The following is a 72,089-nucleotide window of genomic DNA, read 5'->3' on the forward strand; positions in this document are numbered from 1 at the left end:
TTTCTTCTCCTAGTTAAACTTTGCTATCTTTTCCTAGTTGAACTCTGATTATACCAGAGATATTTTAGTATGATTAGACCTCTAATCTTAGTCTATTTAAAGGGGTCATTGTATCCCTATTTTGATAGGCCAATTAAAAGGCAATTAAATATGTAGTACTACAAGGCTTTTCTTTTAGGGGTGACAAGATATAGTCGCGGATGAGTTTTGGTGAGAGTTTTCATGGTAACTATGGAGAGAATTTTGTTTCCGAGTTAGGGTTTTGTTTTCGAGGTTTGGATTTGTACATTTAGTATGTTTTGGTTTATTTTCTCTATATTGTACTCTCGTTTGTTTACTCATTTAGTGAAAGTCGAAGCCTCCTTTGCTTGTGGTTTTTATCCTCTTCAAAGAATTTTTCCACGTAAAAATTGTGCTCGATCTTTTCTACCTTTTCTATTTCTTTGTTTATACGGGTCAATCCCTAACAAACTGATATCAGAGCTTGATTTGAATTCTGCAATCGACTCATTCAGGATGGCAACAACGCGATTCGATATCAAGAGGTTCGATGGGATCGCAAATTTTAGTTTATGGTAAGTTCGAATGATGATAATTCTAGTTCAGAACTGCCTAAAAAAGGTCATTACCAGGCAAAAGCCCGAAAATCTAGACTAGTCAATGGGAAGAGCTTGATGAGAAGGCTCTGTCAACAATTTAGTTTTGTCTCATGAACAATGTGTTGCAGAATGTGCTTACAGAGAAAACAGTAGCAGCCTTATAGAGAAAATTAGAAACCCTTTATATAACAAGGTCTTTGGCAAATCGATTGGTGTTGAAACAGTGCCTATACACATACTATATGGATGAATGTGAGAACCTTAAGGGTCACATCAGTCAATTTGTTACTCTCTTGAACGATCTGAAAAATGTTAAGGTTAACATAGATGGTAAAGATTAGGTTATGCTATTATTGTGCTCTTTTCCCCCTTTGTATAAAACTTTCAAGGAGACCCTAATTTATGGTAGAGATAAACTCTCATTTGAGGATGTGAAGGGTAACTTGTTGAGTAAGGAAAAACCTCATAATAAGTTAGGTTCGGGTAGCAAGTTTGGAAGTCAAGCCTCAATTTTGGTTGCTAGAAGTAGACAACAGTCTAATGATTCAGGTCAGAACAAATATAGTTCAAGATCGAAGTCGAGGAATCATGACAAGACATGTAACTACTGCAAGAAGTTGGGTCACATAAACGCAAAATGTTATAAGTTGAAAAATAAAAACAATAGGGCTACTAAGAGAAACAAGGATCTTCTATATACACATGTAACTACCTTTTCTATTTCGTTGTTTATATGAGCCGATCCCCAACACTCAACCTATAAAAAAATACTATTAAGCATCTTCTATATATACATGAACCACCTCTAATTTCATATCTAATACTTTGTCCAAACCCACAAAATAGTGAGTTGTAAGTTGTTCATTAAATTCATTCAAACCAATTCTAATGGACATATTATAATTTAGTAGTGTTGTGGTCCATAGACTTTTCTATCTAAACATTTAAACTTTTTCTATAAAGTTGTCATAAAGCTTGTATTATCTACAACAATTTTTCAGTCTGCACCTCATCTTGAACACTGGGCATCCAATCATAGCTTTAAAAACAATTTCTAACATAAGCTTTTATGCCTATTTGATGGAAATTAAGAAAATATGACGAATCGACAAGGATTATATATTATCTTTATTAAAACTCTATTAATGATAATAAATCTCTACTTACCTATTACAATCAATTATATTAATCCTCTAGTAAAATATTTATACGCAAAAACTCCATTTACTATGCAATGGACAGTTTTTCCATGTTCTTAAGCAAGAAGTTTTACCTAAACCAAAAAGATCAAAATTTTTAAACTTTTACAAAAGTGATTTTGGATCTTATTAAAGTCATCATATCTGCCAGTGTCATCCCTCTCAGAACACGTTTCAACTTCAATAGTATACTACCCCTAACAATCCTATGGTAATGACATGGCATATTCAATATTTAACGAAAATACAAAACAGGCTCGAATAAAATAACTTCAAACACAAACTTTAATTAACTAAGTTCAATCCGATGCTCCATGATTATAGTCTGTAAAAATGACGGATCTAATTAAAATATCCAAATTCAAAACTCCTTTATATAAATGCTTGGAGTTTTAGAAAGTGGAGCATATACAAGAAGCAAATGGAACTGGATTCAAGCAAAACAGGGGTTCCAAGCAAGCAACCATTCATATTGTTTGAAAATCTTACAAATTCTATTACAAAGAAATGCTCCTCCAATTTTGGACTGTAAGAGCAGTACTTGTTTTTTGCCTACGACATTAGTACTTGAAAAAAAGATATTCATATACAGATGACACTGACACACAATACAGAATAAAAAGACGAGGAAAGAATAGTATTCAACATCAAGAAACAAGTAAAAAAACCAGAGCTGTTTAAGAGGCAGAAAATCAAACCCCATTCAAAGAAATCATCAACGAAACTAAAGCAGACTATATTACTTAATTCCCAGAACACAAGGCTAAGAGAACGGCATTTCGACTTCACCAACACCCGCACCAGCACCAGCACCATCGTCAGCATGTCATTTTTCATAGAATGACGCCAGGTTACAGTTGCTAGCACTGCACTTAGTCGGCAGTCCAGCTCTGCTCCACAATCTCACGGACTCTTCTGTTGTACTCCCGCTTATTCTCACTAAACATTCGAGCAGCTTCCGAGTTTGCTGGGGAGTTCGGGTTTGGATCACAAAGTAGAGACTGGCAAAAGCACATAATTGTGGTTAGCATGTTTAGCCTGCTTTAATTAAGAATCTTGGATAGACATTTCCTTGGCTTTTGAGCAATGCAAACAAAGGTAATTAACTTGATAATGATAATTAAAAAGAAAAAGTCCAGATTGGAGCCCACTTTCAAGATGATTGCTTGATGTTGATCAAAATATTAACTTGTAATCACAAATTTCAAAGCAATTTGTATCAAATGCATGCAGTAATACATAGACTGAACACGTGATGAAGTGGTGAGGACAGGAAAACATCTTAAGATCTCTTCACTACATGAAGACAAGATTAAACTTGATAATTGCGCACATCAAACCACAAGTAATTTTAACCAAAATGTCCGAAGACTTATGCTAACTTCATACTGAAAAGAATGTTGAACAATGGTTTAAAAGGGACATCGTCTTGCCTCCTTTACACAAATTGATCTCTTACATGAAAATCTTCCTATGTTATGAGAAGTGAATGAAGAGGATACATGAGGTACTCATCGACCAAAGATAACAAACAAAAAAATAGAGAGAGAATTGCGAAATGTAGAAGGGAGTCGATATATTTTTAAGAAGGGCCATAATACAATATGTTATTCCCATGTTTAGTCAAAGATGGGCTCCTATAATTTGAAACTACTTCAATTCTTGTTTCTAAGATATTCACCTTCCTTCTAGAAAAGTAGCTTCTATAGATATAACTTAGATTTTATTTTATTAAAAGAATAGCACTTGTCTAAAGTTGTCTCATTTTTAACTGTATCGGTGCACTCGATGTGAAGGCAAAACAAATTGGCCCCTTTTTCAACAATATGAATATTACTTCAATCGATTAGAAAATGGAGAGTTACTAGAATAAAACCTTGGGCCAAAGTTCCTACGATTTCTCCCTCAATTATCTAGTTATAGAGAAAAAAAAACTAGAAACACATAAAAGGCTACATAGACTAAAATCAGTCACTCTTTCGGTTTATTGACTTCGTTATAAATATAATTAATTTTCACACGTTATGAAGAGACACCCTCCATCCCTTAATAGTTGTCCACCCTGCATAAGTAATTTGCTAAAGAAGAGACATGCATACCCATGACAAGAAATTTGACAATGACTACTTATTAACTTTTATTCATGGACAAGAACTAAAGGACCACTAAAAAGGAGAAATAGACTAAAGTTAAAGGTAAGAGGGATATGATAGCTTGCTCATCTGCAAACTGGCCTACCACTGAGCCATAATACATAGACTTGCACTTGCTTATGCAACATGCACCTCTACCGCACATGTCATCCTCTATTTGAAGTTTATTATTGCATTATCCTCACAACTACTCAAGTCCTTTCAAATGTCTTTGTTCTATAAAAGTTTGATATAAATGATTTTCAGGGAGTCCAATCACTGGCTTCATAACTTTTTTATGTTTGTCAAGTGCCTACCTTTTTGCTAGACATAAACACTGATAGGCCAAACATAAACATCGAAAGCAGACACATATTGAATGAGTTGTGCAATAAAGAGATGCGCTATGGGGAGCAATTACTTATGTAAAGGCACATGTAACTCGTAAAGTTAGAATTTGAAATTCAACAAAGGGCGAACACCATGGTTTAGAGGGAGCAATTGGTAAAACATAGTTTCTTCATAGAGGAAATAAAAAATGAAAAATAGGCAGAGAATGCTGCACCTGGATAGAGGTGAGTATAGCTGCAACATCATATATAGGACTCCACTGATTTTGTAAAATATCCAGACAAATGCTCCCATCTGCATAGACTGATCAAAACATGACCGATCATTTGATGGGAAAAGAAGCAAAAAAAAAGGAACATTTTGCACATAAATCTAAAAATAAAATCAATGAACGTCTTATACATACTATTCGGATGAAACATTCGTGAGACGAAACGGACAGTTGGAGGCTTATTTGGATAATCCTCTGTAAACTGCAAAGTCAACTTGAACGTGCCTGAGAATTTCAAGGAAATATTCATGTTACTTGAGAAATAAAAATAAATTATTATCCTAAAAACAAGAAAACAAAAATTTCACTGTGGTAAATAGAAAGAATAACCAGGCAATAAAAAAATAAGACATCTAATCTAAGATACCAGTGCCTATTGAGTAAAGGTTTTATCAACTAAATTTCCATTTTATTGATTACAGCCAACCTCGTCAAAGCTCACAAAAAATGCAACTGAAATCATGTTTTTTTTAGGGGAAAACCTCCCTCAAAGGACCAAACACCATAAATTCAACACTTAATCTTGCTACCCTTACCTCATTATACCCAAGCAAGCCCTCAATAATTTCCTTACAATCAAACCACCAAGTTATAGCAACAAAACAATTTGCACAAAACTTATCATTTAAATGCCACAGTTTTTGAACTCCAAAGATGACATGTTACAATTCCAATGACAAGGAGAAAAAATCCCCCCCCCCCCGAATTTCCAATAATAAGGCAATTCATTAAACATGAGTATCCAATTCCTTGCACTATACTGATCAAACAAATGTTCAACAGCAATAGTGGCAAAGAAAAGTAGCGAAAATGCAATTGCTATTATGGCCAAAACCAATGGTCAATTGACAATAATCATGATTCATGAACATCAAAGGACAACACAACAGAGGCACGCACATAAGAACTCTAAGAGGCATAAACCACAAAAAGTGCATCAATGAAAAAACCGAGAGAAAAAATTTGGCCGCACTCAGTCTTCACCAAATCAAAGAAATCATGTGGGCTTGAATCATGTATCACTGCTAATTGATTAAAGCATGCATGCAAAAACCACATAACGTTTCACATTGCATGGACAAATGACAAATTTAGCAAGAACTGGAACAACAAAATGATACAATTTTATCAACTTTCACCAAAATCCAAAAAGATAACATAATTAGCAGCTCAAATTTCAAAACTTCGACAAAATCCCCAAAGAATATATCAACAGCATAATAAATAAAACCAAAAATCCAAGAAATTCAAGTAAGAGAAAACAACAAAAGTATTACCTCCATCCCAAGGAGTATCGTCAGGCCTGCAAAAATATCGAAAACCCCAAAATTAAACGAAAGAGCGAAAGGAAACGAAAAGAGGAAGAAATGAGGAAAATTGAGAAATACCCAAAAATAACAGCGTTCCAAAGCATGATATTATTATCTTGAGGAGCCCCACTAATACCAGCAGGTGGATCCTGCTGTAACCTCTTGAAGTCTCTCATCAGCCTCTTCCTTGCTGGGGTTGACATCGCCTTCCTTCTTTTCTAAAACCAAACCAACCCAATCCGACCCAAATAAATAAGTAAACCCAATTTTCTTTTACAAAGAGAAAGAGATCTGAGGTGAAATCTATGAAAGATCCATCTCTGCGATTTGATGTTTCACAAAGAACAAAAAGGTAAAGCTAGGGTTTTCTTTTTCCCTTGTTTTCCTTTTTTTTTCTGCTTGGGAGAACGAATTTGTTTGTATTTTGTTTATAACGGAGAAAAAAAATACGGTCGGCAATGTTGTGACAGTATGGTCAAATGAGTTTTGGAACCGACGAATAGTATCTCGCCACGTCAATGCAAATTAATTTCTATTTTTTAATTGAAAATTTTAAGACGGCAAAAAACTAAAAAAACATACAAAACTATTAAAATTTTAGGCTAAAATCCCAAATAACCCTCCTAGAATAATTAAAAATTCAATTATGTTATTTATCGAAAAGTGCAAACCTTTTAAATCATGATTTATACCAATTAAGCCCTTTGACTCGTTTTTCTGTTAAAATCTCTAACACGTAGTTAAATGTTGACATGGAAATGAGTAAACTAACATAGAGGGTTTAATTGATTTTTTTTTGCGAAGTTTAATTAATCATTTAATCCTAATTTTTTTAATTTTTGTTAAAATATAATAAAAATATAAAAGTATTGAAACATCATTATATATTATAAATTATAATAAAAATGTTACAAATATTGTAGAAATTATAGACAAATGCAAAAGAAAATTACAAATAAGTTATAAAAAAATATTAAAATTGTAAAAAAACTATTAAAAATTAATAAAATTTTATAAAACAAAAAAATGCATTACAACATTAAAAATTTATAGAAAATTTTGTTATTTTATTGGTTTGAAGTATTTGGTTTCTATAATAAGGAAATGCGGAGATTAAAATTTGACAATGATAGAACTTGTGTGGGTGCCTAATAAGTGGTTTGAGTGACGATGAATTTAGTGTATGATGGCTTAAGTAAAAACAATATTCGATTTAAGTGTGGGGATAATTTAATTTAATCACATTATTAAAAAAAATTCAATGTTAGCATACTTTTAATTGTATATTTGAGTGTTTCATGATTGCATGAAATCTTAATTTGACAAATGGTTGACATTTTTTTTTAATTTCTTTGAGACACTAGATATGTGTAGAAAATACTTTCAAAATCTATATGTTGGCTTGATATAGTTCCACACATTGATTCATGCAATTAGAATGATTTTTGTAACAATGGATTCTTCAATGATTATGTTGATAAATAATTTTGAATTCATATTGTCTTATTTAATAATATATTTTGTATAATTGATTTTGAAATTTTAGAGAAACTAATTTTTTTTAAACATGCTTATAATGGATGAACTAGGCAATTTCTTTGATCAATTGTTGAGTTAATTTATTCTTTTTTCTCTTCGAAATAATTATCGTACCTAATTGTCCATTTTGTTGCCTTTACCCTTAACACCTTTATCTTTATTTTGATACTTTAAGTATTTAGTGTTAAATATTTATCTTTTCAAGTTTAAAGTATTGAATTGTGTCTTTAATGATTGTGTTTAATTGAATATCTTTGGTAACAAAGCACAAAAGTATACGATTACTCTGCTAGTTACATCACGGGCTTCCAAAGAACTAGTGGCCCAATTGAGTAATTAGTGGCATGTGCTTAGGTTGTCATTTGTCTTTGAGTCAAAACATTTGAAGTTTCCTAATATACTTTGCTGATTTGATTATGAGTGAAGTCGAAAGTTATTTAGGTGTGATTAACTAAGTAATTCGAGATAGGTGTTTGGGTTGTCATCTACGCTAGTGCTCAAAGGTAATCGTCTAAAATTCGAATAAGTGGGTAAAAATTGTGTGCCGAAATAAAGGATTTTGAATAAATCCTTAATTATGTATATTGATAAATATTTTCAATTTCACTTCTATCTCATACTTAATGAAAAGGTATTGGTTAAAAAGGGAGAGAAAAGAAAAAAAAAAGTTTGATAGTTTTTGCTTATTGACTCCAAAGGTAATAAAGTACTTAAAATGGGAGCAAATTTTTTCCGCACCATCAAGTTGGAGCCTAACCATTAAAGTCCTAAATGAGTTTAGAAAGCATGCTAAAACTTGATTATGTTCTCTCGACTATTCTTGTACATTGGTTGGAAATACGATTGCATACACACATGAAGACGACCTATTGGTTCTATTTTTTTTTAATTGTATGATTTGTTGTTGTTACTATTTTTCGATTAACATATGAAACTTCAATTGTATTCATGAAACATGCTTACTTGCATCATTGGTGTGTAACTATGTTATCTGCTATTTATTCAAGCTAAGTATTTCTTTAAGATTACATGTGTATAATTATTAATTTTGTTTGGGGACAAACAAAAGAAAGTTAAGCATGAGTGTGATAAATGCTCATAGTTCATGTATTCTAGGCTCTTATTATTTTACTTTTTATTGATCTTCAAGTAAAATATTATGCCTTTTAACTTCATTTGCATGTTTAGTATTATATTTACATACATCAACATTTTTATTTATTTCTACTTTGACTTTATATTAGTTATTGATAAATAATTATGCGTTTTTGTGACATTAATCAAGTGCATTCGTTGGAATGCAAGGTTGAGGATTATCAAGAGCAAAACCGAGGAGGGTCGAAGGACGAGTAGGTCACGACCCAAAATACTCCAACCCCAACGTGGATTGTGCAACTGTTTAAACACTTGACGCTCGCACTTCAACTCAAACGTGATGCCTTGGCTTCAAGCTGCCACCTGTCCTAGTACAATTGACCCTGTGAGCCCTAGCACCGTGCTACCAAGCCACGACACCAAGCATGCATGACATGGAATTTCTTTATCGTTTTGACTCTAGACTCAAGGCTATTTTTAACCTTTTTTTTTTCAAATATTAAAGTCCAAGCAAGTATTGTGACATTAATTTAGGTCAAATAGGCTTTATAAATAGGACATTTTGAGAGGGTTAGATAATTTCTATTGCATTGAACTTTCAGCTTTTGCAACTTATTGCTTTTTGCGTTTTTCTTATTTTATGGATTGGTAAAATCTCTTTTCTATTTAAATGAATTTTAAAGTTTGTCAAATCTAATTGTAATTTAGTATTTGTATATCTTCTGGTTTAATTATGAATATTTGGGTTTAATGAATATAGAGTTCATATACAATTGCTTAGAATATTTGCCTTGTTAATTAGAATTGTTAAATCCATAATTGCTTAATTGATTCTAGTACTTGTGTAACATAGATAGGTATGAAGAGATATGCATTCTATGTTGTGCGAGCATGTGATCCAACTTAAATAAACCCCACTTGTATTTGTTTGTTGGTTAGAACTAGACTTCTCTCAATCTTAATGCTACCATTAAGCTAAATTATAGGCACAAAGTTATAAGGTTGCTTATTGGTAAAGGAAATAATTTCAAACAAAATACCCCTTGATTATCGAAACGGTAAGGAAAAATTGATTGCCAAGCGCGACGTCAACTATTAGCAAACCCAATGATTAATCTTTCACGTTTTATAAATCCATTAAAGGGGTAAACGCTGAGCACGAGTTTTAAAGCTACTCAACTTTTGATTATCACTTTCTTTTTTTTTTTTGCTAAATTTTAATTTTAGTTTTCTTAAATAATCCCCCTCATCTTTGTTTTGTTTAAGAAATAGAATTATTATCGATTACTATCTGCAAGTTTATTTTTTAGGAATTATTTTTGATCTCGAGAACTGCAACCATTTTCTATCTATGGGATGAGGCATCTTTTGTACCCAAAAACAATATTGGTTTAGAGTTAATTTCAAGGTTTTTAAAACAATGAATTCAAACGGATATCAGATTGAAAACGAAATCGAAGTTGTTCTTCATGTACACTAAGAAACGAAAGTTTGAGTAAAGGGTTCTAACCGGTTGTCTAGCCGTCTACGAGCATTACCAGTCACTTGTGGAGAAACGACTCTTGGTTGATGACATCTTTGAGGTTGGCTTTCAAGTATGTTCTGAAGGTAATGTTCCGAGACAAGAAAAGCTACCGCAAAAACATTTCGAGCCCTTAGGCTGAACCCTAATTTCCCCATAGCTAAAAGTGAGCTCCTCGCCTTCTTTTATGTCTTTCGAAGCAAAGAAACAAAGACGAGGCAAAAGAGCTCCTGAACTTCTTACAAGTACTGTTGATAGATTACCACCGTCACATGAATGGTTAATGAAGCGAGCAAAATTTCCAGCTCTTGTGGCATCTATGTTAATTCGCAAGCATGCATTCCCAGATGGAAGATGTTCCCTAACAACAAGAAGAGCAGACGAAAAGTGGTCATCTGAAGCAAGTTTATCGTAGATTTGTTGCCTCCTCCTAGCTTCTTTGGTTGTTAACAGCTCACCTATCAAAGTAGATTGCAAATTTAACAGCATTTTAAGGGCTAATCTCCACACAATTATGCATCGCACATGAGAAACAATAAAAGAAATTACTTTCATCGAAATATATCTAAAGCAATTTCTTTGAGACAGCATGTTTCCCTGATGCTTTGGTGAATGAATTATCATTCAAGCCCTCGGCATTTCTTCAAGAAGTTTGCAAAAACCTTACGTAGCAGCATTAATTACAACCAGACCGAGATGGATTTGTATTTGGCAAGGAAAAGACACATGAAAGTTGTACAACAGTAAGAACCACAAAGAAAGGACAAGAAGATGGTGACAACCAGTGAGCAGAAACGAGTTGATGCTAGGAGGAAATGGGGAGAAAGCTAGCTGGATTGCTCAGGACTTTCAATGGTAAGAACTACAAAAGCAAGGACAAGACAACGGTAACTGCTAGAGAGAAGAAAATGAGTCTTGATACAAGGTAAACATCAGTCAGATAATAAGGAAAGACAGCTGGCATTTTGCTAAATATGCCAAGTTGTCATCAATTGGCGACACAAAGCCAAATAGCATGGGGGAACAGGGAGAAAGCTAGCTGGACTGTTAAAGATTTACTATAGTAAGAACAAAAAGCAAAACGAACATGAGCTAATCACAAAGCAGAATAGCATGGGAAACCCCTCTTGGGTGTTGGGTTGGGGAGAACCAGGAAGCTAGCTGGATTAGTGGACAAGACAGCAACAGCTAGAAAGCAGAAAGGAATAGATGCAAGGCAAACATCAGCTGATCAGAAATGAGTGACGGCCCCAATTTTGCTAAAGGTGCCAAGTTGTTACACATCGGTGACTCGAAGCAAAAAGCTAATTGCTAGAGCAGAAATATTACCTGGCCTGCATCATTAATTTGTGATGGTGTTCTCTCAATGTTGTGCACACATATATCTTCAAAGTTCATTTTCCGATGGAAATTAACGAAAAAAGGGAAGGAAAGGCTAACTAAATTTATCAGACAAAGATACTAAAAAGTAAATAACCACAACAGTTTCAAACATTCAATAAAAGATTAATTTTAGAGAAAAAATGGAGGTTAAGTGTTGAAATGAAGTACCTGAATACTCACAGATGAACTGGCCTTGCTGAATCCACTGAGCAGCATATAATCCCCACCCTTTTCTTACATCCTTCACAATCTTCAATTGAACTTGTATTCCTCTCTGACTCAACCGATTCCCACACTCCAAACGGCAGCCGCAACTCGGTCCACACTCACTCCTTATCCCCATCCCCTCGTCCCCTTCCAATTCCATGCACGGACATCCAATCACATTGTCTTCGCTCACTTTTTCACACCTCTCACACTCACACCCTGACTCGTCCATCACACTCACCCAGCTCCCCCCGAGGAGATCCATTGAGTCAAGAGTACAACCCATTTCAGCATCCGACGAGCCTGAGTCGGGAAGGACCAGAGTTTGCGACGAGTTGGGCCCCCAAAATTGGCGGTTTAAAGAAGAAGAAGAAGAAGAAGAGGGGATTATTTGAGAAGGGGTATAGAAGAAATAGGCATAAGGGTATTGATCGACGGTGTTGTGAAATGAGATGGGAAAGTTTTCAAAAGATCTTGAAGCGTCAAGGGAGCGGTAGAGAGTGATGGAGTGGGCGGCTCGGTGAAGGGTTTTGCAGGTGAGGGAGACATTAGCCAGTTCTTGAGGGGTTAGCCATGGAAGGATAAGGTCTGCGCATTGCAAGAAAGCATGGCTCAAGCCTAGTTTGTTTTGGGGGGGTTTTTTGGGTGATGGCGGCAACATGGAAAACCATCGATCTCATCAGCTTCACTCCTGTAATGAATTATAGACTTTCGGATTGTTTAATTGGATTTTTTTTTTTTAATTTGAACCTAAAAGTTAATCACCTTTCAAAAAATATACAATATATATATATCACAGCATATGTGGGGAAATCGTCTAAATTAGCTATATATGTAAAAAGTAAAAAAATATAGAAAATAAATTGATTTCGGAGGGAAACTGTAAAAGAGCATCCAACTATACAGGTGGTAACAAAGCACACCCATCTTTAAATTGCTTTTTTTTAATATAATTAATATCTTTAGTTAAATAATTAAATGTTAATAATTTTGTCTTAAGTCCTTGGTTTGATTTCAGGGGCGAAATTAGGGGATTGAAAAATTTTCATTTAAGTTTTCTTGAAGTTTTTAAAATTTTAAATTAGTAAAGGTAAAATTATATTTCGGCCCCTAAAAAAATAAAAATTTGATTTAATCCTTTAGAATTTATAAAGATAGTGGCTATTAAAATGGTGAAACTGTATTTTTACTATCGTAAAAGTTACAATTTAATCTGGCTTCGCCCCTGTTTGATTCCTCTCTTACTCACATTTGTATTTTTTATTTCATGTTATTTTAAATTTTTTATTATTTTTAATTAATTTTTTTAACATATTAGCTCATTTGATTAAATAGTTAAATAATAATGATTTTATGTTTAAGTCCCAAGTTCAATTCCTCCTCTTCTAAATATATTTGTAATTTTTTAAAAATAAAAAAATTTGAAAACAATATATTTATTAATTAAAAATAAAACTAAAAATTACAAATGTATTTAGAAGAGGAGAAATTGAACTTGGGATTCAATGATAAAATCATAATTATTTAACTAAGGGAGCTAATATGTTAAAAATGTTAATTAAAAATAATAAAAAAGCTTAAAACAATATGAAATAAATTATAAATATGTTTAGAAGAGGAGGAATTGAAATTGGGACTCGAGGATAAAATCATTATCATTTAATTATTTAACCAAATGAGCTAATATGTTAAAAAAATTAATTAAAATTAATAAAAAGCTTAACATGAAATAAAAAATACAAATGTGAATGAGAAAGGAATCGAGCGACTCAAAACTAAAATCATTTTTTTTTGAAATAAAGACTGGGATTTTATTAAATTGAAAAAATAGAATAAAAATAAACAAAAATCAGACCCAATAAAGCCCAATCCAAATGAAATCGTAAAGACAAGACCTGAAAAAACAAAAAAAAAATAGAGAAACAACCTAAAGGCCAATCCAGCAACAAACTCTCCAGAAAATGGAAGGACGCAAACAAAAATAAAATAAGATAAATAAAATAAGATAAATAAAAACCATCCCGTCAAATCAAGAAACGTCTGGAAGCCATAAATTCTGATGACTAGTCATTTCCAATGCTCCAGAACATCTTGTCGATAGCTATCCCCAAAATCTTTTAACTTTCATTTTGCTATCTACTTTCATTACTCATCTGCACATTTCTCCTTCATTCTGGTTCTTTAAGCCAAGTTTCTGCCGAGGCGAAGGCGTGACCTTCCAGATCTTCTCCCATCAGATAAGTATCTTCTTCTTTCTCGAGCGCGATCTTTGCTAATCTATGGGCATATGTGTTCTCCGATCTGTGAATAAACTGAAAAATAACTTCTTGAAAATCTGCTTTCTTCTTCTGAATATCGCTGATAATGGCACCGATAACTGACTTGTCTGTAGAAGTTGCTTGACATTTTTTTATAACTGATTTTGAATCCCCCATGAGTCTGACTGATTGGATTCTAAGTGAACTCCCTAATTTTGCACCTTTCAGGCACGCATAAGCCTCTGCTGCAAAAGGTGAGGGGACATCTCTGTGGATAACCGTCTTTAACACCATTAAGTTTCCCCTCAAATCCCACCCTACCAAACCTGTCGCTGAACTGAAAGTTCTACTGTCGAACGCTGCATTAAAATAGATTCTCGTACTCGGTATGCCTTCTTGTGTTTTATAACTTCTGTTTATACTTTCGCTCTTTTTCAAGTTTTTTAAACCTTCAAATTCTGCCAGATGTCTTTGAATATTATGTGCTAAATCTCTACCTGTTGTATTTCTTCTCTCGTGTACTAATTGATTTCTGGAGTACCATAACATCCATAGAGCGTAGCAGAAAAGTAGACATTGACCGTTGTCGCTTCTCTTGAAGACCCAGGTAAGCCATTCCCATATATTTTGATTCGCATAATTCATAACCCATGAAAGATTTAACTGTTGCCAAACTTCAATTGTCAGAGGGCATTCGCGAAAAACATGGACACTTTCTTCAACCGCCGAATAGCATCGAGGACATCTATCATTGACAGTAACCCTCCTGTATCTAAGATTAGCAAAATTAAGAATAAAATCCCATGAAATTCGCCAGATTGTAAATGTAATTTTTGAGGGCAACTGTAAGCTCCAAAGTTTCTTGTAAAATTCTTTTAATTCGGTCTGTAATAAATAATCATTAGGGACCCGATTATCAATAGTTTATAGGCACTGCGGACCGAAAACTCGCCAGAAAGTTCCCCTTTCCAAACCTGAAAGTCCTCATGTTCGAACTCTGCTAGGGGAGTCTAAAGAATTTTCTTAGCAATTTCCTCTTGAAATGTACTATTGATCACATCCCTTCTCCATTTCCTGCTAGTTAAATTGATAATATCCGAAACTAACTTTAATTCACCTCTGTCTGTTCTATTTTGTGCACCAATTTTGTCGACCCCCTGAATCCAGCTATCTTCCCAAATGGAGATTCTATCCCCTCTGCCCACCCTCCAACTCAACCCTTTTTGGAGAAGACCTTTCGCTGCCCATACACTCTTCCAGGTATAAGAAGGTAAAGTTTCCAATTCTGCAGATAAGAAACTAGAAACGGAAAATATTTTGCTTTAAGAACTCTGGCTAATAATGAATCTGGAAAATTAATGAGACGCCATCCTTTTTTAGCTAGTAACGCAATATTGAATTGGCTAAAATCTCGAAAACCTAAACCTCCACATTCCTTTAAAGAACATAGATTATTCCACGTACACCAATGAATCCCTCTATTGCCTTTTCATTTTTGCCACCAAAATTTAGCGACAATACTCTCCAATTCTTTACATCAAGCTTTGGGTAATAAAAAAACATGCCATTGAATAGGTAGGAATAGCCTAAAGTATGGCCTTAATGAAAACTTCTTTGCCTCCTTGAGATAAAAACCTGATACTCCAGCTATCAATACTTTTCTTGAAACGATCCTTCTGATTCTGAAAAACTTCATTCTTTTTCCGTCCCACTATATTTGGCAGCCCCAAGTATCTTTCTGGATCGTTCGACCTACGAACCCTCAATAAGTTGACAACTTGACTTCTGTCCTCTTCCAGTGTGTTTTTGCTAAAAAATACTGATGATTTTTCAAAATTTACGCTTTGCCCCAAACAGGATTTATATTCTTCTAGAATTTCCTGAAAAATGATAGCACCCTTCCTTGTTGCCTCCCCAAATAATATGCAATCATCAGCAAATAGTAGATGGGAGACCCGTGGTCCATTCCTGCTAATCTTGATACCTTTTGAAATACCTCTCTTCATTGCCAATCTTAATGGACTCGACAAGCCCTCTCCACACAAAAGAAATAAAAACGGACTTAGCGGGTCTTCTTGTCTAAGACCTCTGGTTGGCAAAAAATTCACTCCTCTAAACCCGTTAATGATTACTGAGTAGGAAACTGAGGATAAACATTTCATAATGGCCTTCACCCAGTTAAGGTCAAACCCCATCTTGACCATGATTTCTTCAATAAAACACCATTCAACCCTATCGTAAGCTTTACTCATATCAAGTTTCACAGCCATAAAACCTTTTTTCCCCAGTTTCTTCTGTTTTAACTTGTGCAGTACCTCATAGGCTAACAATACATTGTTTGATATCAATCTCCCTAGCACAAAAGCGCTTTGGGCTTCATCAATACATTTCTTAATAACTAACCGGAGCCTATTAGCAATTACTTTTGCTAAAATTTTGTAAAGAACATTACATAGGCTGATCGGCCTAAACTGCGACATATTTAATGGGCTCTCAACTTTAGGAATAAGCACTATATTTGTATAATTAATTTGACTAATCTCTATTTCACCGTTCAGCATTCAAAGACAATAAGAAATTACATCCTTTCCCACTATCTGCCAACATTTCTGGTAAAAAGCTGCTGGAAAGCCATCCTTCCCTGGTGCCTTTGTTGGGCCCATGTCAAATACTACTTCTGTAACTTCTTCCCTGGAATATGGAGCTGTAAGTCTTTGATTATCTTCCTCATGAATACACCGCTCAATCCCTGATAATATATGATCAAAATTTCCCCTTCTATCTGCTGAAAATAGATTTTGAAAGTAAGCCCGTGCCGTAACCTCAATATCCTAAAAAAACACCATCTCGTCCCCTTTTTCATTCTTTAATTTGCGAATAAAATTCCTCTTCTTCCGTTGTGAAGCTTGACTATGGAAGAATTTTGTATTTTTATCTTCAAACTTTAGCCAATTTGTTCTAGCCCTCTGTTCCCAATAACATTCGTCTTTTTCAATCTCAAAATTTAAACTAATTTTTGTATCAATCAGTTCAGCTAGAGTCTTATCATCCCTTTTAGCCGCAAACAACTCTTCAAGCTTTTCTGTCAGAACTCTTTTAGATCTTTTCCTGTTGAATTGAATTCTCCTAGCCCATTCCTTCAGACCTTCTTTAAGTCTCTCCAGTCTCTGTGGCAATTCCCCTGAAGAATTCTCCCACAAAAACTTAACCTCACAAATAAAAGACTCCTCCAATAGCCACCAAGCTTCAAATCTGAAATTACTATTCCAAACTCGATCTTCATCTTTCCTTGTGTCCAAAAGAAGTGGGCAGTGATTTGAAAATGTATGAGTAAGATGTTGGACTTCCACCTCGGGAAATAACCTGAACCACTCTGTGTTAGCAACTCCTCTATCAAGTCGTTCTTGGATATTTGTCTCCGATAAATTACCTCTCTCCCAAGTGAACCAGTTGCCTTCATATCCCACATCGAATAAATGACAATCTTCAAGCGTTTTCTGAAATAACTCTATCCTTCTTTCATTTCTAGGTAGCCCTCCTTTCTTTTCGAATCCATACATGATTTCGTTAAAGTCGTCACACACCAGCCATGGCAATACGTCACCACCTACCAATCTCTTCAAAACATCCCATGAATCGTGTCTTTCTTGTACATAAGGGAACCGTAAAATCCTATAAATCTCCATTTAACTCATTTCTCTTTATCATCTATTAACACATCAATATGTCTTTTCGAATAACTACGTAGCATTATATCCATGTTGGTTCTCCATGCTAAACATAATCCTCCTCTTGTACCTTCAGCTTCAACTTCAATTCCATATAGGAAACCACATCTTCTATGAACAATTTCCATTTGTTTTTTACAAAGTTTTGTTTCCATGAAGAAGGCGATTTGGGGATTATTTTTCTTTAGAAAATACTGAAGTCTTCTAACCGTCTGTTGTCTCCCCAAACCACGGACGTTCCAACTTAAAATTTTCATTGCTCCCAGTCGGCTAGCCTCTTGGCAGCTGTCGATGTTAAAAAGGTGGTATCTTTCATCTCAACTCTATTACGCTTTTTCCCTTCCTCCCCTACTAAAGTTACGTCTTCCACATCATACTCCATAGCCACTTTTCCTTGAAGGAATTCAAGTTTTTCCTTCCCTTGGTCAAAAGATAGGCCTCCCCTTTCTAAACTAAACCCCAATATTGAATCAATAGAGTTCATTTTACTCCTATTCAAATTCTCATCCCTTGAACTCATCCCCAATGATTTGTGCCACAACCAATTACCTTCACTTTTACCTTCTCCCTCTTTTCGTAACCAAATACTACTCGTTGCAAAAGCTCTACGATATGGGGCTCGCAAAGATAAATCCCAACCCATCTCAATGATTCTGCTCCCATCATCATTCTTGCCTCACAATAGGAATCATTATGCCCCAAACGACCACAGAAGAAACAAAACAACGACTAACGTTCATATTTAAATTTAACATACGAACACAACCCAACGCTCATAACTTGCTTTTTCCTTCTCAATGGTTTCCTAACATCAATCTGCACTCTAATCCTCATGTAATTGCTATTTTCCTTACCCAGAATTGAAGCATCATACTCTAGGAAAACTCCAATAAAATTACCCAATTGTATTGCTAAATTCTCAGAAAATAAACCAGCTGGAACATCATGAACTTGTACCCAAAAGGGAACAAAAACAAGGGTTATATTCAATGGATCTTCACCCCTCTTCAATTTGCATAGAATTAATAAGTGGTTATTAAAAGTCCACGGTAGACCTTTTAAAACTCTCTCCATATCCATATGATGAAAAAACTTGAAAAGGTACCTTTTCTCCCCTAGATCTCTAATTTGCACCCCACAGACAGGATGCCATAAGTTAGCCAGAGTGCTCTTCACGGCCGAAAAATTAATTATACTTGCTGTTAAAAAGCAACCCACAAGTTGATAATCTGTTACTTCTCTTTGCGCAGATGGATCTACCTGGACTATCAAGACTTCTTCTTCTTCTTCATTGATCGAAAGGTTTGCTAATTCAGTCTCCATACTTGCACCGCCTCCAAGATTAAACAGGAAGAGTATCTGGAAGCCGACAAACACCAAGACTTGAGAATAAAAAAGCCAAAACAAGACAAAATCAAGAAAAACCTAATAACTCATGCCAGCGGCGGCAGACAAAAACGTGCTAGGGCAGCAGACGGGATCAGCTAAATTTTTCGAAAAATTTTAAACTAATATAATGATAAAATTATATTTTAACTTAATTTTGGTCCCCATAATCCCAAAACTAAAATCATTAACATTTATCCATCTAACCAAAAAATATAATTATATTAAAAAAGTAAAAAAAAAAAGATTTAAAGGGAAAGCGTACAGCTAGACACGCTTTTCTGCCACCTGTGCAAAGAGGACGCACTCTAACCAAAATCGACCTATTTCTCTAAATTAAAAAAAAATTATTTGGCCAATAATTTTTTTGACATAAATGACTAATTTATCCATGGAAATCAAGAATTTAAATGAAAATTATACAAAAAAAAACATGAAATTAGCACAAAAACACTATTTTACATATAAACTAATTTTTTAGTAATTTTCTAATTGTATTAGGCGACACTTAGTAAAAAACTTAATAAATAATATAGATAAATAAATTTATATAATAAATATACTAATGTACTTATCAAAGTTTAAAAAAAAAACCAAAGATTGCATATATACACGCATAATTAACGGAGGTAATAAAATGTGCATAATTAAAATTGAAACGCATAAAAATATAAAAATAAAACTTTAGTTGAATGATAAATTAAAAGTTTTATTAATATAATTGATTTGGGTTTACATGCATATTTTTATTCGTTTTTTAAAAATAAAACGACTAAATTACTCTCAAATAATATAACTTATTTTAATTATTGGAAGATATTTGTATAATTTTCCAACCGAATTAAGGATGAATTGTTATTAAGTAAAGTATATTTTCGTTATCCAAATTACTTGGAACTACTAAACATTTTAATCCAACCAATTTTTTCTTTTATCTTTTTCTTATTCTCCTTCTTCTCTCTTTGTGTATATTAATTTTATAATATCTTTGTAACATTACTTTTTATTTAAAATCATGAATAAATTTCCTCAAAATTGAAAAAAATATTTAAAATCTGTTATATTAGTCCTACAAATATTTAATATTAAAACAATACAAAAAGTCATCATCTGGGATTGAAGTTCTTTTGATTATTTCTTATATTTTTTAATACACTTGGATTATAATAAGCTAGATTATTAACAATTATAAGTATAAATTTATAGTGTGATTTGCCAGAATGAAATTTTAATATTCATTCCAAGTTTAAAAAGGATCAAAAATAGATAAGTGTTTGCGCCATTAGTTATTTTATTTTAAACATACTTAATTACCTCCTCATTAAAATAATTTTAAAATAGATATAATGAATTATTTGACCCTCTAATTTTACCAAAAAAATTATTTTACTTTTTTATTTAATTCTCTGTCTCCTTTAGCCTTTGGACTTGCATTTTTTTTGTCAAATCACCTCAAAATAAATGAAAAAATTAACTTTTGTTGTTAGCTTTGTTGACATAGCACTCAATGACACATTAGCAATAAAATATTTTTTAAAATTTAAAAATGCAAATTCAATGATTAAAAGAAATAAAAAATTAAATTTAAGACTAAAATAATTTTTTTATAAAGTTGGAGTGCTAAATAAGTAATTATGCTTTTAAAAAATAATATAGATAATCTATGATTCAATATTATAAAATATTATTAATGAATAGCATTAATGAGATTCCCGTGCATAAAGTTTAATTATGAATATTATGGACTTGAATCAACTTTTTATTATAAATAATTTTAAAATATAATATCCATAATATCTGCAATTTGTAATTAATTAATATATTTATTGACACGTCAATATCTTTATTTAAAGATTAGCAAATATATTTTTTAATAGTAAGATCAGATTAACTTTTTTTTAAGAAAAGAAACAAATTAAAGTATTATTAATAGCAGACCCAGCTTTAGGGTCGTTTGAAGATGCGGCTGCTCAAAGCTCAAGGCTAAAAAGATTTAAAATATTAATTTCTAATTTTTAAGGAATCTAAAAAAAACTTCAACTTTTAAAAGTAAAAAAAAAATTACTAACTTTTAAGGGCCTCTAATTTTTTTTTAATTTTTAAGGCTTAAAAATTCATTTACCAACATTTAAAAACCTAAAAAAAAAATCTCCAACTTTTAGGAGACCTAAAATTCTATTTTATTATTTCGCGTATAGCCCCTAAAATATTAAGAACGGGCTGATTAAGAGATATGATTATTAGATAATTAATGCATGATAGTGATTGTATATTATTAAATTAATCTTTTAATATTATAACTAATTACAGATGTTAAGTTTTAAAGAGGTAAATGGTAAATTTTAAATATGTTGTAACATTAAAAAAGTGGACAAAAATGAGATTTAGTCATACTTAATAAATTCTCTTCATTTAAAAAATAAACTAAAGTCCTAGAGAGCAATTGTTAAATTTGATTGGAATCAGCTATTTTTGGAATTTTTTACTTCATACATAATTTTTATAATTATTTATTAATACTTAATATTTTTTTATATAAATTTTTATGTTTTGTAATTTTGTAAAATTTCTTCTTTTATAGTTTTTTAATCTTTTTAACAAATTTTCTTTTTTTAAAATCATGCCACATGGTAAACACAACCTCAAAAAGTGATAAAGGGAACCATTACACTTAAAGGTCAGAGTTAATGGTCAAAGAGGTTGATTGGATGCATTTTCTTAGTTCAAGAATACAATTAGGCACAAAGAAAAAAAAACTTAATTATTTTTTAAAATTTTAAAGACTTTTTACATCTTAAACCTTTAATTAATTATTTTTCTTAGAATTTTCCTTTATTAAGTACCATCATTGAATTTTTGGGTTAGTAAAATTTGTAAACTTAAATGAAAAAGTGGGTTCAAATCTACCCAAAAAAAAAAATCAAAGGACCATATCCAAAGCCAAATCGTTTTTAAGTTGGTAAGATTAGGAAATATTAGGATATGTTTAGGGCTTTAGAAAAAAAAATTGGATCTAAAATCTTTCGATTATTGGGTTATTTTAAATGAAAATAGATACTTTAACCCCAAGTATAACACTTGGGGTAATTAGTGTAAACAATATTACGCTTTAAGCAATACTTTTTACCCAAAAAAAAATACATTAGATACTTAAGTATAGTAGTTTTGGGAGTCAATTTTGCATTTATGCATTTTTTTTAAAATTTTTGAAATCCTTTTTATTAGCATAATGTAAAAGAAAAGATTTACTTAAATATGCATATAGATAGTTGTACCTCGATACTTATGAGTGTCAAGATCAATATAACGTCGAATTTCACATAATTTATGTTTTGACTGCGAGGAAAAAAGTATGAAGACCTTGATACTTATGGTGTAAGATTAAAATAATCAACATTGATCGACACTTATGAGTATTTAGTACATGTAAGCCCAAGCAATTCATTTAATATAAGAAACCTTAACATTAATGGATATCGATGTTTTCTCCTATAAATACCTCCATCCCATTCTCCTTTGTTTTCATTGAAAATTCTTTTCAAAAATCCTTAACACCCCTCTCACCTAACAAATAAGCTTTATTTTTGCTTCTCCAAAAATTATTATTCTCTTTAGATTCTCAAGAGAAAAGTATAGAGGCCTTGACACACGAGTGTTGAGATTTTGATCGAGTATTTATTATCCGTAGGTCCAATCACTTCATTTAATACAAAGGACTTCAACACTTATGGATATCGATATTCTCTAACAGAAAGATTCTAGAATAGTATTGAAGAAGAGAGTAATTATTACATGTATGCAAAAGAAAGCAAGCTGCGTTAACAAAGTGAAATCATCGGAGTGATAGCAGAAAGGAAAAATGAATAACCAATCACGGCTTATCACAACAGCATGACAATTCTATAGTTACTTGGACTGATTTAGCTTTAGCGCAGTTGGTCTGGCTTGGCTTTAGCACTCTTTGAATCATCAGCACTTTTATTTTCTAAATATTGCTTGACAGAATAAACATGGAGATTGTCTCGGAAATTTTCAAACATTCCTGCTGTGAGAGGCTTTGTGAAAATATCAGCAATTTGGTCTTTTCCTGGAACATAATTGACCTGTAGATGACCTTCCATGACTTTTGTCTGACGAAGTGAACATCTAGTTCAACATGCTTAGCTATCCAACACTATGGAGTTGGAATTATCACACCAAATCACTAGAACAGAGTGAAGCATCACACCAATTTCATTCAACAAAGATTGAAACCACATCATCTCTGAAGTAGCATTAGCTAAACTTCTATATTCGGCTTCGGAAGTAGATTTGGAAATGACTTTGTTTCTTTGAAGTGTTATCACCAAGATATATGCAATACCTAAAAGTGGATTTTTGGTTGTCTAAGAAACCGGCCCAGTCAGCATCTGAGAACCCAGCGAGAGAGAGGAAAGAGCGAGGAACTCAAAATGTAAGACCATACTTGGATGTGCCTTTAAGATACAGAATGATTCTTTTAACAGCGACCCAGTGAGTATCATGAGGATTTTGCATATATTGACTGACCTTATTTACTGAGTATGCAATGTCTGGTCTAGTGAGGCAGACTTACTGTAAGGCTCCAACGCTTTACCTATAATACTTAGCATTGACCAAAGGAACCCCCGAAAAAGAAGACAAAGTTGGTGAACTAACCACTGGAGTAGGGACAAGTTTAGCATCTGTTATTCTAGTTCTGTTAAGCAGCTCCAACACATATTTTTGCTGGCTGAAATGCATAATATCGCCACTTCGAGTGACTTCCAATCCAAAAAAATAGTGAAGCTCCCCAAGGTCCTTAAGGAAAACTTAGTATTCAGAATTTGTATCACCTGCTCTACATTCTCTTTAGAAGCTCCTGTCACGACAATATCATCAACATGTACTAATAGAAAGATGCAACCAAATGCAGTTTTCTTGAAAAACAGGGAAGGATCAGCTCGAGAAATCTGAAACTGAAGTTGTTCGAGCAAAAACCCTCTAACTTTTCAAACCACGCACGGGGAGCCTGCTTGAGACCATATAATGCTTCGTGTAATTTGCACACCAAATGTTGACCATTATCTTCAAGAACCTCAAAACCAGGAGGCTGGATCATATATACATCTTCAGAAAGATCTGCATTTACAAAGGCATTATTCACGTCTACTTGTCTCAATTGCCACTTCTGAGAGACGGCTAATGCAAAAATAGTTCGAACAGTATTGGCTTTAACCACAGGGTTGACGGTTTCTTGGAAATCATAGTCGGCAGATTGAGAGTAGCCTTGTGTAACAAGACGGGCTATGTGTCGTGCCACAGTACCATCAGGATTCTTTTTAACCTTGAAAAGTCATTTACAACCAACAAGTTTTCTGTCAGGTGGTGGCGGCACTAAAGACCAAGTTTGATTGAGCATCAATGTTTCAAGTTCATCATGCTTTCATAGAGGATATGCCATTGCCTCATGTATGGTAGTAGGTTCCTCTATACTGATTGTGGAACTATAGGCTTTTGGCTTGAAGACTTCTACCTTGCTTCTTGTCACCATAGAATGAGTATTGACAGTCAACCTAGGTACAATAGTTGTTGGCGAAGTAACATCCAAAATTGGTAAAGCATCAACAGATGAAACATCAGGTGAAGAATTGAATGCCATATTAGAAGTAGAAGGTCCAGATGAAGAGAGAGAAGGGGAAGAAGAACTCATAATACAATCAGAAACGGAGTAAGAGTGTATATCCGGAAGAACTGGAAGAGTTGTAGTGTCAACCTTTTATATGAATTCACTGTTTCAGAAGTGGCAGCAGCAAATGGAAAAGCATTTATAACCTTTACGCGGACTACTATAGGCCAATACTGTGCATGGTGTAGAATGAAACTGCAACTTGTGTGGATTATATGGAGAAGAAGTGGATAGCGCAAACAGCCAAAAACTTTTGAGAAAATGATAATTGGGCTTGTGACCAAAATGCTTCTCAAAAGGAGATATTCCAGCTGAGGCTTTTGTAGGCAACAAATTTGTAATAAATATAAATTCCCATATATATTTTTAAAAATATATTTTTAATACTTTTTGGTATTTTGGTATCAGAGGTGCCGGTGTGAGGAGTTTCTTGAGAAATAATATCGTAATATTCATTGTAAGTTTGTCTTTGATTTACATTTCTATTTGTTTCACAGTTGTTTGTTTCAAAACCCATATATCTTTTATTCTGTCTTCTTGTTGCCGTTAAGTCCAGGGAGGACGTTAGGCGTTGTGTGAAGACGATATAGATAATAGACGGTCTTAGGTACTAGAAACAAACATTATGGAGCAAATCGAGTGTCAATTTCAAGATAAATCTTGTGATCATATTATGCATATAGACTCTAGAAATGAAAACAACATTTCATCTCTGAGTAAGGGTATTAATAGCCGTGTTGATATTTCTTTTTATTTTGGTAAATTATATAGTAAGGTCAGTACTGTAGAAGAAAAAGTAAATAATTTAGGTAATATAAAAGAATTAGACTTAAACCATGAGTCTAAAGAAATATTAACTAATGTTAATAATAAATTAGATCAGGTTTTTAATAATAATAATAATAATATTGAGTCTGATGTAGATTTAGGTCATTTATATTATGGTAATGGTAAAGATCATATTTTAGTTTTATCTGAAGAAGAAAACACTTCTTCTGATGAGTCAACTTCTATGTTAAAAATTTATAAAAAATATAAAAAAACGCAAAAAAGATGATAAACAAAAAGAATATGATTTCCAGTCCTATAAAACCCTTATAGAACATTGGAAAGAAAAAATTACTAATAATAATGATCAACTAGAAAGAGTTGAATATTTAAAACTAATAGAAGAACTTTATGAAAAACATAAAGATCTTTTTACAATGTTTAATTATCATTATATGTTAAAATATGATGATAGTAGTAGTTCGAGTAATTCTGAAAACACATAATTATTAAAAAAACAATCTGATGAAGAAAAAACTTCAACAGATCAGGATGAAGACATAAAATTCTCAACTTATAATTCTGATGAAGAAACCACTTCATCTGAAGATGAAAATATAGATATTCCAGAACTCATGGATACTGAACCAACAGATCCTAATGGAAAAAGAAAAATAGAGTCAGATATCCAAACAGATGATTATCTTAGGCATTTAAATAGAAATTTTAAAATTGATAATGATAAAAGGAGAATTTTCGGTGACTACACTGAAAATATAGCTACTAATGAAGTAAAACCTGAATATCCATGAAAAACTTCTAATCAACCTGTTCAACAAAGAATAGATGATTTAAATAAAAAAAATGTGGCCCAAGGAGAAATTTATTTAGATTTGACTAATACTCCTATTTCAAATTATGAGAAAACTATAGATGATTGGGCACAGTCTATGGCTATAGTTGTAAACAACAACACATGGTCAAAAGAAAAATTTTTAAATTATTTTGTTGGAACATTTCAAGGAGATGTTCTACAATTTCTCAGAAGATGGGAAGAATCTGAGAAAGGTAAAGAACAAAAGGGGCAATTAATCAACCAGATAGGAACCCCTAAAGATCTTCTAAAAGGATTAACCTTAATTCTAAAAACAGAATTTTGTGGTTATTATGATAAAAAAGATCAAGATAGCACATCTAGTTATATCATTTCTAAGATTAAATTATGTGATATAAGATATTTAGAAGAATTTTCTAAAAAAATTCTTCATGAATATCAAAAGTTAAAAAATGAAAATATAGAATTTTGGAAAAACCAATATTTTCATAAACTACCTCCACCCTGGGATGAGATATGTATAAACAAATATGTATCTTATATAGAGAAGCACAGTAAATCATCTGGTCTTCCAATAGAAAATCTAGATTCTATAGGTAATAGAATAAACTTTGCACGTGAAAGAATAACTTTACATTGTCTGCAAAGTAAAGCTGCTAAACAAGTCAAGCATAAATTAAGTGATAAATATTATAATAAAATATTAGAAAATGAATGGGAATTTGGATGTAAGAAAATATATCCAAATGTTTATAAAAAGCGTAAAAAATATAAATTAAGGAAATGAAAACCAGGTAATAAAAAATTCTCTGGTAAAAACCAAAAAGTGGTTAGGAAAAAGACTTCCAAACCAAAGAAACAAATTTGTAAATGTTTTATTTGTAATGAAGAAGGTCATATAGCTAGCAATTGTCCTAATAAAGGAAAAAATGCTAGAAAAATGATAAAAAAGTCTTGAAGAACAAGATTTAGAAATTTGTTATCAAAAGGAAACAAATCCTGAAGAAATATTATATTAGTTAATATCAGAAACAAATTCTGATAGTAATGATGAATACATATTTATGCTCAATATAGGAAGTAGTTCTAATAAACAATTAGAAGAAATTCCGAATTCTGAAAAACAGGATATTAAATTAGGTAATTTAATCGGAGAAGAAAAACACTTTTCTGATGAAATGATAGAAAAGATAAATAAAAATCATATTTCTAAAGAAGAAATATATAAGATCTCTAAGTTTAAAATATGGACTCAGAGACATATAGAAAAAATTAGCGGTAACACAGTCGCTAAAGATACAAGATGAGGATTAACAGAAATCCCTCTCTTTACTAAAGAAAAAATCAAAAGGATTCGAAAGAAATATCCTCAAGTTAGATATATTCATTTAGGTATAATCATGATTACTATTAGAGCTTTATTTAGAAGAGGTCATGATATTCTTATTATAGCAGTCCTTTTAGATAAAAGATTTGAAAATCCAATAAAAGCACTTATTTGAGATATTCAATCTAATTTACATACAGGCGTAATAGGATTTAAAGTTAAACCTAATTACTTTATTTCCATTACAGATCCTCTAATAGAAGAGTGTCTTTGCCTTAGAATTCAGACAAAAAATTCTGATATTAATGATTTGGCAGAAGATCTAGCAATCAGTTGGACCTCCATTAATGAATATACAAATACTGCTGAAGTAGAAATAAAAGAGATTAATAATAAAATTATTGAACTCTTTGAACCAAACAGGTTCACTACTGAAATTCAGCCAAGATTATTAGATCTAAGAGATCTGTCAATTCCAAGAGATTGGATGATGGAAAAAATTAATAGTTCTAGTACTTCTAAACCAGTTAGTACTATAGAATATATGTCATCAGGCAATAAATTGTATTTTAAAAATAATTGTATAATAAATACAAATGAAAATTTAGTTTTACCCTTTAGTTCTCAACCAGAAGAAGAAGAGGATAATATTAGTACAAATAGTACACCTATAGGAATTAAAACTGTTCAAATTCCTATATTTCCTACTGAACCTAGTAATAATTCTAGAAAAACTAGAATGGAAGAAATTCAAACTTTAACAATTGATAAAAAGTCAAAAGTTGAAATAATGATTAAAGTTACATTTCAGTTTAGAAAATATAAAAAATATTCTCTAAATGCTTTAGTAGATACTGGAGCTATAATTTGTAGTTGTAGAGAAAATGCAATTCCTGTAGAAAAATGGGAATAATGAAAAAACCCATAAAAATAATGGGAATAGATGGTAGTAAAACTATTATAAAATACAAAGCTAAAAATATACCAGTTTACATAAACAATTTTAAATTTATGATTCCTAAAATAGTATGTTTTCCAAAAATGAAGACAGATTTATTATTAGGTAATAATTTTATATGTAAGTATTTACCTTTTACTATTGATAAACATTCTATTTGGTTATCAATAAAAGAGGATTTAGTGGAAATTCCACTTGAATAAACTAATAAAAAAAGTGTGTAAAAAAATTTACACCTTTTAAAATCAATTAGTTAATATTTATTACTAATATTTGCTGATTTTTTGAGCAGGCCTCATGGATAGAGGTAAACAGCCTCTAAAAGAAATTGTTGGTGTAACAGCCTGATTTTGGGTCTAGACGTAACAGTGGTTTTTGGACCACAAATCCAATGAGGAAAAAAAATGTAATAGCCTGAATTTTCAGAGGTGTCGGAACGGTGATTCGAGATCACTAAATTCGACAAATGAGTAGAAACTATTATTAATTTAGTGAGTATAAGTTAAATGTGAAGTTAGGAAAATTTTTGAAATAGTGAATAGTGCACTAGAAATAAATATTAAAATAATTAGAATAAAAAATAGGGTATCGAGACCTCAGAGATTTTAAATCGAGCCATAAATATTTTTATAAATATTTATGGAGTGTTAAAAACTTAGTATTAAAGTTACGTTAAGAAATTTTAAAGTTCCGATAATTAATTGAAAAAAAAGGACTAAAGAAAATTATGGGAAATGATTAAATAGCTTAAATGATAAAAGAAAGAGGGCTTAAAAGGCAAATAGACCCAATTCTGGACGGCAAAGGCATGAAATCAGCAACAAAGTAAGTAGAAATAAGGGCAAAATTGGAATATTGCAAAATTTACTTAATAAAGTTAGGACCAAAGTGGAATTATCTAGATTTCTCTTTATTTTTCTGCATTCTCATCAGCAAAAACACCATATAAGGGTTTCCTTAAGATGTTTCTTCCTATTTTTACTGCAGGTAAGTTCAATTCTTGATTATTTCTTGAAATTTTGGTGTTTTTGTGACTTTTACAACTAGGCCCACTTGTTGAATTCATTAGTTTTTGATTCTATGAAAGAAATTGAAAGTTTCTATGAATACATGTTAGAAATATATGATTATTTATCTTGGAATTAGAGTTTTAAATTGTTCATATGCTGATTTTATTGAAAGAATTGAATAGAAAGTGAATGTTTGGGACCTAATAGTAAAAGAGTTTGAAGATAGAGTTATATGTGGAAATTCTGAATTTCAATAGTTGTGAAACAACTTATAATGTCTAGTTAATTGAGAAAATTAGATTAATTGAGGGGTTAATTGAGAAAGGACCGAATTGTATAAACTGTGAAATTTGGGGCAAAATGGAAATTAACATTTTGCACTAAAGCAGTTTTGGACAGCAGCAGTAGTATAACTTTGAAAAATCACCAAAAATTGTTGGAATTGAATTAGAGGGTGAATAAAATATGAAATTAAATATTATTGAGTCTAGTTTCTCATAGAAGAAACGGTGTAAGCAATGGAATTGTAAATCATGAGATATAATAAATTTTGTGAGACAATGTCAGAATGATTTCGAGTTCCCCTGTTCTGACTTTTGAAAATCATAAAAAATTGAAGAAAAATAATTATGAGTTACAATTTATATTCTTAGAATCCTTAATGAGTCTATTTTCAAAAGAAATAAACGGAAAAATCATTGAAATTCTGTAAAATTAGATAATTCATTTTTAGTGAAGAGTGGTCGGAACTGTCAGACGGCGAAATAGGGGAAAATTTAAAGAATAAACTGTACTATTTGGTTGAACCAAAAATTCTGAAAATTTTATGGTAAGAAGGTATGTGTGTCTAGTTCCAGGTAAAATTAATGGATCTTAATTTGGAGTTCTGTAGCTCCGGATAAAAATAAATTAGTGACTCTAACTCGGATAAACAGCTTTGAATATACATGAGAAAGAATAGTGAAATTATAGCTAATGTTGTTTAAGTGTGTTATACACATTAAGGATGTGGAATGGAGAGGAGGAGGAGGAAAATTTGGAAATATATGAATGATTTGTGTATAATTGGTCATATGCTTGATTATAATTGATAAACGATGAAATAGAAATGATGCTTATATTTGTGCATTATTGGTCATGGTTTAAGCTCATGTGTGAAAATAAAATTTCATAGTATGTGTGTATGGTATATTCGGTATATGATTTGGCATGAAATAATATCATGAATGGTTTATGAATTAACACATGTTGGTAAGCCTGATACATGAATAAATGTTGTGCTCATCCATGCTTATAATGCTTATGCTATATGTGTATTTGGCTAACATATTTGGTGTATATGCTTAGGCTTTGGCCAAGTAATGACTAGATTATGCCACGTTAAAATTATAAGTTATGCACTGAAATGATTGATCGTCTGGTTAGTTCCAAAAAGAGTTATGTTTAAATACACTAGCTTGCAACTATGGTTGAATGATATGCTTATATCTTGTGATGTGCATAGAAACAACTGTGGAAAGATAATGAAATAATAAGTTCATATGACTGAAATTTAATGATTAAATGTTAATTTCACGAATAATATAATGTGTGATGAAATATATTTATTGTTGAAATGAGAATAAAACAAAAATGCGAAAAACCGAATAAATGATCAAATTGTGCGGAACGTCGAATTTGAGTACTTCTGATCAGTGGCAAAGTGATAAGTGTTAGCTTTAGCTACACTTATCTGATCAAGTGACAAAGTGATAAGTGGTAGCCTTAGCTACACTTATCTGATCAAGTGACAAAGTGATAAGTGTTAGCTTTAGCTACACTTATCTGATCAAGTGACAAAGTGATAAGTGGTAGCCTTAGCTACACTTATCTGATAAGGGACAAGTGATAAGTGATCATACGTAAGAGCATAGTTATACTATGGCAAAGTCAAAGTGAAGTACTCAATTTTCCGAAAACGTTCCCTAATTTGATTAAGGATGGTAAGTGACAAATGGGCCCAATAGAGTTAAAGTAAATTGATAAGTGGTAGTGTATGTATACCAGGATGATGTTGTTATTTAAGCTAAAGTGATATTTTCATTGCAAAATTGAGAATTTCATAAATATGTTATTGAATGGTATAATCGATAAACGTTGAGTTAAATGGTAAATACTTATTAGTGTTGAACTTAATGTCATTGAATTGTACGTGAATTAAATAGAAATTGCTAGTGAATTGATTTAAATTGTGAGCATGAGAAATTGTGAATTGAATGAAATGGAAATGAAACATTGAATTGCATGAGTATGTATCGGGTCTCGTAGGCCCTAATTATTATGATTATAATATTTTGAGGATATATTGTGAAAAGTTATAGAAGCATGTTAATTATTTTGAAAGTTTTAATTTAGATGAAATTTTATAACTCGGTTAAATACGTTTACAAGTGTATGTGTTTTGGTAATACCTCGTACCCTATTCTGGTGTTGGATACGGGTAAGGGGTGTTACAGTTGGTGAATGGACAACCGGTCACAAAAAGCCCAACAAAGGGAAAGCAGAATCAAACTCCAAAAAAGGATTTGGTCCTGCACAAATACCATTTTATCCTAACCAATGATATTATGTGCCCTATCCAATGGCAAACCAACCACTTGGATCAAATGTTTTAAATTACCCGATGGTAAACCAACTAATGGGAAATACTTTTTCATTGACCCCAAATACGGTGAGTCAATTACAATGGTCCCAATATCCGAATTCAGTATCACAAACAAGTTATGCTGAAGTCATTAAGGGAGCTGGGAATTTGTTAAACCAAAAACAAATTCAAGAATTAAAAGATCTTTCAAAAATAAAAGATTTTTATAATCCTGGTTTATCACCAGAAAATTATGATTTTATAAATGAGATATGGAAAACCCATATTTCAAATCAAAGGGCCAATTTCCGAAGAGCTCTTACCAGATTTTCATTATTTTTAGTTGAAAAAACAACTAAAGAAAATGAAGCTAAAGATTTATTATTAAAATCTATTTTATACAAAAATTGAGATAATTTCTAACTCTTTGTCATGGACATTAAGGAGATAAACAATCTTCTTGATATTATTCAATATTTTATTCATAAAGGGAAAAATAATTCTATTATGAATAAAGTATTTAGAATATGCATGTATAATAAAGCTAGAAAATTATTACCAGTAGAAATATTCACAAAAATAAATGAGGTAATTTGCAGACAGCAAATTCAATTTCAAAAAGCTTTTTCAGAATATTTTCTATAAGCATATGTTTTTACTGATTATTTAGATAATGAATTTCCTAATTTAAAATACAGACTTGATCATGAACCATTTGATATAACCAATATTGAATGGGGTTTTACTAAAGAAATAGTTGCGCAAAATCTCTCCTTTCATCGTTTAAAAGATTTTCCAGCTATTGTAAAGTCTGTCTTACAAAACATCATAAACAATGATGATTTTTGTTACTATTTTTATATTGAAATTAGTAGTCTAATTGGTATAGCTGAACAAGAAAGATTTTATCAGCCGTATCAAATTTGGATTATTAAAAAGATGATTGGAACCCCCCAATTATCTGTTGTTAATGAAGATAAAGAACATTTGTCAAAAACAATTGATGAATGTTATAATAAATTTGAAAATTATCAAGTCCAAACAGGATTAGAATTATTATCACAAGCCTATTATCTTCTCCATGATGAAGTTTATAAACTATGGACGGATGGAAGAAGAATATTGGCATTTCCTAATGGAAACATCCATGAGGAAAGAAATGAAGAATCTGTGAAGCTGTTAAAAAAGATTACTGAAATGGAGATAGAAGAATTTCCATCTCACATTACACAAAAAATCAAAAATATATGGGAGATGTGGAACTCACCACCAAGACTCTCATCAGATTCTATACATTTGGATGAGATTGAAGAAATGAATCTCAACAATATGCAAGAAGGTTGAAGTCAACAAAAATAGCAACCAAATAGAAAGAAAATCCATGTACTAACAAAAAGTTTGACAAAATGGATGTCATCATGATGGAAGCAACCATTAATGATAAAGACAAAAAGTCTTAATCATCATCAAATCAATGATGATACAAACAGTGACGAAAACGACCATGACACAAGCAATGATGGAAGCAGTCATAAATGCAGGCATGCTAAGTGGAATCAACCATAGTCATGCAAAAAAGATGGAGACGTGGAAGTAACCACATCCACAAAGAAGCTGAATCTTTATCAGAAACACTGCTTGGGATTCAAAAAACACTGCTCGGGAGAAGTGAAAACATCCACCAATGAACCAGAGGAAGGGAGGCATGAGCAAGAAGAACAAGCCCTATTTCCACAATTTGTCATTCAACTTGGGAAGTATGCGGACAAGACAAATGCAGAACTGTTGAAGAGGATGCAAGAAGCTACGAAACTCTCCACCTCCATCAGTTAATATTTGTTTGATCTTAAAACCCAATTGAAGCTCAACTTGTTTCTTAAAATTAAGAAAAACACTCAAACCATCAGATTTGTTCTTGGGAGTGTCTCGAGAAAAAGCATTAACAAAAGATTAATAATATGGATGATATATAAAAGGAATGGCTGCTTTCTTTTTTCCCTTTAAACCATTATCTTTATGTTAATTATTGAAGATAAAACTAGCTTTTACTATTCATTAATTTTTATAATATAGATAAAAATAGACACGTGATCCATTTTAATAAGCTACACGTGTCTGTCGAATGAAAAAAGGTATAATTTAAAAGCTAAAAATTGAATATTAAGTCTTGATCATTCATTTTCTCCCTGCTCAAACTATAATCACGTAAGAAAATATCATTGCACATTATTAATGAACGATTCAAATGACGATAAATGGATATAAAATAAATGAGACATCTACATTTGAATTTTAATTTATATGCTTGTTAAAATTTGACCCAATTCAAAATCTAAAATTTATTTATTTTTAATAAATTTTTTAATATAACAATAATTCGAATTCAAAATATTTTGAGATAAATAAACACCTGACTAATAAATCACAATTTTAAGTTCAAATTTTTAGTAATTTTATACTATTTTATATTTACAATAATATTATAATATTTAATTTTTATATGTTTAAAATATATAAAAGCAATCTAAATACATGAACTACTAAATTTATTCGAACCGAGCTGATTCATGATCACCCTTAATTATAATTACGGCAACTGAGTAAATGCCAACAATTATAAATAAATAAAAAATGAGGAGAAAAGAAAATCAGCAAAGATATCATATCTAATTTTCTAGGAATAAGTTACAATAAATGTAGAAAGTTGAGTACCCCAATGAATCTGGAACCAAAATTATGAACTATCAAAGGCAAGAGTTAATGGCTGTCATCTGAATTATATTTGGCTTTTTATGTCAAAATTGGCTTTACTCTTAAATTCTTTCTGAACATATGATATATATATGTATAACACATCAAAATGTACTTACAAGGCCTATACCTAGCTCTTCAGCAAGCTCATCCCATACAGGAAGTAGGGTCAACACAACAAGGAAAACAGTGACCGTAACCGCTGTTTTCCTCCATGTTCCAACCTCGGTTACATCGTTTAAGCAGGGTTTTTCGGGAGTCCTCTGAGTATTTTTCATTAAAAATAAAGGTAATAAGAAAGACGGTTGTTAATTCTACTTTAATTTATTATACTGAAGTTCCAAATTGGCATACCTGACATATCAGCACATACAGACCCCAAGGAAGCGATAAAGGTCCTCCAATCTGCAAATAACATGAAACAGATTAGCTGCATCGTATCAAAGACAGGAGGAACTCATTTAAAACACACGACCAGGGATGACTCTAACTAGTAGGTGCATACCACTCCTAATCCAAGCAGTGTGTATGTTGTCAGACCAAACCCGACCAGTGCGCCCTTTCCATAAGCACCCTGAAAAACATGCAATTAAACTATCAAAAATCTTGTGGCAAGATACCATTAAAGCTAAAGAATGGGAATGACTTGAAGCTCTCTATCAGTATGAAGGTACCTGCACAGCCCGTCCACCATCAAGACACCCCACAGGAAGCATATTAAAAGCTGTCGTGGTTAAGCCACACCTGAAATGGTGGGTAACTTGTATGGTAAGCTTACCAAGAAATTCCAGACAAAGATTTTAGGTAAGCAGATATCCAGGAATTTAACCCTACCATCCTGCAATCACAAGTGGATGAATTGATACTGTTGCAGCATGCATTGCCCTGTACATTTAGAATGTGATGTCTGTTATATTCATTGCAAAAAATTGATCTCAATGACCTCACACGTACAACTGTTGGAATTTATATTCATATAAGAGGGAATGTGGAAAACAACATTATTATCTTAGTTTCATCAAAGCTCATGCATAAACTCTGTTCAGTCAATAATAAAGCCGTTGAAGCAAAAGGACATACGCATAACCAAGGGTTGCTCTACTTATGAGTCCAAGAAGCAATGAACCCTGAAACAGCATGCTAGGAACCTGCACCAAATCCCCAGCTGCATCCGGATTTGATGAAAGCAACAAACCAACAGCAAACATTGAAAAAGACAGTGCAGCACCAGCAAATGGACCCGCAAGGGAAATGTCAACTTGGGTACTACGGTCAGGAAGAATAGATTTGAACTGCAGGAAGTGAGAGTTAAGGAAAGCTTTTAAAATATCATTAGAAAAGCAAAAGTATTTCAATTAGACATTCCTCATTCCTCGCATCAAGCAAGTCAAACCAAGAAAACAGGTAAGCAGAAAATAATTGAAGAAAAGATTACACCTAAGAAAACTTTTGACAGTAAAAAATATAAAATCCATGCTCTGCCAGAAAGGTTTACAATTTCAGGAAACAAAGACAAGGTCATTTTGACCCCAGGGGAAGAGGGAGGTAAAAGGTAGAGAAACAAGAGTGATGTACATTCAGAAAGAGACACTGGATCATCAAAAGATGGATCTCAAGACAATCTACTTAGCAAAAGAAAACATAATTACTACAATCTATCACTACTAATTATTTTAATATAAATCTCCTAAAAGGACAAGTTACATTACACCACATGAACAAGGGTTTTCGAGTTAGAGGATCAGTTGGAACAACGAAGCTCTTGATCAAGACTCAACATGGCTCATACTGACTTAAATATCCTATTTATAAAAGAAGGCAACAATCAGATCTTTGAAAAGGGCACCTTGGACAGAAACCATTAAAAGATAATCTGACATATTGAGTTGCCACATAGAAATAGGTCACACTCACCTGAGTAATAGCTCCAAAGCTTCCAAGAGTGATGTTCGGAATAAAAAAAGGAATGCTTAGTTTTACTTTCTTTGGAAAAGCAGCCAGAAAATGCCCAAGTTCCTGCAGGCAACAAAATTCATGACATAGCAAAGTCAAACATGAGCACATCAAAATACAAATCGATCTAGTTCAATGATGTTAATCATAAGCAGATGATTTTTTTATAACTATACCAAAAACAAAACAGCTCAAACTGAAAAAAAAAATGGAAAGTGACACATCAGAAAACCATCAAAAAGCATGATATGCATACATGAAATAAAAGAACACCCAAAACACCATATGCCAGGGGCAATGCTGACTCTACAAATGGGTATAGTAGTTCCATATCTGGTGGATCAACTGCATTTGGATCTGTAAAGTATTTTACAACCTCTGGAGGAAGTCGGTTTATCTGTAAGAGATTGCACATTATCAATATATTCAGAAAGATAAAAATGGTAATGAGAAAAAAATGCAGAAAACATAACTCCTATCTTCCTACTGATAAATGCAGCGATCTCAAAGTATTTCTACAAAAATGGAATACCTGAGATGCAATACCTAACTCCACACTGGAACCTATAGTCAGGAGGAACAGCAAAATAGCTATCACATACTGCCAAAGTGTAGTTGGTCCAGGTTCTGACACCTCTTTCCTCAGCAAACCGAAACTCACTCGTGGTCCACCACGCGGGTCTGGGGCTTCAGAATCAGGCTCCTCAACCATGAAAAGATTGTATTTATCACCCACGATCTCAGCCAGTTGAGTCTGGAGTTTGGCAAAAACATCTTCTCTCTTCCCTCTTAGATTTCCTAGAAATAGGATGCCCTCACCAAGGTCTCCAAATGGCTCTTCTTTAGTCACCCAAAACGTCGAATAGCCAAAAAGCTTGTCCTTAATTAGCTTTACATCAGCAGGATCAACTTTCTCAGGTCCAAGAAGCTCCATCAATTTAAAAGAATCAATTTGGAAATCATTGTAGACTGATCCAAGAGGAGCTATGTTTGGTGGCTGAAGAAAGGAAAGCATCAACAGATTAGAATCCAATATGTCATTGCACTGTTATCACATTTTTCCCTCTCTGTACTCATCTTGCCAGTATTTACAAAATTCGGCAGCATTTATATAAAACTAAGTTACTCAACTCAAGTATGAGTGTCGGATAAGAGTTTGTATTTGACACTAGGTATATATTTTTTTCTAAGTTTCTTCTACGTATTTTAAGGGTCCTTGGAGGATCATATCCCATTCCCAAATCTGAATATGTGTAGTCACTTATATTACCACTTGTTATTCACTATTTGATATTTGCTTCCTTAAAGTTGCTAAAACGCAAAATCATAATGGATTACAAATGAATAGATGATGAAAATGCAAAACCAAACGTAACATAACCGTTCCATATAACAGTGAATTCGGGCATTTTATTTGCAATATAATATAATTTGATTCTTAATTCCTAGAGGAAAGAAAATGAAATTTGCTCTTATATTCAAAAGACAATTAAAACTAAACATACAACCTTTTTCGTCTTCTTTTCTCTTTCATTTATTCTAACAATTTTCTACAAAATTGCCAAATAAATTTAGAGAATAAAATCAATAAGAAATGCAAAGCAAAAGATAGCAAAACGCTGTACCCTGGAGGAAAGGGACGGAGGCAGCTCATTACTGGTGCGTTTCTCCTGCACAGCCTTATCTTCGGGCGGCGACGCCGTCGTGACGGTGGATTCCGTGGATGAAGCAGTATTACTACTATCCTCCTTAATCTCTCCATCATTTTGGGTGTAATCAGCGTCATTATTACTATTATTAGTGCCGCAAAAACACCTAAATTTGAGAAACTTTTCCCGAGAAACTTCCTTGGGGATTAAATAACATAACTTGGTGTTCAATTTCCTGGACCCTAAGACTTGGACCCCAACTCTTTGGCGGAAAATTGAACTGGAAGTGAACCTCAAGTTCACGGCGTTAAAACTAAAGCTGGTGAGAGTCCCCATCCAATCAAATAAAATTGAAAAATGAAAAAGGTTTGAATTATTTATTTCTTCTTGGTTTTGGGTGGGTCTTCTGAAACACAGACAGTGAGAGCATAAAATTTTATCCTCTTCTTTGCGGGATATTCAAAAACAAATATCTTTTCTTCTTTTATTTCCATTTTCTTAATTTAAATTATATAAATATTTTAAATTTAGTATACAACATACTAATATTTTAAATTATTATTGGTGTAATGATAAAAAAAAATTGTTTATAAATTCAGTAAATACTTAACTTTAATTATTTTATTTTAAAATTTCATATATAAAATAATGAAAAGACAAAACATTACATTAGTCATTTAATAAAATGGCATATTAGTCATTTTCTAATTGAGTTGGGACTTGATGAGGGGTATGGATGTTTTAATTAAGTTTTAAACATTTGAAATTAAATTTTAGTCTATTATAAATTTAAAGAGTTAATTGTACTAAATATCTCCACACTATGACCCTTGTTCTAAATTGATCCTTAAATTTTAAATCGTTCTAATTACATCTTCAAACAATCGATATTATATCAATTAGGTTATTTCGTCACTAAAATCGTTAGTTTAACTGTTAAAAGACAAGCTAGATCTTATGTGACATAATTTAAAATGAAAAAAATTAAGAAAAATGAACATTGTAAAAGCGAATGTTTTAAAAATTTTAATTTTACCGTTTTCGAAACTTTTACAGAAACTTTATTGTTCACTCTTTTTTTTTAGCTTTACTTTATTATTAGTTTTTTTACTTATGCGACAACATTCTATATTTTTTAATTTTAAATTTATCTAAATAAGATTTGACGTATCATTTAATGATTTTAATAATAAAAGGACTTAATTGATATAATATACATATTTTGTGGATGTAATTAGAATATTTTGAAGTTTGAGGATGTAACTAGAATTTTTAAAGTCTGAAAATCAATTTAGAATGAGAGCCATATTTTGGGGGATGTTTAGTGCAAGTAACTCTATAATAAAATTGTATAAGTTTAGGCTAAAACAAACCATAAGTCCCCGTACTATTTGTAAATTTGGAACTTATTTCCTGTATTTTCAGTTTTAAAAAATTAATGAATCGCTAATCAATGCCAAGTCAATAAAATTAACAAACTTCAATTTTTCCATTCATTTTCAGTGATTTGACAAATAATACAGTTTCAAACAATACATTGCAAACAATGCCTTTAGTTTAATATCGGTGGATGGCTGGATATAAACTTTTCTCTTTTTGGGTCCATAAACGAGGAAACTTAGAAAAGGAGAATGAGTCGATGAAGATGTGTTAATTAGGCATTTAGTTCTCTTAAAAGGACAACGAGTTCATCAACTTTCCAAGGCACTTCATTAACTCTGTTAAGGGTGTTAACAAGATCAAGATTCTCAAATTTCACAACCACCCATTCCCAAACCTTACAAAAATTTATGATGAACTACATTCCACAGCTTCTTCAATGTAGTGGCAATCATCCATGTTGCTTATTTATATTCTCTTTTGATGCATTTAGATATGCCATATGAATATTTTCACCCCTGGAATAGTGTTAAGATTCCAAATTAACTTTCACAGGCTTGCCTATATGTTTCAATCTCTGGTCTTCCACGAGAGTTGTTCATAAGCAAATTATAGCCAAACTTCACAATATTGATTTCAACATAACACAGAATTAAGGGAGTCATATAATGTAATATTAGTACAAAAGACACCATAGTCTACGAATAACAGAAAATATTACAGATGCCAAAATTCGAATCCCATATTTGCAGAGGGTGGCAGCATGAGCTAGTTCCGGATTTCTGTTGTAAACACAGGTTTCTGTATTTCTCAGAAAACTAGTATAAACAAGTGCATTTGGTTCTGAAACTTTGTCAACTAATTAACTAAACGAGTCTTTAGATGGCATGAAGAATGTAGCAGTTGCAGTATAAAATAAAATTTGCTGAGGCCTTGTTTGGTAGGGAAGGTAGAGAAGGAACATGACAGAAATTACTTTTAGTCCAACGGTTAACCGTTAGATTGAAAGATCTTTTCCGATGTTCCACTTTTCCATCTTTCGTACCAAACAAACAAAGGGTTACTAGCCCCTACTGTCCTTCCTTCTCTTGTCATTGCCATATACTGCATAGAAGATTTTGTGTTTTCAGTTACTGATAGTTTATCATTGACACTCTTTTAAATCATTAAGACAAACAACTTTAACAACCAGATAAGAAATCTATGTTTACTCGGACTTGGGTGCGTTGGTATGTGTTTACTTCAAGGTAAATGAAGAGTTGGAGCAACATAGGTGGAAGTACCTGAATGTTATTGTTAATGGAAGGCGACACGAAGGTGTTGGGGTTCGCAAGGAGAGATCGGAGATCCTTCACTGCTATGGGAATCTACCCGCCATGCATCTTGAACTTGAGCAGCAAATTGCAAGTTCCACAGCACATCCTCAATAGAAGGTCTCTCTGCAGGGTCCTTCACCAGGCATCTCACACAAATTTCCATCATTGTTTTCAATGACTGATCCGAACAAGATGTCCGAACTGCGGGATCTGCTACGCGTCTTCTCGTTGCATCATCCGTTGCCATGATTGCTTCTAGCTGCTCAGGTTGAATCTTAGTGAATTAATGATTTGTACACATTGAGTTTCTTTGTATGTTCTAAGTTCATATCTTAAGTTCAAAGTTTCAGTTTGTCATGAGAAAATGAAAGAAAATGGAAATGAGACTTTGAACTCACAATATGCTAGAGGAATCCAATGATTTACCTGGTTTTTAAGAACTTGAACTTGATTCCTGGATTTTGATGGCCTCCCAAGAATCATTTCGAGTAAAATCACTCCAAAATCATAAACATCGACCTTATCATCATATGTTACCCTGTCATGGAACAACAGCCAAATTTAACAATTTCAATGAAACATCGTATTTTAGATGCTCCCTTTATAAACCTGAGAGAATATCTATGCTACTCGGATTCGGTGTGAATGTCAAACAGGGTCATTTGTCCTTCGTGGGTTTATTTAATTTTTTTACAAGATGTCCTTGTATTTGGATGGTCCCTAGAGGATCATATCCCCATTCTCATGTCTATGTATTGCGACGAAGTAAGGGTACTTCTCATGATAGTAAATATATTATAGTTTTTGTTTATATTAGTTTTAGCTTTAAACAAATCATACACGAATTAAAACAATCATGACGATATGTAATGAGAATCTAAAGCACTGTTTTATGTACTAAACCCATTAATGAACATTTTTGTTGAGCAATATCAGTTTCTAATAACTGTTTATGTAATTTCAGTATCATCCAGAATATCATTCATTACAAACCTTGCACTAGTACTTGGATCCTTGGGAGGAGCAGAAGTTCCATGGCCTACCTGCAAGAACAAGTAGCAGTAAACAAAATCACACACCGGCGAATTCGAATCAAAAAGTCCATAGAGAATGAAATTGTTCTTCTGTGTTCATACCTTCCCTGAAATTTCGGCTAATAAGGGCAGGTTGTAACTGCTAATCTTTGCAACAAGGTTCTGGTCCATCAGAATATCAGTTATTTTCAGATGATTTGAGTACACACCAGGTACAATCCCTGTGTGCAAAAATTGGATGCCCTTTCCTATCCCAATCGCCGATGATATGCGCTGCACCCATGTAAGTGAGCATCTGTCACGTCCTGCAAACCGGAATATCAGACATCACAAACAATCCAAACACATAGATAAAGTAAACATTAAGATCTTCCAAAATGGATGATAGGAAAATGAATGGTTTTGTTTTAAACATGTTTCTATAACATTTAAGAGCTTGCATGTTGTTGGTCTTGATAAGCAAGAGTGAAACAAATTGAACAAAGCACTCACTGATTGTCATAACCAAAGTAAATGAACTTTCCTCAACAGGATTACTTATGTGCTTGTTCATCCTAAAATACTCAGACTTATGTGCCCAACACGGGTATGTTCACTAGTTTCTAAGTTTTCCAACGTATTCGAAGGGTCTCGAAGGTTACGTCCCTGAATCCATGTCTGAGTCAAACACAAATGTCGGACATGGATACTTCAAGAGAAATAAAGAGTCGAAGCGACATAGCTCTAAGACATGGAGAAGAAGTGCAAATAGTGTGGCCTTGCTATCTGTCCTGGAAAAAAATTAACATAGAAATTAAAGATTACCAGATATCCAGCTCCTGAGAGTGCCATTTGGTACATATTCAAAGATCAAAAAAATTCTGCTGACACTTGAATCATCCAAGTAGCATTCAAAGCAATGGCCAAGAGCACTGACTAGATGGCGATGTCTCAATTTGGAAATGAGCTCTACATGGTGCATAAAGCTTTGAGTGCTACGGCTTTTCTTCATTTTCAGGCATCTAATGGCCACAAAGGAGCCATCTTTCAGCCTACCTCTATACATCTGAAATCATAAAATCATTGTGTTAGAACATTCTACAAAGGGAAATTTCCCATATTTTGGTTCTAGAAAAAAAAAAGAAAAAGAAAAAAAAGAATAAAGACTCAAAATGGCCACTAAAGCAATTACTTGGTTTGAACAATATACATGAAAAGACATTATTCAGCTGCAAATTGTTGAAGCACAGGCTCACTTTCAATAATTTACTAATGATAAGGCTACAGATCTCGAAATCTGATCACTGACTTAAACAAACTTCAACACCATATTGGAGAATCATTCAACTTTTAATTAAGCTGAAGCTCTCATTAAACTTGCTGCAAGTCAAAAATATCAAGTATATGTTCACTACATTGCTTACCTGCCCTAGAGAACCTTCACCCATGAAAGCAGTTGTGTGGAAGTTGTTTGTAGCAACCTCAAGTTCTTCTAGTGAAAATGTTCGATAAGCTGGAAGTCCAAGTGCTCCCAGCTTCGTTGTTTGCGATATATACCCTTTCAAGTAGCCAAAGTCATAGTCAGATTACAAGTGATGAAAACTAGAGTCATTGTGTGTAACTAGAGAAAGAGAGGTACAAGGGGGTCTTACTTGCATCAGATAGAAACTTTGATGAATACACGGTAGTTGCTTTCTCTGCAATCACTCTCGTAGAAGGTTTATTGATTGTCTTATCCGCATTCGACCGCCTAACAAACATGAAAATGAGACCAAGAAGTACTATTCCACCAATAATTCCTCCAGTTATGGCCACGGCAAGAGCCACTTTAGAAGTTTTGGACTTCTTATGGTGAGGTAAGATTCCCACAGCTAAAGCTTCATTGTGACAGAAGGAAAATGGATGTTGGTTTTCGTTTTCAGTTGCCAGGCAATTTCGGGAATACAGGGAAACTCGGTCTTTAGAATCCAAGAGACAGGTAGGCAAGTGTCCAGTCAATAGATTTGAGGATAAATCTGCAAATTCCAGCTCCACATTACAAGAAGTGTTTTCAAATAGCATGCCAGTGAGCTTGTTGTCTGCAATATTCAAGTAAGTAATGGAAGGTAGAGATAACAATGATGGACTAAATGGCCCAACAAATCTATTGAATGACAAATCCAGCCATTCAAGTTGGTAATATGAGCTCAATTCAGAAGGAATGCCAGATCGAAACCTGTTCTTTCCCAATACAAGGCGAACCAACTTGTTGCTAAGTTGAGGAAACCGAGGTCCAAAAGCATTATCTTCTAGATCAAGCTCTTGAAGATTTGTCAACCTGCTAAGATCAGGCACTTCCCCATAGAAGTGGTTATGTGAAAGCACAAGAACTCGAAGATTCTCCAAACTGGTGAATGATTCTGGCAAAGAGCCATTGAACAAATTCTTTCTCAAACTAAGAACTGTCAAAACCGGAAACAAACCGAGCCACTCAGGTAACCGACCGGAGAACATGTTATCATCAAGTATGAGAGTTTGAAGGCTAGTGATAGATGAAAGCTCATCAGGGATGGTTCCATATAGCGAATTTGAAGTCATGTTAAGTATTTCCAATGAGGATAAATGCAAAATTTTACCAGGCAATGTTCCCCATAAACCAAGAGAAACTAACGTAAGAACTTTCAGTTCTGGTAGCTTAACAAGTGCTTTTACAAACGAATTCATGGAAAAGTTTTTAGGTAGCAAAGGAGTTCCTTTACTACCAATTATATGCAGCTGAGTTATGCTTCCTTCATAGCACACCACGGTTACTTGGGATGTTGGTTCGGTGTTGCAGAAGTCGATTGTGCTATTCCAGCCACTCAAGATATCAGGATAATTCAGAAGCGATCGAACTCGTAAAAGAGTTCGAGTCTGGGATGATTCTAGCTGCTCTGACTGATTGATTAAAAGTAAAATTATAGCAAGAACTAGAAATGCCTGATGCTTGAATCCTTTAGCCATTGGAAGCATATACAGCAGCAGCATTAGGTGAAACCCGGAACTGAACCAAGCAGCTTTTGAAGGACTAGAAACTGAGCATGAGTTGCAGAGATACCATGAAACTCAAAATAAGTAGCAATCTTGTCCAAATTATGCAGAAACACCAGAGAAGGGTGTTGCAGTTTGGCACTCTGAATAACTAAAGCTCACATTGATAAGATCAGATTAAGGAACCTCTGCAAACATAACCATGATGAAAAATTGAGAGAAGGAATAAACTCAAACAGATAGATAACTGAAACTTTAGAATTTAGCATAATACTATGATTTAAGTAGAGGATTCAGGATACAAATCCCATTGCTTATTGCTATAGTGTTCTTAGTACTATTAACTTATTTCAAAGATATATACAACAGCTTACATCTTGAGACAGCAGATTGAACTGACCCCAGCTCAACTGGAATCCCCTGCAAAACAGCATTTATTTTTTCTTAAAAACTCTTCAAATGGTAGATGGAGACAAATTTTGGACCATGAATTTTCTTGCTGGAGAGCACTTGAAGACTTTAAACTACTCAGAAACAGACTTAAGAACTCAATAATTGAGACTTGAAAAAGAAGAAATTCCAAAAAGAAAACAGGAAACTCTCTGAAAAGTAGTTTAAACCAGATTCAGATTATGGAGTCCCACTTGCATTCCACACTTTTCATCCACTTGAGTTTGTTTTTCATTTATTATATAACTCTTTTCTAATCACCGTTGACAATAAAGGGAAAACCCCAGAAACCTTATCAAACCATTGATAAACAATAAGTGATGGAGCTCTACATCCTACTTACCTGTGTTAGTTTTGGGGTTGATGATGCAAGCCAAGACAAGCAAGTGACACGGGTTCAAAAAAGAAACTAGTAAAATGCCATATGTTGCACACGAAAGCTGACCTGTTAATCCCCACAAACCGACATTTTAGCTCAGGAACAAGTTTCTTTCTCGTCCTATTGCTTTGTCACTGTTATTTCATTTATTTATTTCCTTAAAAGGGGTCTTAAAGAGAAGCTAGATTTGAAAAAAGTACAAAAAAAAAAGCAAAAGCAAAAAGAAAAGAAAAGAAGAATTGGTGTAGAAGATAGATGAAGAGTGAAGAGTGAAGAGTGAAGAGTGAAGAGTGAAGAGGCTTTATTTATTCCCCATACTTGAGAATCCCCAAGTAAAGAGGTTTTGACAGTGAAAGTGATGAGATATAGGAAAAAAAATAGGAATGAAATGAAAAGGGAGAGTGTGCAGTGTAAGCTTTCGCTTTCTGGGTATACTTTGAGTTGGGTGTGACCCCACAGCCATGTTTCGGTTACCTTTGCCGCCATTGTTGTCATTGCCTTGGTGGTAGGGTTAGTCCCCACATACATTTAAGGTCAATACACACCTTTTTCTCATACTGAAAATTTCAGTTTGTGGGTGGTGAGAAATCAGTTTCAGCTTTTGTAGTTAAGTTACACTGTTATCATCCCTAAGTACTAAACCAGGCTGGATGGAACTCAAGGAAGGCAACTTCTAAAGTAGATATTATATTATGATATTATCCAATTCCCATTACATTTTATATATTTTCAAAATCGTTAAAATGTCTGCCTAACAAAGTCACATGCACCAATCTCCGACTACCCCCAGTTTAACTACATTCAATGAATTATCCAAATTTTATTACTTTTATAAAATAAGAAATTCAAGATTTTTATAGTTAAAATAATGGTCGAATCAATCAAGCTATAGATTAATTTTTACAGTTTATTTAAATAAATCTTTAAAAAATGCATACAAAATTTTAGAATGATTCAACTAATTCGTATAAATTTACAAGTTAATTGATTTAATAATTCCTTCCAAACCAATACCATGATCGATTGTTGATTCAATTCAAACAACCATACAAAAACTTATTTATAAAATTTGAAAAAAGTACAAGCATCGTGATATTTGAACTCAAAACAACATGATTTTCAACATCTTATTTATTTTAACTAAAACCTTATTTATTTTTTACATTAATTTTTTTATAAATATATTTGTTACATGATATCATGGGCGTATTATAATCTAGTATATATAAATAGTTTAAGAAATGCATAACATTGTCTCTAATGGTGTTCATGAATTAAATAACTTGCCTAATCCAACTATGAAAAGTTACAAAATGACCACCTAACTATTAGTAAATTTCTTTTTTGGTCGCCTAACTGTTCAATTTTATCTTTTTTAGTCACCAACTGACTAATATAAAAATGAAAACGCCCAAAAATCCAAAATAGTTGAGTGAAAAATAAAATTTAATAGTTGAGTGACAATTTTTTTAATTTAGATTTTGAACTGCAATTGAAAAATAATTTTAAACTTATTTAATTTTTTTATTAGTATAGAGGTTGAATTGATTCATTAAATAATAAAATGACTAATTTGATCCAATCTTACAAAAGAAAAATTTCTCAAATACTTTATAAAAAAAAGGTATAATTATTGTCGATTGAGTCTTAACTTGATTGGCATGGGGATTGTTATAAATGCATGAAGATATAGATTCGAGCGCGCTGAAGCGCATTATTCATAATGGGTATGAGGATAAAATCTTTTAATGAAATTATTAAAAAATATATATAAAAATATTTAAGAGGCGTAATTAGCAGCCGACTTTTTAGTGAAGAATTATTTTTTGTACTTCAAACTTCAGGACCCCTATCTGAAGGCAAAATTCCAATCTCAAAACAAAATAAAATAATTACTGAACTAAGAAATTTGGAATCTTTTTACTGTTTCATCACCCCAAAATACTATTGGGTAAAGGAAAATACAGCTCTTTCTTCCATGTCCAATCACATTTTCTATAGTGTTGGATGAAGACATCATCGCCTTACCTGTAACTTACAGGAAGAAAATATGAGTTTTACAAAAACTGGATGTGTAAAATTTTGTGATATATTCTAAATTTAAATTTAAATATTCCTGGAAAAAGAACATTTCTTCTTCTTCTTCTTCTAATAATAATAATAATTTAATCTCACCATTAAACATAAATATTGAAAGGGAGACGGAGACCATTAGTTTGTGTCTGAAATGAAATCTGGGTCGTCAGAAATTTAATACTAAACTGAATCCTAGACCAGAAAATGGACATCTCTTTGCTTTTTGCCACTTGCAATTAGCATGTGACTTAAGCTCATCAAAAGATTCCGTTTAATTTCATTCTGATATTCATTGGTATTTTTGTTTAAATTAAATCATAATTAAAGTAGTGAATATCTTATTTAATTGACTAGATTCTACTCGATTTCATCGATTTAGATTCATTTGCTTTAAGGGACATAAAATATTTAGTTTGCAAAAGCAGTATGATCCTTCAACCTGTATAAAGGGCATCAGGTTCGGTTCTTTCAAAAATGTTGGTCACATGGGAGAAATATCACATTGTTAGTATTCATTCTGGAATCCCAAGAACTGGACAGTCTTCACCGATTACATTTTGTAAAACTTAGACAAAAGTCATTTAATTGATCCAACCTAAGGTAGTTTTGTACTTGGACCACAAATCACCAATAATGTCCAAGAGATGATCCATTCAATGAAATCAACAAAGGAAAGTATTGGATCTTATGATAGGTTTGCGTGGGGATTTATCAAGAAAATGTTTCGTTTCTTTGGTTTCCCTCATCTTTGGATTAAAAGTGTATCCTATATTGTGTGGCAACATCAAGCATGTCAATCCTTGTCCATGTAGGGAAACTTGGTATCTGTAAGTCAATCCTATATAGGGAGTTTTGTTATCTTTTTACCTGTGTTCATCTTTTGCATGGAATATCTTAACATATAAATCATGTGAGCCCCACTCAAAAATTCTAAAAGAGACCTTTAATCTCCCACTTCATATCCTTAAAAAACAAAAAAAATCGGTTTCAACAATTAAAAATGTCCAAAAAAATTCTCTGTAGAATCAGGACAAAATGTTAGTGTTAATAAATCTCAAATTCTATTCTCCCAAATGTGAGTGAAAATACTCAAAAATGGGGCACACAAATCTTGGAGTTTCGGTCAATAAAAGATTTGGGCAAATATATAGATTTTACTATCCATGGAAATTGGGTCAAGAAAAGCTATTAATAATTTATTATTGACAAATAAACATACTCAGTGCATGAAAAATCAAGTTATGATACCCAACAAGTTAGCTTACTCTTATCCAAGCCACTACTTTAATAATCACAACCTTTTACATGAAGTGTTGTTTGCTTATTTGCATCGAATTTGATTAAGTTAATAGAAAACTTCATATGGAGAGCCAAAGAACATTAGATGATTGGATCTTCACATAAGAGAGAGAGAGAGAAGAGAGAGAGATTATAGACACATGTTTTACTTGATAAATATATGTGCACTACAACATTAGGAAGAATACAAAACAATGTACCTTTGTAACATGGAAAGCACTTCAAAAAATGAGTTACTTGTTGAAACATGAGATTAGATGGATTATTAAATATGGTAAATCTATGTAAGTTTTGGAGTTAAAAGTGGTTAGGCAAGGACCCACCTAAACCCTTAATCGAGCCCCTCTCCTAGAAAATGCAAAGAGCACGTCTTTCACTAGCATGAAGCAAAAATGGGAAACCTTTTTGGTGATGCATTGAATTTTGAAGTTCCAAGTGAGTTAGTTGAGTAATTCCTTGGCAATTGATATGAGTTCCAAAGACACCTTTTGTTAGAATGCTCTGTATTATGGACAATTTACACTAAAGACGAATTATATGATAGTTGGGAGTAGGCATAAATATGTTGAAAATGAGGTGTAGAGCCACTTATAGAAATTAAACATCCCTTTAAAATAAAACTCTTTTTACGAAAACTTTAATATAAAGCATGTATACAAGATTATTTCTTACGAGGGAAGGTTTCATCTTACCCCTAACTTGCCTCTTATGTTTAGTGGGATAAAAAATAATTGAACATTTGTTTCTTTATTTCCTTGTTATTTCTTTGTGAACAAGAAATGATGGAATGTCATTGATCCTAGTGGCACAACTTTTCCTTGACTAAGGAGCATTGGCTAAATTTGCTTTTGTCTAACTACACCTCTAATGTTGATACCAAAAATCTCGTCTGCCCTATAAAGTTATGTTCCCCTTTATTATTTTGGCAAATTTGGATTTTTCATAATAACAAGATTTTTGGGAACCAATCGTATAAGGCTATACTTGTTCAAGTGCAGTTGAAAAGGTCTATGAATTTTAAACCCTCTCTAAGCCTCTCATCAGCCCACTATCTTCCCCAACATATTGTAGTCTCTTGGAAGCCTACTCCACCATTTTAGGTAAAGATTAATACAGATGGAGCTTCTTTAGGTAACTCAAGAAAGGTAGGGTCTGAAGTGGTTATTAGGGATTGGAAGTTCATTGAATTTGCCTCTTAGTTGCACATTCAGTTGCACCTTGTAATATCCTATACTGACCTGATCGCCAGGTTTGAGCTACAAGATGCCACATCCGTCGTCGAAGCAACTATGGTTCAATTTACCCTTTTATATATGTTATTAGCAATATTAGTAAAACCTAATATGATTTTCCATCATTTACGGGTCTTATACGAGCTGACGAAAGCTCTATTTCTACTCGAGTTCAAATTAGGACCAAATTGTAATATTTTAAACTCTCAAGTTGACGTCTCAGTTATAGGGGTTCCTTATCGCATGCAACATACTGACTTGGTATCATCGCGACAACAAATTCTCGACATCCCGACGTGATTGTCTGTTTGCAAATGATTCAAATTGTACCAATTCAAAATGGATTTACCAATTATCTAAGTTCAATATTAACCAATTCAAAATGACCTAACCAAATGTCCTCATATACTACCTTAAAATGTTTCTTCCCAACCAATTCATCATACTGACCATTCAATTCAAGAACTAACTTTAACATACAAGTCCATTTCTATTATTTGAGTCATTTAACGAAATATGCTACATTCATATGCTCAATTCTTACCATTTATCAACATTTACATATATACATCATTTCAAAATGTCATTCAATACTTTGTTACCTATGAAAACTTCCTCCTTTGTAACCATTTGACCAACTGACATTAATTATCTCATTTAACATAATAAATCATATACCTATTAAAACCATTTCAATTTTCAGCCATCAAAAAACATAACATTTACAATACCAATTTACCATATCAAGTTAGCCCTTCTGACTTAAATCTTAACCTAACCATATATAATATACAAAAATGACACAAACCTAGGTACATGCCATATACCAAAACGAAAGGAACTATACAAACATTGCTGAGTCGAGGTTCTTTGGCTAGATGTTGGAATCACTTTTTTGAAACCTCGAAATATACTTGAACCTAACACTGAATAAACAAATTGTAAGTTGAGCTATAATACTCAATAATACTTTTATGATTCAAGATAGCATGACATTAACATAAGTAATTGATCATAGTAAGTACAAACACAATATCTACCTAATTTATATCCCTACCATGCCAAGCAATGCCATTATCAATAACATATAGAAGTCAAATCAATATATTCATCACTGCAATAGAATTTACCAATTCATTCCAGTTGTCAAAAGTCAAACTTTATACCATTTAAACATTCCATACCATTTATAAACCGACATATGTACCTTTAACATCAAGTCACCCAATTCCATGATCAATAAACATCATTTAACCATTTAGCTTTCATATCCAAACATGAATTCAACATCTATACACACATGCCATTTATATTAAGTCATCCCAATAGATTAAACATACATATACCTTATAAATAATATCACTTGATACTAAAGTAATTTCATGCCACATATATTATTATAAGCACATACTATTCCATACTCAATACATTATCAAACTTTTCTATTTAAATTATAATATATATCGCCCGATGGACTCCAGTAAAACGAACTCAGATACACGGGTGAACTAAGTTGCTCACACAAGATGAATCTATATTAGGTTACCCATCTGGGTTAAACTTATGTTACATATAACCCGAGAATTTGCAACAAATGCTAGACCTTGTTATAAGTTCAAAAATCCCTAATCAAACGTGCGTATAACTCTATTGGCATGCTAATCGTATCTTAACCTTTTACTAAGTTCATACGGGCATAATTTATACATATGTACATTATCATACATGTAATCATCCTTACTCACCTATCATACCCTATGTTCGATCACATTTGTACTTCTATACCCTGAAAATTGTTCTATCGCATTATAAACATTTATCACATTTAATTTAATTTAATCCAATTCTTATATAATATAAATAATTTCATATTCAATTTCATTTTGCAATATAATACATATATCATTTCTTGAATATATTCACAACCATAACCCAATCCATCATCAAATCACATGTATTACATGCCACATAACATATTTCTATCCATTTACCATATCACATAACATAAATCAAGTAATTCATGCCATTTTTCATTTTATTCAGTTTAGTCATTTATTCTAACATCTCACATCAAACTTAATCAAATCAATTCATACTAACAACATATGATTATCTTAACAATCTATCAAACAATTAACATTTATTTACAAACAATTAAATCTATCTCGAATCATAAAATTACAAATTGATATCTTGCGTCACTCGTCGACGTCTCTTGTTTCTCATTTCCCTCTCGACAGCCCAATGTCGTCTATAGCTATGATCGATAATTCAATAATAAGACAATATCAAAATGTCATTCAACTCAAATCCAAATACAAAGCCAGACATATTTTGCATTTTATTCAATTGAGTCCCTAAACTTGGGACAACCGTATATTTTGATCCCTAGCTTCGAATTAAAATTCGATTTCATATTCTTTTATTAGGGACTCTATATTTTCATTTTCTATCAAAATATCATGACAGGTTTTTCATTTATTCAATTTGGCCCATAATGTAACAAAGTTAACAATAAGCTAAATTAACTTTGCAATATAGTCCGTTTCATAATCTAAGCTTAAAACTTGTAACACCCTATGCCCGACCTAGACGTTAGGATTAAGCCTGGGAAGCTACATCAAATCATTTCAGGAAATCCCACTTTTAACTAATTAAAGTTTAACTGTCAGAAAACGTTTAAATAGTTGACCCAATGCAGAATCCAAACTTGAAATCCATAATTCAAGATAAAATAACTATAATATAAGTTTAATTAGAACAACAAAATACTAGATAAGGATGACTGAGCTCCCACCATGCCGACCGACCTAAGTCGATGAGTTACTTGAAAATTAGTCAAATAGATAAAATGAGCCGATATACACAATTATAACTTATAACTTTTATTAAGCGAAACTACAGAACAAATCTTCAAATTCTCGAAGTTCAAACAATTCTCAAAATCAGATACACAAGCAGAAAAAATATATCAGTTACAAATACAAATTATGACAAATACAAAATGCAGATTTCCTACCCCCATCTGCTACACACTACCTTCGTCCAGCCTTACACACCAAAAAGGGTATTAAGTACCCATCCATTCCTACACACCACATAGTGACTATATGTCACATTCAAAATGTCGTAGATTAGCCGCCAAAACAGAATGTACAAGTCACCAGAATCATATATATATACGTGGCTTAGCCACTAGTCTTGGCAGATTATTAAACTACCCACAACTTCCTTCTTATTCAATCCCGACCCCAATGTCGATGTAGATTTACAGATACAAATATAAACATAATGTGTTATAGATTCAGATTATACTCAGTTGATACAGAATGCAAATACTCACTAGTTTACAATTCGATGATATATACCCTAAATCGGATCGTATAAACCCTACGATAGGCCAACGTTTGATTGGAAAGACGTTTACCAATAGCTTTTCTAAGCTTTTTTATCCCATCTTTTACCAATAGCAAATATATCATCCAATTTATCTCTTCTTGATCCCATATTTTTAAAGTTAGATTGGGCTGTTGCAAACTCCTTAGATCATCATTGAGATTAACTTCTTTTTCTACTAGCAATGAGTCTTTCTCCTCAAGATTCTTCAAAAGGTTGTGATTTTTTTTGTTTAAGAGCAAAATTTTCACCAATTTGTTTTTCATTAACTTTATATATTATATTCCATTTTTCTAACATGGTCTTGTACGACTCTATAAAGTCTTTTGCTGATTTTAACTGTCACAGTCAAATTCTAAATCAGTTGCAACTTCTATTAACAATTGGGAAGTAAAAGCAACATGGTTGTTGATATTCTGTTCTTCAACATCTTTACTTTTAGAATCACTTAAGGTAACTTTAAAATACTTCAACCCTTTAATAGTGTTTGCACATTTAACCTTCATAAATTTATAGCCTATGCATTTAAGACATTGATCTTTTTTATTGTTTCTATGTTCTACCATGACATCTTTGGTTTTATTCATGGTTGCAGACTGGCCAACATTGTTATACTTATAGATAAATTTACTTAAATTTCTTCTAAGAAGGGACAACTATTCTTGTAAATATGCAATAAAAGTTTTAGCATTAGTAAAAACTAAAGAAGAAACTTGTAGAGCAATATTCTTTTCTAACTTTACTTTGCCCCTTTGAGCTTCCTCCAAGTTCATCTCGAATGTTTGGAAAGACCCAATCAAATAATCAATTCTCATCTTTTCAATTCAACATCTTTTGCCTCCATTATGGTTGTCACTTTGATGTAGAATTTTTTTGGTTGAGATCTCAAGACCTTGTGTACCAATTTTGCATCACCAATGGCAAAAGCTTGGTTAAAGAGGACACATAATTTAGCATAAAAAATGTTTCTTCATATGACATTCTCAAAATTTCAAACATAGATGTTAACATCTAGAATTTTTACTATTTCACAAAAGTGTCATATTTTGTTTTGAGAATGGTTCAAGCTTTATGAGTAGAAATATACTTGGAGATGCACCTGAAATTTTGAGGATCTATGCCATTGAAGATAGCGTTCAAGGCCTTTGAGTTGTAATCAACTGCTTTCGTCTTCATTTGTTGTCCAAGTGGTTTTAGGTTTGATGGTTCAAGCTCCATTAATTGCTTTAGTAGGTGGCTCATTACTTGATAAAACAACCTTCCAAACCCTTTCATCAATTCGCTTTGTAAAAACTCTCATGCGTGCCTTCTAATAGGCGTTATTTGTGCCATTGAGCATAAGAAGTCTTGAGATTCCTCTCATCTCTTAGGCAATTCAACAATATGATCTTCACTTAGTACTTTAAATGCTTAGCTTAGATACCAATTGAAAGTTCATTGAATTTTCCTATTAGTTGCATGTTCAATTGCAACTGACTTTAACAATTGGAATTTTAATATTAGAGATGGATATAGAAGTTGTTACACAATTTGGAAGAACTTTCTTAATTCGTAGGACCTTTCATAAAGAGTTATCCACTATCAATTGGTATTGCAAGATGTGATTTAACATAAAGTTCTTCATTTTTAGTTTGCATTACAAGATGTAACTTAAGTTCAACTCAGTAACCAAGTTGCAACTTCACTCCTATACATTAACTAGATCATACTCCCCACTAAGACTTCCCTTTTAAAATCTTAGTTACAAGCTGAACATGAAGAACAAATTGTTTTCAAAGTACAATTACACTAAAAACAAGTTCCCAACATTGAAAAAATAAGTGTTCTCTTGTTCTTCTCCAAAATTTAAAACACAAGCCTTTATATGAGCATTGTATTTGTAACACCCCCTAACCCTAAATCGTTGCCGGAACAAGGTTACGAGGCATTACCGGACATCTCGAACAATTTACAACTAATTCTTAAATAAATAACGAACATATATAAAAGAATCATATATTCCTATAAATTTATGCTAACTGGCTTCATTTTTTTTAAATTTCAACAGTATTTTTGCTATTTTTTACATAAAACCCCCTACAAACTTAAAACCAAAAACAACCCAATACCAATATTTCAATCAATAATTTTATACTTTAAAACGCTACTAAATCATGCTTAATAAATTGATTCGCTACTTTATTTATCATTCAAAAGATTATAAACATTTACTTACAACCAAGATCATTTAGCATATATATATATTTATATATATGACTCGCGTACAATCACCTAGTACATGCCACTTAAACAAAAGGAAGAAATACATCACCAAAATTTTCTTGGAGTCGAGATCTTTCTGGATACTGAACTAGGCTTTGAACTCTAATGACCTGCGCATGGAAACAACCTTACACTGAGTATTTCATACTCAGTGGTATTACCATAATTCAAATTATAATATTAATAAGCATGTAATGTATAAAATCATACATACAAATTTAAACTAAAATTTCATATTTCAATAGTAACAATTCATCAATTAATATCATATAACCACAATTTGGAACTTGGACACATTTCGAACCTCAGATTCATTTCCCAATCTCATATCACATTTCAATTCACCATTCAACTTTTCATTTCATTTCAATAGCTCGATTGATCAACTCATTCAGTTTATCATTTTACTATTTACCCTATTAACAAAACTCGGACTTTGGCGAATACACGGATTCAGCCAAACACTCCAGTATGGCACCCAGTGCCTCATCGGATAGTTCGAAGCAATAGTTGACACCCAATGCCTTATCGGCAAAGCCGAAGAAAGTTTGTACCCAGTATCTCATCGAATCTACCCGAAGAAATATAGTGACACCCAGTGTCTTATCGACTCAAGGTCGAAGTATCCCTAAACTCTTCCAATCCTATGGCATGCCAACTATATCCGACTCAGCTCAACTAGTTAATAGGGTTTCCAAATTCACAATTCAATTCAATTCCACTTTTTCACTTTCAATCACAATTCAATTCAAAATTCACCTTTCAATTTTTTTTTCAAGTCAATATTCAATTCACATTCAAATCAATATTCAATTATACATACACATTCACCATCCAATCCAACTCCCATTCAACTCAAATATTAATACTTACCTTATACTCATTTATTAAATATAAAAGTTATATAAAACATTTAATAAAAAGTTATTTGAATTATAGTAATACAAACCGTGATTTTCTTGAGTTTACTCCTCGATAATCTTCTCCTTTCCCTTCTATGCCGATGCTTCTGGTTCTTTGCTAGCTACGAAAATAATAATAATTTACACTATTAATTACAGCACTAATTATGATAAATAATTGAATTTCTATTAAATTTCTTCCTTATTCTCAATTTGATCCTAACTAAGTTCACTTACTTTCCTAATTCAATTCACACTCTATTTCTATTCAAATTTCATCCAAACTCAAATTTAACTATTAAAATTTCAGCATATTTTCCCAATTTTAAATTTATTTCAATTTAATCCCTAAAACTCAAAACTTATAGCTTAGTTTACAATTCAATCCTTTATTCAATTACAATCAAAATTTCTATCAAATAAACCCTCAATTCCATCATTTATTCAACATAAACCCTACTCAAAAATCTATTAACTTTCAAAATTTTAACTTAAATCAAAGAGTATTTCACTCTTGGATTCCAAAAACATCAATTTTATAAGAGAATGACTTGATTAAACTTACCAATTAAAGTTTCAAGCTTCAAATCCCTAGTTTTCTTTTTTATTTTTCTTTCCTTTTTGTCCTTTCGATTTTTCTCCCTTGCTTCTCATCTCAATTGTGTTTCTATTCTTTCTTTTTTCTTTTCATATTTTATTTATTTTATTAACATAATATAATGATTATAATAAATATCTATTTTAATAACAATATTTATTTTACATTTGGTCACACCTATATTTCTACATTTGTACCAATAATTTTTTTACAATTGTCATTATTTAATTTGTTTATCAAATAAAAATCTCATAGTTTAATTATTTAATTTAATAAAATCTTTAACTTAATAATAATTAGTAAATATTTATTTTAATATCATTTACATTTATTACGATTGTACACATAAATATTATTATATTTGTACCTTATCATCATCATACACTTGTCATGTCTTTAATTTATTTATTATATAAAAATCTCATAATGTAACACCCCGAACCCGAGACCGTCACCGGAGTCGAACACGAGGTGTTAACAGACTTTAACCACTTATAAACAAATTTCCCAGACACTGCCAATCTTTGTACTAGTCGCTTTAAAAATCATATCTTGAGTTCAGAAACTCGGAATCCAGTTCCGTAAATTTTCCCTGAAACTAGACTCATATGCCCATCTACATATTTTTTTCTAGAATTTTTGGTTGGGCCAATTAGTACAGTTTATTAGTCAAAGTCTCCCATGTTACAGGGATCGACTAAACTGACCTTTGCGCATTACGACTTGGATATCTCCCTGTACAGGGCTTCAATACTGATGTCGTTTGTTTCTATAGAAACTAGACTCAAAGAGGAATCTATACATATATGGCATGACTCCTAATTATCTCTGGTTAATTTATAATGAATTTCCAAAGTCGAAACAGGGAATCCAAAAACCGTTCTGGCCCTGTCTTACGAGAACCTGAATATCTCTTAACATACTGTCCATATGATCGTTTTGTTACTTTCCTATGAAAATAGATTCATCAAGGTTCGTTTACATAATTTATTCACTATTTAATTCCCTTCTTACTATTTTTAGTGATTTTCCAAATCTACATCACTGCTGCTGTCAGCATCTGCCTTTAAGGTAGACTTTACCTATTTCATAGTTTCCATGATTCAACTAACCCTTTTAGCATAAATAGCACAAATTATGATAGTGATTAACCATTCCCATGGCCAATCCTTGTTAAGCATATCCACACCTCTCAATAACCATATCCATACCAAATGATTATAACATTATACTCAAACATATATAAGCCATTTTCGCATGGCTATCCAAAATTATACAAGTCCAAAGGGTCCATGACCCCCAACAAAAAGGGTAGTCCTATACATGCCATTTCGAAGTTCAACCAAAATTGTACCAAAAAGGGGGGGCTTTGATAGTGTGGGCGACTTCGACTTCAAAATCCCGAGTCCGATAGCTGGAGAACCAAAATCTATAAAACAGAGAATCAAGGAGACGGAGTAAGCAATTTATGCTTAGTAAGTTTTGAGCAAGGGATTCCAGCACAACAAAAGTATAGCATTCATGTAGCTAAACGGATAATTTCATATGCACAATTTTTTAATATAATACTTACTTCACATTACCAACCCTTTTATTCATACACAAAGATCAACTTAGCCAAAGGCCGGTAGCTTATTTATCAACTGAGCGAATACTTATTTGTAAGGGCTCAACTAATTCAAAGCACATACGAAACATACCTCAATGTTGGGATGTTTCAAGCGTATTAACTGAAATTTTTACAGCAAGATCATTCATTCCCAAATCACGTACCTTCGGAATTTAACCGGATATAGCTACTCGTTCAAATGCCTTCGGGACATAGCCCGGTTATAGTAACTCGCACAAATGCCTTCGGGACTTAACCCGGATTTAGTAACTCGCACAAATGCCTTCGGGACTTAACCCGGATTTAGTAACTCGCACAAATGCCTTCGGATCTTGGTCCGGATATGGTCACTTAGCACAAAGCCTTCGGGACTTAGCCCGGACATCATTCAAATAACCATGCACATTTAACAATAAATCATGGCACATTCGTATTTCGTTTTCGTTAGCAAAACTCAAACACAAGACACTTATCATTCTTGCAATTTCGGCTTAATAGCCACACACAAGGAGCGTGATTTTGATTTGCTTAAAACATGATCTAATCAAATCATAATTTAAGCTCTTTTACTCAAGAACTTACCTCGGATGTTGTCGAACGATTCCGATGGCTACTCGACCACTTTTTCCTTTCCCTTATCCAACTGGGGTCCTCTAAGCTCTTGAGCTAATTCAAACAAATTTAACTCATTAAAGTCTCATTTTGCTAGCTTATGGCCGAATATGACAAGGAGTTTGATAGGTCATATGGCCACCCTTTTAGCTCAAATACACAATGGTCATACGCATTTTTAATCACATCAAGCAATTTAATACAATTCATTCGAACATCAAAAGAGAAGCTCAAGGTACTTAGCCCATATATACATTAGACATTAGAGTCACATGTGTACGAAATCACGAATCGAATTCAACATACTAGCTAATATTTCCCCTTAGCCGAATTTTCTAAGTCAAGCTAAAGCCATCAATAGGCTACCTATGGCCGAACATACACATAGCTTATGTACTTATTCATGTGGCCGAACATACATGTCTATGTTGGGGCCGATTACAACACTTAATACATTCTACAAGTATGGTTACTTGTATTGACTAAACACCATTTTGTTTCAAGTTCAAAACTTGGCTAATACACACATATATACACTAGTAAAGCATCCTCTCCCTTTCCATCAATTTAACACATGCATTACTCATTAATATACAAAAATTATATTCGGCCTTAGCACACAACTTGCTAGCCGATTCTTCTCCATCTAGCAACCAATGCACATATGTGCTCACTCAAAAATGCTAAAAAGAAGATTCAAGAATCATCAATCCACCATCACATGCATCATTAACAAGCTTCATATTTAGCATGCAATGGCATTAACACAAAATCCACCTAGGCCGAATATCATCCCCATGACATAGCAAAGATTTGAACCATGGGCTAATTAGAACTCAAGCTAGCAACTAAAAACATGCATGAATCTCATGGCACAACCTCAAACATACCTTGATCTAGATACAAGTATGGCCAAACCTCCTCCTAATCCTCTTCCAAACCAAACATGAAGCAAGAACTCCTTCCTCCTTCCTTAGAATTTTCGGCCAAAAGAAGATGAAAAAGGATGAACAAAATTTTTTCTTTTCTTTTCTTTAACTCACGGCAATGGGGGGGGAAACAACCACACATTTTTTTTTGTTTCCATTTCTTTATTACTCATACTCCTTATTTTATTTTTCCTAACATACCTCACTAACATAACATGTTTGTGACATGTTTCCACTCATAGCATGGCCGGCCACTATGCCTTAATTTGGGTAAATTGACATGCAAACCCATCATTTTCACAATATGCATTAATAGGCCACTTTGCATTTGCCTAGCACATTTCAAAATTTTCTCACATAAGTCCTATTTGATAAAATTCACTTACAATTAACAAAATTCAAACACGAAATTTTCACACATGCACATGTACATATAATGAGCATCAATTATGACGGTTAATTATTTTTATGACTCGGTTTAGTGGTCCCGAAACCACTTCCCGACTAGGGTCAAATTTGGGCTGTCACACATAATATAATTAATTCAATTAATAATTATAAAATATCTTCATACTTAAATTATAAGTAATTTAGGTATTTAGTTTACAAATGTACAAATATAATTTTTTACACATGTATATTTTATTACTATACAATTGTCTACTATTTACTTTATTTAATAATAATAATAATAATATAAACCATAATAATGGTTAATAAGTATAATAATTATATATATAATATTTATGTATAACTTAAATAAAATCTTAGATTTTAAAGCATATATGCTGCCTCATTTCATATAAATGGCTTAATTGTCATTTTAGCCCTTTTTACTTTCTTTTAATCTATAATTAGGCTTTCATTCTTTATTCAATTTGATCCTTTTTTCCTAATTACTTTCAATTAGGCTAAATTCACCTAATTAATACCTAATTAAGCACTCAACTAAACTCATAATTACTTTTAATAATTATTTATGACTCAATCTACTAAGACGGAGGCCCGATATCATACTTTTTCGATGCCCATGAATTTTGGGTCATTACAGTAGTACTTAGTAAAAGAGAAAATATGATAAAAATGAATCTCTAAAGTTTATCTCAAATTAAATCACTTAATATGGAATAAAAATAAAAAAAGATTTTCTTTCCTTTAACATGTTTAAAACCATCTTTTTAAATAAGCTAAATAGATCATACAAAGACTCTTAAAAACTATCATTGCTTGATCCAGTCTCTTCTCCAATTATAATCTCGAGATTTTTTGTTCAAAATTATCAAAAAGATGTAAGTAAATAATCAAGATATGTAGCTCAAAACATGCCAACAACTAAGGCAAGTTAGACGACATTTAGTTGCAAAGTGAGTTGCAATTGACATTGCATCTAGAACACGCAACTGGAACTAACAAGGATCATGATAGAAATTGTCAGTCGGATTCCTTTCCTCACATACTGTAACACCCCTAACCCACATCCGTCGCTGGAATAAGGTTTCAGAGCATTATCGAAGCATATCGATCAAACAGACATAAATTTAAACATTGATATTGTAACACCCCTAACCCGTATCCGTCGTCGAATTAGGGTTACGAGACATTATCGAACAAGATACAGTTCAGCACTGTCATTTATCACCTTTCATACACCAAAGAATAACAATACATTTATAACATTATCAAACTTGAATATCCTCAATTTACTTATTTTAAAATTAAATATATAAATGATAATTACGATTCAAATAAATCATACCTTACTAAGCATGTATCACAAATAAACACATTTCAAAATTCAAACTAATTCAATTTAAACATACATCAAAGCTCAATCGAACATATTCTATAATTAACAAGTTCGAACCAAACTTGTATACATCAGAGTCATGTTCAATTATATAATACTTTCAATATTCGATTTCCCTAAATCCATCGTATTAATGACATTTTCATAATTAAATCATATTCAAGCATATATCTTCACTTTTCATATACAGAAAATATGTCCGTACATAATTTCACTATCTAAATATCAAACATTGCATTTCATAACTTCTGTATATGTACATAATGAAACCAATATGTATACAACTTAATGTCCAATCACATATACAACATTAGTAACATTTTATTATGGCCGTACATACCTTTGATGTCATTATATTATACACATATGACCATTTCAATGAAATCATTCAATCATAAACTATACACGCTCAATACAAATCAACTTATCCTTTAATCGACTAATCCAATAAATTTATAAAAGCTAAAGTCAAACTTGTATTACTCACTTAACTATCATTACCCGAATTTGTATGTATCTTATTCATAAATTTTAAGCCTACTTTAAAATCATTTATATATATCATTTAAGAGACCAAAAACATGCATATTTATCTATTACAAGTTTGCGCATATGAATACATCATTTTAGCCATATCCAAAAATTCATACAATTCATATCATTTTACAAATATAAAATCGAATATTAAGTCCACTTGCATGAGCAAATCGTACCTTTATTAAATACTCCACATTCCTAATTTATTTCATAACAAGTTGGCATCCATAAATAACCTCATAAATTGTACAAGACTTAGCCATTAAATCATAAGTCAAAATATGCCATTTCCTAATCAAACCATATTGATTCAAATAACAAAATCATACATATCAGTTCACATTTTCCAAACCTATATCCATACACCAATTTATAGTATAAAACACACTTCCAAAATAGGTCTAGATCATGACCAAATATACACATATTCTTCCATACCTTATAACCGTACATACATATGCACATTACTAGTTTATTTCAAATCAATTTATTAATGCAAATATACTCTTACAAACCAAATTTAACTATCATTTCATCTATGATTTACTTAGCATTTCACCTATATGCCATAACCGAGTTCACTTAATTACTAAATTACAAAACAATACCTTAACAAAGCATATCAAACAAGATTCACATATATTTACTTATAAATAAACCATAGCCGAAACACCAAGACAAAAACCAAACATATCACACATATCATATATATATATAACACATAACCAAGATTAATTAAGCTTGAATATCATTTACCTCATTACCGAAGCACATGACTAAAACACCATAACATATATATATACCATGTAATTACTATCCATATAAGATTAAACCATGGTCGATTCAGAGATTAACATATTATACCAAACTCACTTCACTTATATGCTTTAACTAAGCTCACCTATGCCGAATTATTTACCACCTTCTTAACAAAACATATCAAACATAATTCACATAAATAAATATGCCATAGCCGAAATACCAAAATCAACATATCTATCACTTGATCAAAAGCATAAAAACCATGCTTAACAAAATAAAAAAGCCATTTTCGCATGGCTCATATTTACATACCCAAAAATCAAACATATTAACTAGACTATACATGCCATAAGTTCAAATTCAAACTTAGTAAAATACCGAAAATAGTCGATAGTGTGATAGACTTCTCTGACGATCCCCAAACTCTTAACCAACTTCCAAATCTATAAAACGAAAAGCAATTACACACAGTAAGATATTAAAGCTTAGTAAGTCATAAGCAAATAAATATTTAATCATTTACATAAATTAAGCTAGCCAATTAGTAATAAACCATTATAATTTCACATATAATTCAATTTATCAACTTATATATCAAAACTTATATAATTTGTAATAACTTCCCTATTTACCGAATAATCAATTGAACATTAATATAACCAATCATCACTTTCCTCAATACACATATACATCAAAGGCCGAATACATATATATTCAAATATGCAATCACATAATTCATATTTCACATAACTTTATATGATCAATTCAAGTATACAACTTACCTTATTTTCAAATAGGTAATCAACTATCACATACCTGGTCACTTAGCCTAATTTATACATTCGTACACAACTTATCTTTGCCCGTTGAACCATTCGGAATTAAAAAAGATACTCGGATAGTCGGAAGACTCGTACAATGCCAATGTCCCAGACGTGGTCTTACATGTAATCACATATCGATGCCACTGTCCCAGACAGGGTCATACACAAATCAAATACGATGCCAATGTCCCAGACGTGGTCTTACACGAAAACACATATCGAAATCCTATGTCATGACATATGTATCCTAACTATTCCTAAGGCTTATACGGGGCTTTCGGACGACGTAACTCAGTCGAAACGAATTTATAAACATAGCTGCCAAACTTGTACACATTCGACTAATACATATATTTATTCACATATTCATTTCATCACATATAATTCACATTTAATTAAAATTAACAACGTCTATTTGCTTATAAACTTACCTCAGATATCGACGAACAGAATAGACGACTACTTGATTATTTTTGTTTTTCCCCTATCCAAATCCGTTTTCTTTGGTTCATGATCTAAACATATTCAAAATAAACTTATTTAAACATAATTCCATTCAATTTAATCCACAAACACATAAACGGGAAAATTACCATTTTTCCCCTGACATTTTACACTTTTTACAATTTAGTCCCTATTGCATAAAACACAAAATACACAAAATTTCATAATACCCATGCTTGGCCGAATATCACTCTAGCTCATCTAAGTCCATACATTTCATTTATTTCACATTTTAGTCCCTCAAAAATTTATTTTCACAATTTAGTTCAATTTACTCAAATTCATCAAAAATCCAAGGACAAAACATGATAATTTAACACATATCTTTAATATTTCATGACCAAACAAAAAAAAATCTCAAACATTCATCAATGGCACATTTCAAAATCACCATCAATTCAAAAAATGAAGCCATGAGTTTTGAAGAACACGAAGCAACGATCTCAAAAACGTAAAAATTAACAAAAACCGAAGTAAAACATACTTTAAATCAAGCTATATAATGCCGAAACCTAAAGAAAACATGGATGGTTTCTTTCTTTTCTCCATTCGGCCAACAAATATGAAAGTAGCCATCTTTTATGTTTTATTTTATTATAACTTAATTTATTAACTAAGTTACAAAATTAACCTTTTAGTAATAAATATTTGTAACATATAATATAAGGCTAATTTTGACCATTGCCACCCACTAACATTAAAATGGCCTAATTTCCACATAAAACCTCCATTTTATAAAGACAACAACAATTAAGCACTTTCATATTTAACCCTCAATTTTTTTACTTTACGCAATTAAGTCATTTTCTCAAATTAAGCACACAAACGATAAAATTATTTCACGAAACTTTCACATATATATAAGTTCACACATCTTTAACACAGAAAATAATATTAAAATATTTTTTAGACTCAAATTTGTGGTCCCGAAACCACTGTTCCGATTAGGGTCAAAATCAGGCTGTTACAGATATCATATAATATTCTGGTAAAAACCAATTAAATTCATACTTAATGTCCCTTATTTGAGCCCTCGAGGCCAAAAATACGAGTTACAAACAAATTGGGACTAATTTAGAAACTCAGAGAATTTTTTAAAAAATATTAAAAATTTTCAAAACTGCAGGGTTCAGATGGTCGTGTGACTCACACGGCCAAGAGACACGCCCGTATCTTAGACTGTATGGGCATTCGAAGTAGGGACACACGGTCGTGTCCCAGCCCGTGCCTATACCCGTGTAACTCTTTGACTTGGGTCACACGGCCAAGCCACACGCCCGTGTGCCAGACTGTGTGCCCTTTCGAAATGGCTTTGCACCCCGTGTGCTAGCCGTGTGACGCACACGGCCCACTCGCATGCCCATGTGTCTGGCCGTGTGGACACAAAATGTACCTTAAATGACAAGTTTACCATTCCCTGAAAGCTTGAATAACAAGCAACTCAAAAATCATTCGTTTAACCAATTCAAAAACCAAACAAACACATCCAAAATATGTCAAAACAATCATCCTAGGTGCATAACCAATGTACCTTTAGAGGTACCGCAATTATATCATCAAAACATAACAATAAAAAATTATTTAAGTCCAATTTGTAAACATGCCAAATTTAATCTATTTTCCCTAATTCATGTTCATTTAAACATAAACTTAAACATGCCATAATATGGCCTCAAACCTAAACACATATTTATCTGTATATATATATCCAACCAATATTAACTTTTAATTTTATTTACAATCAATCCACAAAAGGATTAATATTTAGATGCCCTAGGTACATGCCGACACAAAAGGAAAAACGTCACAACGTTTGAGTTCGGGACCGTTGTTGGATGTTGAATCGATGATCAAAATTTAGTACCTAACCTGCGCACGGAAAACAAAACCGTACGTTGAGTAAAACTCAGTGGTATTTCTATAATCCGAATATATTTGATGATAAATAATATAATATGTATAAAGAAAATATTAAGCACAATTGAACATTTAAAACCATACATTACTCAATTTCCATCATTTGCTATAAAAATAGCTTTTCACAATTTAACTCACATTTCATTTATGCAATTGCTTATTTATACCATATTCAATTCACTATTTCACTTCCATTTTTCATACCATACCATTTCAATATCAATTATAGAACTTATTTATTCATTTACCCCTATTAACACGACTCAGACTCGAACGGATACATGGATCCAACCAAAACACATCAGTTTGGCACCTAGTGCCTCATCGGATAATTCGAAGTAATAAATTCACACGCAGTGTCTCATTGGCTAAACCAAAGTAAATTGACACTCAGTGCCTCATCGAATTAATTCGAAGTAGTAAATTGACACCCAGTGTCTCATCGACTCGAAGTCGAAGAAATCTCTAAACTCGTCCAATCCTATGGCACGTCATCTATATCCGACTCAGCCTGATACAGTTAATAGGGTTTAATTTCTCCATTCAAAAACAATCAATATCCAATATCAATTTTTCATATAATCACATATACATATGAATTCAATTCAATTCAATATCAAAATTCCAAATACTCACCTCAACCACTTGCCATAAGCATTAAATCAAAATACAACAATTAATAATTAGATTCGAATTATAGAAATACAAACCGAAAATTCGGAGCTATTCCTTCTTGACTTTATCTTTTTCCTTTTTAGTCGAGGATTCTGGTACGACGTTAGCTACGAAATTAAAACAATTAAAATTTATCAATACAACACAATTTAGTTTCATATTTAATATTTCAATTTTTACTCAATATTTGTCTAAATTTCAATTTAGTCTCTAAACCGAGACTAACGTTATTTCTTTACAATTAATCTTCTATTTTCATACAAATTCTACTTTAAACTAAATTTAACTCCCTAATTTCACTTGAATCCTTGAATTTCAAATTTTCACAATTTAGTCCCTATTACTCAAAATTTATAATTTATTCTACAATTCAATCCTTTTTCATTTCTAACTTAAAAATCTATCAATTTAATCCCTAATACTAAAATTATTCAACATAAACAACACTTAAAAATATAATAATTTCTAAAATTTTGACGTGAGTCAAGTAGTATTTAATACCGAGATTCTAAAAACTTAAAAATTACAAGAAAATGGACTAAATTGACTAACCAATTGAACTTTGAACAATTGAAATTCTCAGCTTCTCCTTCCTTCTTTCATTTCCTTTTTCTTTTTCTTTCTTTCTTCTTTTTTGTTTCGTTTCTATCTTTCTATTTCTTTTTCTTTCTTTATTTTGTTTTATTATAATAATATAATATATTATTATATAATAATATAATATATATTTACTTAACATTTAATGTTTATTTTATAATATATAATAAATTTTCACATGTTTTAAATCTTATGCCGCCTCATTTAATGTAAATGGCATAATTACTTCTTTAGTCCCTTTAATTTTTAATCTATAATTCAACTTTCACCCTATATGCAATTTGGTCCTTATACCTAATAACTCTTAATTCATGAATATCCCCCAACCAAAACCTAATTAACCACACAACTAGCTTCGTAAATATTTTTAATAAATATTTATGAGTCCGATTCACAATAATGGAGTCTCAAAAATAAATTTCGTGACTATCAGGTTATTACAATTCTCCCCCTAAATAAATTTCGTCCCTGAAATTTACCTAAAAAGAGGTGGGGGTACTGAGATCTCATAGTTTCTTCTGGTTCTCAAGTTGCTTCATCAACACTATGACTACGCCATAATACTTTCACTAACGGAACTCACTTATTACGCAACTCTTTCACCTCAAATGCCAAAATCTCAACTGGTTCTTCTTCGTATGATAAATGAGGTTGAATCTCAGTATCTTCTGTCGAAATAACATGAGATGGATCCGATCGATATCTTCTAAGCATTGAAACATGAAAAACATCATGAATTTTCTGTAATTCTGCAGGCAAAGCTAAGCGATATGCAACTGGTTTCACTTTTTCCGTGATCTCATACGGTCCAATAAATCTAGGACTCAGTTTCCCTTTTCGGCCAAATGTCTAAATTTTCTTCTAAGGCGAAACTTTAAGAAATACTTTATCACCAATCGAATATTCAATATCTCAACGTTTCAAATATGCATATGATTTCTGTCTATCAAAAGCTATCTTTAATTTATCGTGAATTTTCTTAACAATGGCTTCTATTACTTGAATTAATTCTGGCCCGATCATTTGTCTTTCACTCAATTCCATCCAAAAAATAGGTGATCGATACTTATGACCATATAAAGCTTCATACGGAGCCATTTGAATACTTGATTGAAAACTATTTTTGTATACAAATTTAGCCAAAGTTAAGTATCGCTCCCAACCTAATTCAAAATCAATAACACAAGCACGAAACATATCTTATAAAATCTGAATAACTCGCTCAGGTTGACCATCAGTCTGTGGGTGAAAAGCTGTACTAAAATTAGGTCGCCTACCAAGAGATTTATGCAACTGTTTCCATAATTTCAAAGTGAACCGCGGATCTCGATCAGAAATTATCGACATAGGGACACCATGTAATCTCACGATTTCTTGAATATAAACTTTAGCAAGCTTTTAAAGTGACCAATCAGTTCTGACTACTATAAAATGAGTCGATTTCGTAAGTCGATCAACAATCATCCAAATAGCATTTTTCTTATTTGAAGATAAAGGTAAATTTGTTATAAAATCCATCGTGATACAATCACATTTCCATTCAAGAATAATAATAGGCTAACGTAATCTAGTAGGAACCTGATGTTCTGCCTTAACTCGCTGACAAGTTAAACATTTAGCCACATACTCGACCACATCTCTTTTCATTCTCGACCACCAATAAGATTCTTGCAAATTACGATACATTTTCATTCCTCCAGGATGCAAAGCAAAAGGACTATTATGAGCTTCGCAAAGTATCAACTCTTTCAATTCAGAAACATCTGAAACACAAATTTGATTATGAAATCTTAAGCAACCATAATCATCAATGCTGAAATTCTCTAATGTACCATTCTGAACCATTTCTCTTTTCTTCGTCAACTTGGTATCTTCTAACTATGCTGACTTGATCCGATCAAACATCATCAGTTTAATTTTTAATTCAGCCAATAAGTTTCCATCATCATTGATACTAAGCTAAGCAAATATTGCTCGCAATTCAATCGATGCTTTTCTACTCAACGCATCAGCTACAACATTAGCTTTACTAGAGTGATAATCAATGACACAATTAAAATCTTTCAGAAGCTCAACCCAATGGCGCTGTCTCAAATTCAACTCCTTTTGAGATAGAAGATATTTGAGACTCTTATGATCAGTATAAATATAGCACTTTTCACCGTACAGATAGTGTCTCCATATTTTTAGAGCAAAAATCGCAACAGCTAACTTTAAATCGTGTGTCGAATAATTGCATTCATGCGTTTTCAACTGACGAGACGCATAAGCAATCACTTTCATGTCTTGCATCAAAACACAACCAAGACCATTTAAGGATGCATCATTATATACAACAAAATCTTTTCCCAATTCTAGTAAAGTTAAAACCGGCACTTCAGTCAACATCTGCTTCAATTTCTCAAAACTTTCTTGACACTGATCATCCCAAATGAATTGAACATTCTTATACAACAACTTTGTCATCGGCAAGGCTATCTTCGAAAATCCATTTACAAATTTTTGGTAATAGCCTACTAATCCAAGAAAATTACGAATCTCTAACACATTCTTCGGTGCTTTCCACTGAATATTTTCCTCGATCTTTTTTGAATCATCCCTAATTTCATCTGCTGAGATAACATGTCCCAAAAATACAACCTCTGATAACCAGAATTCACACTTACTAAGCTTTCCGTATAATTGTTTCTCTCGTAGCACTTGCAAAATAATTTTAAGATGTTGCTCATGCTTGGATTCGAATTTCGAATAGACCAAAAAATCATCAACAAAAACTACCACAAATTGATTCAAATACGGTTGAAAAATACGATTCATAAGATCCATAAATGCTGCCGGAGCATTCGTTAATCCAAAAGGCATCACTAAGAATTCATAATGACCATACCGTGTTCGAAATGTCGTCTTCGATTCATCACTTTCTTTCACTTTCAATTGATAGTAACCCGATCTCAAATCAATCTTTGAAAAGACAGAAGCTCCTTTTAGTTGAGCAAATAAGTCATCAATACGGGGTAGAGGGTATCACTTCTTAATTGTCAACTTATTCAATTACTGATAATCAATACAAAGTCCCATCAAACTATCTTTCTTTTTGAAAAAAAGCACTGGAGCTCCCTAAGGCGATACATTAGGGCGTACAAAACCATGATCCAATAAGTCTTGCAATTGTACTTTTAATTATTTCAATTTTGTAGGTGACATATGATAGGGGCATTGACACCGGAGCCGTACTAGAAAACACTTCAATTGCAAACTCAACCTCCCTATCCAATGGTAATCCCGGTAATTCCTTAAGAAATACATCAGAGAATTCACAAATAGTTTGACTTTTACTGCACTGACTATCAACAGAATTTGAATTGATAACATAGGATAGAAAAGCTTCGCAACCTTGATGAAAAAGTTTACTAACTCGAATTGTTGAAATGATACGAGTTGAACCGCTTGTTTAAATACCATTT

At 32.3% G+C, this 72,089-nt stretch overlaps 5 protein-coding genes across 7 annotated transcripts; all 5 read right to left on the reverse strand.

The window, feature by feature from the left end:
* Positions 1-2,247: 2,247 nt before the first annotated feature.
* On the reverse strand, positions 2,248-6,317 carry LOC107913634 (ubiquitin-conjugating enzyme E2 2). The gene is made up of 5 exons (XM_016842282.2): positions 5,941-6,317; positions 5,830-5,855; positions 4,688-4,777; positions 4,496-4,584; positions 2,248-2,799 (listed from the first exon to the last, which is right to left on the reverse strand). Exons 1-5 carry the CDS (start codon positions 6,063-6,065, stop codon positions 2,671-2,673), a joined length of 459 nt encoding a protein of 152 aa, XP_016697771.1. The 5' UTR covers positions 6,066-6,317; the 3' UTR covers positions 2,248-2,670.
* A 3,588-nt stretch (positions 6,318-9,905) lies between these two features.
* LOC107913635 (histone-lysine N-methyltransferase SUVR3) lies at positions 9,906-12,405 on the reverse strand. Its single transcript, XM_016842283.2, has 2 exons — positions 11,570-12,405; positions 9,906-10,476 (listed from the first exon to the last, which is right to left on the reverse strand). The coding sequence occupies exons 1-2, from the start codon at positions 12,267-12,269 to the stop codon at positions 10,088-10,090; spliced, it is 1,089 nt and encodes a 362-aa protein (XP_016697772.1). The 5' UTR covers positions 12,270-12,405; the 3' UTR covers positions 9,906-10,087.
* A 1,371-nt stretch (positions 12,406-13,776) lies between these two features.
* Positions 13,777-17,552, reverse strand: LOC107911187 (uncharacterized). Its single transcript, XM_016839067.2, has 5 exons — positions 16,847-17,552; positions 16,449-16,615; positions 15,502-16,337; positions 14,974-15,165; positions 13,777-14,638 (listed from the first exon to the last, which is right to left on the reverse strand). The coding sequence occupies exons 1-5, from the start codon at positions 17,550-17,552 to the stop codon at positions 13,777-13,779; spliced, it is 2,763 nt and encodes a 920-aa protein (XP_016694556.2).
* A 17,273-nt stretch (positions 17,553-34,825) lies between these two features.
* Positions 34,826-39,026, reverse strand: LOC107913637 (probable zinc metalloprotease EGY1, chloroplastic). Its single transcript, XM_016842285.2, has 10 exons — positions 38,517-39,026; positions 37,424-37,888; positions 37,148-37,288; positions 36,853-36,954; positions 36,019-36,230; positions 35,773-35,823; positions 35,613-35,682; positions 35,444-35,512; positions 35,293-35,343; positions 34,826-35,201 (listed from the first exon to the last, which is right to left on the reverse strand). Exons 1-10 carry the CDS (start codon positions 38,874-38,876, stop codon positions 35,043-35,045), a joined length of 1,680 nt encoding a protein of 559 aa, XP_016697774.1. The 5' UTR covers positions 38,877-39,026; the 3' UTR covers positions 34,826-35,042.
* Positions 39,027-40,554: 1,528 nt separating this feature from the next.
* On the reverse strand, positions 40,555-46,489 carry LOC107913638 (probable inactive leucine-rich repeat receptor-like protein kinase At3g03770). 3 transcript variants are annotated; one of them, XM_016842287.2, is made up of 10 exons: positions 46,052-46,489; positions 45,633-45,678; positions 43,902-45,446; positions 43,674-43,807; positions 43,075-43,315; positions 42,373-42,575; positions 42,230-42,279; positions 41,663-41,774; positions 41,204-41,495; positions 40,555-41,024 (listed from the first exon to the last, which is right to left on the reverse strand). In XM_016842287.2, exons 3-9 carry the CDS (start codon positions 45,253-45,255, stop codon positions 41,217-41,219), a joined length of 2,373 nt encoding a protein of 790 aa, XP_016697776.1. In that variant the 5' UTR covers positions 45,256-45,446; positions 45,633-45,678; positions 46,052-46,489; the 3' UTR covers positions 40,555-41,024; positions 41,204-41,216. The 3 variants fall into 3 exon arrangements, with proteins under 3 accessions (XP_016697776.1, XP_016697777.1, XP_016697778.1); XM_016842288.2 differs by having other exon boundaries at positions 46,154-46,469; XM_016842289.2 differs by lacking the exon at positions 46,052-46,489 and adding an exon at positions 45,879-46,033.
* Positions 46,490-72,089: the final 25,600 nt, after the last annotated feature.

Source organism: Gossypium hirsutum, chromosome D11 (assembly GCF_007990345.1).
Source record: "Gossypium hirsutum isolate 1008001.06 chromosome D11, Gossypium_hirsutum_v2.1, whole genome shotgun sequence".
NCBI lineage: Eukaryota > Viridiplantae > Streptophyta > Magnoliopsida > Malvales > Malvaceae > Gossypium > Gossypium hirsutum.

Bases quoted from the DNA above. Each gene is read 5' to 3' on its own strand.
- LOC107913637 (XM_016842285.2), bottom strand. From the start codon at position 38,876: ATGGGGACTCTCACCAGCTTTAGTTTTAACGCCGTGAACTTGAGGTTC. The intron at 36,955-37,147 runs GTATGCATATCA...TGTTGCCTGCAG, and splicing joins TGGGTGTTCTTTTATTTCAT to GAACTTGGGCATTTTCTGGC. The intron at 35,202-35,292 runs GTATGCCAATTT...AAAAATACTCAG, and splicing joins TGTATGTGCTGATATGTCAG to AGGACTCCCGAAAAACCCTG.
- LOC107911187 (XM_016839067.2), bottom strand. From the start codon at position 17,552: ATGGAGATTTATAGGATTTTACGGTTCCCTTATGTACAAGAAAGACAC. The intron at 16,616-16,846 runs GTTATTGGGAAC...ATATATTATCAG, and splicing joins TGAGATTGAAAAAGACGAAT to GGATTGAGCGGTGTATTCAT. The intron at 16,338-16,448 runs GTAATTTCTTAT...AATATGTCGCAG, and splicing joins GGCAGATAGTGGGAAAGGAT to TTTAGGCCGATCAGCCTATG.
- LOC107913638 (XM_016842287.2), bottom strand. From the start codon at position 45,255: ATGCTGCTGCTGTATATGCTTCCAATGGCTAAAGGATTCAAGCATCAG. The intron at 43,316-43,673 runs GTAAGCAATGTA...TTATGATTTCAG, and splicing joins GTGAAGGTTCTCTAGGGCAG to ATGTATAGAGGTAGGCTGAA. The intron at 42,576-43,074 runs GTAATCTTTAAT...TCCGGTTTGCAG, and splicing joins TCTCAGGAGCTGGATATCTG to GACGTGACAGATGCTCACTT.
- LOC107913634 (XM_016842282.2), bottom strand. From the start codon at position 6,065: ATGTCAACCCCAGCAAGGAAGAGGCTGATGAGAGACTTCAAGAGGTTA. The intron at 4,778-5,829 runs GTAATACTTTTG...TGAAATTCTCAG, and splicing joins CGATACTCCTTGGGATGGAG to GCACGTTCAAGTTGACTTTG. The intron at 2,800-4,495 runs GTGCAGCATTCT...TGCTTTTGCCAG, and splicing joins CTATACTCACCTCTATCCAG to TCTCTACTTTGTGATCCAAA.
- LOC107913635 (XM_016842283.2), bottom strand. From the start codon at position 12,269: ATGTTGCCGCCATCACCCAAAAAACCCCCCCAAAACAAACTAGGCTTG. The intron at 10,477-11,569 runs GTACTTCATTTC...CTACTTTGATAG, and splicing joins GTTCATCTGTGAGTATTCAG to GTGAGCTGTTAACAACCAAA.